Source organism: Nothobranchius furzeri, chromosome 16 (assembly GCF_043380555.1).
Source record: "Nothobranchius furzeri strain GRZ-AD chromosome 16, NfurGRZ-RIMD1, whole genome shotgun sequence".
Lineage (NCBI taxonomy): Eukaryota > Metazoa > Chordata > Actinopteri > Cyprinodontiformes > Nothobranchiidae > Nothobranchius > Nothobranchius furzeri.
Genome location: NC_091756.1, coordinates 18,613,339 through 18,682,913, shown reverse-complemented (window position 1 = coordinate 18,682,913; position 69,575 = coordinate 18,613,339).

Sequence of the window (69,575 nt, the reverse complement as noted above, 5' to 3'; positions counted from 1 at the left end):
GAGCGCCTCCAGGAGAGAGGCCCCAGCAAGACGCGCCCCGAGGAGCATCTTGACACATGTCAACACTGGGTCTGACAGAGGGCCTCCAGGAGAGAGGCCCAAGCAAGACGCGCCCCGAGGAGCGTCTTGCCACATGTCACCTCTGGTTCTGACTGAGGGCCTCCAGGAGAGAGGCCCAAGCATGACGCGCCCCGAGGAGCGTCTTGTCACATGTCAACACTGGGTCTGTCTGAGCGCCTCCAGGAAAGAAGCCCAAGCAAGATGCGCCCCGAGGAGCGTCTTGCCACATGTCAACAATGGTTCTGGCGGAGGGCCTCCAGGAGAGAAGCCCAAGCAAGACGCGCCCCGAGGAGCATCTTGACACATGTCAACAATGGGTCTGACAGAGGGCCTCCAGGAGAGAGGCCCAAGCAAGACGCGCCCGGAGGAGTGTCTTGCCACATGTCACCACTTGGTCTGACTGAGCGCCTCCAGGAGAGGGGCCCAAGCAAGACGCGCCCCGAGGAGCATCAGGCCACATGTCACTACTCAGTCTGACTGAGCGCATCCAGGAGAGAGGCCCAAGCAAGACGCGCCCCGAGGAGCGTCTTGCCACGTGTCAACACTGGGTGTGATTGAGGGCCTTCTGGAGAGAGGCCCAAGCAAGACGCGCCCCGAGGACCGTCTTGCCACATGTCACTACTCGGTCTAACTGAGCGTCTCCAGGAGAGAGGCCCAAGCAAGACGCGCCCCGCGGAGCGTCTTGCCACATGTCACTACTCGGTCTGACTGAGCTCCTCCAGGAGAGAGGCCCAAGCAAGACGTGCCCCGAGGAGCGTCTTGCCACATGTCAACAATGGGTCTGACTGAGGGCCTCCAGGAGAGAAGCCAAAGCAAGACACGCCCCGAGGAGCGTCTTGACACATGTCAACACTGGGTCTGACTGAGGGCCTCCATGAGAGAAGCCCAAGCAAGACGCGCCCCGAGGAGAGTCTTGCCCCATGTCAACACTCGGTCTGACAGAGGTTCTTCCAAGAGAGAGGCCCAAGCAATACGCGCCCCGAGGAGCGTCTTGCCACATGTCACCACTGGGTCTGATTGAGCGCCTCCAGGAGAGAGGCCCAACCAAGACGCGCCCCGAGGAGCGTCTTGCCAAATGCCACTACTGGGTCTGGCTGAGCGCCTCCAGGAGAGAGGCCCAAGCAAGACGCTCCCTGAGGAGCGTCTTTCCATGTGTCACCACTGGGTCTGACTGAGCGCCTCCAGGAGAGAGGCCCAAGCAAGACACGCCCCGAGGAGCGTCTTGCCACATGCCTCCAGGAGAGAGGCCCAAGCAAGACGCGCCCCGAGGAGCGTCTTGCCACATGTCAACACTGGGTCTGACTGAGCGCCTCCAGGAGAGAGGCCCCAGCAAGACGCGCCCCGAGGAGCGTCTTGCCTTATGTCAGCACTCGGGCTGACCGAGCGCCTCCAGGAGAGAGGCCCAAGCAGGACGCGCCCCAAGGAGCGTCTTGCCACATGTCAACACTGGGTCTGACAGAGGGCCTCCATGAGAGAGGCCCAAGCAAGACGCGCCCCGAGGAGTGTCTTGCCACATGTCAACACTGGGTCTGACTGAGCGCCTCCAGGAGAGAGGCCCAAGCAAGACGCGCCCCGAGGAGCGTCTTGCCACGTTTCAACACTGGGTCTGACTTAGCCCCTCCAGGAGAGAGGCCCAAGCAAGATGCGCCCCGAGGAGCGTCTTGCCACGTGTCACCACTGGGTCTGACTGAGCTCCTCCAGGAGAGAGGCCCAATCAAGACGCGCCCCGAGGAGCGTCTTGCCACGTGTCACCACTGGGTCTGATTGAGCACTTCCAGGAGAGAGGCCCAAGCAAGATGCGCCCGGAGGAGCGTCTTGCCACATGTCAACACTGGGTCTGACTTAGCCCCTCCAGGAGAGAGGCCCAAGCAAGATGCGCCCCGAGGAGCGTCTTGCCACGTGTCACCACTGGGTCTGACTGAGCTCCTCCAGGAGAGAGGCCCAAGCAAGACGCGCCCCGAGGAGCGTCTTGCCACATGTCACCACTGGGTCTGATTGAGCACTTCCAGGAGAGAGGCCCAAGCAAGATGCGCCCGGAGGAGCGTCTTGCCACATGTCAACACTGGGTCTGACAGAGGGCCTCCAGGAGAGAGGCCCAAGCAAGACGCGCCCCGAGGAGCATCTTGCCACATGTCACCTCTGGTTCTGACTGAGGGCCTCCAGGAGAGAGGCCCAAGCAAGACGCGCCCCGAGGAGCGTCTTGTCACATGTCAACACTGGGTCTGTCTGAGCGCCTCCAGGAGAGAAGCCCAAGCAAGATGCGCCCCGAGGAGTGTCTTGCCACATGTCAACAATGGGTCTGACTGAGGGCCTCCAGGAGAGAAGCCCAAGCAAGACGCGCCCCGAGGAGCGTCTTGACACATGTCAACACTGGGTCTGACAGAGGGCCTCCAGGAGAGAGGCCCAAGCAAGACGCGTCCAGAGGAGTGTCTTGCCACACGTCACCACTGGGTCTGACTGAGCGCCTCCAGGAGAGGGGCCCAAGCAAGACGCGCCCCGAGGAGCATCAGGCGACATGTCACTACTCAGTCTGACTGAGCGCCTCCAGGAGAGAGGCCCAAGCAAGACGCGCCCCGAGGAGCGTCTTGCCACATGTCAGCACTGGGTCTGACTGAGCACCTCCAGGAGAGAGGCCCCAGCAAGACGCGCCCCGAGGAGCGTCTTGCCTTATGTCAGCACTCGGTCCTACTGAGCGCCTCCAGGAGAGAGGCCCCAGCAAGACGCGCCCCGAGGAGCGTCTTGCCACATGTCAACAATGGGTCTTACTGAGGGCCTCCAGGAGAGAAGCCCAAGCAAGACGCGCACCGAGGAGCTTCTTGCCACATGTCAGCACTCGGTCTGACTGAGCGCCTCCATGAGAGAGGCCCAAGCAAGACGCGCCCTGAGGAGTGTCTTGCCACATGTCAACTCTGGATCTGACTGAGGGCCTCCAGGAGAGAGGCCCAAGCAAGACGCACCCCGAGGAGCGTCTTGCCACGTGTCAACAATGGGTCTGACTGAGTGCCTCCAGGGGAGAGGCCCAAGCAAGATGCGCCCCGAGGAGCGTCTTGCCACGTGTCACCACTGGGTCTGACTGAGCGCCTCCAGGAGAGAGTCCCAAGCAAGACGCGCCCCGAGGAGCGTCTTGCAACGTGTCACCACTGGGTCTGATTGAGCGCCTCCAGGAGAGAGGCACCAGCAAGACGCGCCCCGAGGAGCGTCTTGCCTTATGTCAGCACTCGGTCTGACTGAGCGCCTCCAGGAGAGAGGCCCAAGCAAGACACGCCCCGAGGAGCGTCTTGCCACATGTCACTACTCGGTCTAACTGAGCGCCTCCAGGAGAGAGGTCCAAGCAAGACGCGCCCCGAGGAGCGTCTTGCCACATGTCACTACTCGGTCTGACTGAGCACCTCCAGGAGAGAGGTCCAAGCAAGACGCGCCCCGAGGAGCGTCTTGCCACATGTCAACACTGGGTCTGACTGAGTGCCTCCATGAGAGAAGCCCCAGCAAGACGCGCCCCGAAGAGTGTCTTGCCACATGTCACTACTCGGTCTGACTGAGCGCCTCCAGGAGAGAGGCCCAAGCAAGACGTGCCCCGAGGAGCGTCTTGCCACATGTCAACAATGGGTCTGACTGAGGGCGTCCAGGAGAGAAGCCCAAGCAAGACGCGCCCCGAGGTGCGTCTTGACACATGTCAACACTGGGTCTGACAGAGGGCCTCCATGAGAGAGGCCAAAGCAAGACGCGCCCCGAGGAGTGTCTTGCCACATGCCAACACTGGGTCTGACTGAGCGCCTCCAGGAGAGAGGCCCAAGCAAGACGCGCCCCGAGGAGCGTATTGCCACGTGTCAACACTGGGTCTGACTGAGTGCCTCCAGGAGAGAGGCCCCAGCAAGACGCGCCCCGAGGAGTGTCTTGCCACATGTCACTACTCGGTCTGACTGAGCGCCTCCAGGAGAGAGGCCCAAGCAAGACACGCCCCGAGGAGCGTCTTGACACATGTCCACACTGGGTCTGACTGAGGGCCTCCATGAGAGAAGCCCAAGCAAGACGCGCCCCGAGGAGATTCTTGCCACATGTCAACACTGGGTCTGACTGAGCGCCTCCAGGAGAGAGGCCCAAGCAAGACGCGCCCCGAGGAGCGTCTTGCCACATGTCACCTCTGGTTCTGACTGAGGGCCTCCAGGAGAGAGGCCCAAGCAAGACGCGCCCCGAGGAACGTCTTGTCACATGTCAACACTGGGTCTGTCTGAGCGCCTCCAGGAGAGAAGCCCAAGCAAGACGCGCCCCGAGGAACGTCTTGCCACATGTCAACAATGGGTCTGACTGAGAGCCTCCAGGAGAGAAGCCCAAGCAAGACGCGCCCAGAGGAGCGTCTTGACACATATCAACACTGGGTCTGACAGAGGGCCTCCAGGAGAGAGGCCCAAGCAAGACGCGTCCCGAGGAGTGTCTTGCCACACGTCACCACTGGGTCTGACTGGGCGCCTCCAGGAGAGGGGCCCAAGCAAGACGCGCCCCGAGGAGCGTCAGGCGACATGTCAGCACTGGGTCTGACTGAGCGCCTCCAGGAGAGAGGCCCCAGCAAGACGCGCCCCGAGGAGCGTCTTGCCTTATGTCAGCACTCGGTCTGACTGAGCGCCTCCAGGAGAGAGGCCCAAGCAAGACGCGCCCCGAGGAGCGTCTTGCCACGTGTCACCACTGGGTCTGGTTGAGCGCCTCCAGGAGAGAGGCCCCAGCAAGACGCGCCCAGAGGAGCGTCTTGCCACATGTCAACACTGGGTCTGACAGAGGGCCTCCAGGAGAGAGGCCCAAGCAAGACGCGCCCCGAGGAGCGTCTTGCCACATGTCACCTCTGGTTCTGACTGAGGGCCTCCAGGAGAGAGGCCCAAGCAAGACGCGCCCCGAGGAGCGTCTTGCCACATGTCAACAATGGGTCTGACTGAGGGCCTCCAGGAGAGAGGCCCAAGCAAGACGCGCCCCGAGGAGCGTCTTGCCACATGTCAACAATGGGTCTGACTGAGGGCCTCCAGGAGAGAGGCCCAAGCAAGATGCGCCCGGAGGAGCGTCTTGCCACATGTCAACACTGGGTCTGACAGAGGGCCTCCAGGAGAGAGGCCCAAGCAAGACGCGCCCCGAGGAGCGTCTTGCCACATGTCACCTCTGGTTCTGACTGAGGGCCTCCAGGAGAGAGGCCCAAGCAAGACGCACCCCGAGGAGCGTCTTGTCACATGTCAACACTGGGTCTGTCTGAGCGCCTCCAGGAGAGAAGCCCAAGCAAGACGCGCCCCGAGGAGCGTCTTGCCACATGTCAACACTGGGTTTGACAGAGGGCATCCAGGAGAGAGGCCCAAGCAAGACGCGCCCCGAGGAGCGTCTTGCCACATGTCAACAATGGGTCTTACTGAGGGCCTCCAGGAGAGAAGCCCAAGGAGGAAGCGCCCCGAGGAGCTTCTTGCCACATGTCAGCACTCGGTCTGACTGAGCGCCTGCAGGAGAGAGGCCAAAGCAAGACGCGCCCCAAGGAGCGTCTTGACACATGTCAACACTGGGTCTGACAGAGGGCCTCCATGAGAGAGGCCCAAGCAAGACGCGCCCCGAGGAGGGTCTTGCCACATGTCAACACTGGGTCTGACTGAGCGTCTCCAGGAGAGAGGCCCAAGGAAGACGCGCCCCGAGGAGCGTCTTGCCACGTGTCAACACTGGGTCTGACTGAGCGCCTCCAGGAGAGAGGCCCAAGCAAGATGCGCCCCGAGGAGCATCTTGCCACGTGTCACCACTGGGTCTGACTGAGCGCCTCCAGGAGAGAAGCCCAAGCAAGACGCGCCCCGAGGAGCGTCTTGCCCCGTGTCACCACTGGGTCTGATTGAGCGCCTCCAGGAGAGAGGCCCCAGCAAGACGCGCCCCGAGGAGCATCTTGACACATGTCAACACTGGGTCTGACAGAGGGCCTCCAGGAGAGAGGCCCAAGCAAGACGCGCCCCGAGGAGCGTCTTGCCACATGTCACCTCTGGTTCTGACTGAGGGCCTCCAGGAGAGAGGCCCAAGCATGACGCTCCCCGAGGAGCGTCTTGTCACATGTCAACACTGGGTCTGTCTGAGGGCCTCCAGGAGAGAAGCCCAAGCAAGACGCGCCCCGAGGAGCGTCTTGCCACATGTCACTACTCGGTCTGACTGAGGGCCTCAGGGAGAGAGGTCCAAGCAAGACGCGCCCCGAGGAGCGTCTTGCCACATGTCACTACTCGGTCTGACTGAGCACCTCCAGGAGAGAAGCCCAAGCAAGACGCGCCCCGAGGAGCGTCTTGCCACATGTCAACACTGGGTCTGACAGAGCGCCTCCAGGAGAGAGGCCCAAGCAAGACACGCCCCGAGGAGCATCTTGCCACATGTCAGCACTGGGTCTGACTGAGCGCCTCCAGGAGAGAGGCCCAAGCAAGACGCGCCCCGAGGAGCGTCTTGCCACGTGTCACCACTGGGTCTGATTGAGCGCCTCCAGGAGAGAGGCCCAAGCAAGATGCGCCCCGAGGAGCGTCTTGCCACATGTCACCTCTGGTTCTGACTGAGGGCCTCCAGGAGAGAGGCCCAAGGAAGATGCACCCCGAGGAGCGTCTTGTCACATGTCAACACTGGGTCTGTCTGAGCGCCTCCAGGAGAGAAGCCCAAGCAAGACGAGCCCCGAGGAGCGTCTTGCCACATGTCAACAATGGGTCTGACTGAGGGCCTCCCGGAGAGAAGCCCAAGCAAGACGCGCCCCGAGGAGCGTCAGGCCACATGTCACTACTCAGTCTGACTGAGCGCCTCCAGGAGAGAGGCCCAAGCAAGACGCGCCCCGAGGAGCGTCTTGCCACATGTCAGCACTGGGTCTGACTGAGCGCCTCCAGGAGAGAGGCCCCAGCAAGACGCGCCCCGAGGAGCGTCTTGCCTTATGTCAGCACTCGGTCTGACTGAGCGCCTCCAGGAGAGAGGCCCAAGCAAGACGCACCCCGAGGAGCGTCTTGCCACATGTCAGCACTGGGTCTGACTGAGCGCCTCCAGGAGAGAGGCCCCAGCAAGACGCGCCCCGAGGAGCGTCTTGCCACATGTCAACACTGGGTCTGACTGAGGTCCTCCAGGAGAGAAGCCCAAGCAAGACGCGCCCCGAGGAGCGTCTTGCCACGTGTCAACACTGGGTCTGATTGAGGGCCTTCTGGAGAGAGGCCCAAGCAAGACGCGCCCCGAGGAGCGTCTTGCCACATGTCAACAATGGGTCTTACTGAGGGCCTCCAGGAGAGAAGCCCAAGCAAGACGCGCCCCGAGGAGCGTCTTGCCACATGTCAGCACTCGGTCTTACTGAGCGCCTCCAGGAGAGAGGTCAAAGCAAGACGCGCCCCGAGGAGCGTCTTGACACATGTCAACACTGGGTCTGACAGAGGGCCTCCATGAGAGAGGCCCAAGCAAGACGCGCCCCGAGGAGGGACTTGCCACATGTCAACACTGGGTCTGACTGAGCACCTCCAGGAGAGAGGCCCAAGCAAGACGCGCCCCGAGGAGCGTCTTGCCACGTGTCACCACTGGGTCTGATTGAGCGCCTCCAGGAGAGAGGCCCCAGCAAGACGCGCCCCGAGGAGCGTCTTGCCTTATGTCAGCACTCGGTCTGACTGAGCGCCTCCAGGAGAGAGGCCCAAGCAAGACGCGCCCGGAGGATCGTCTTGCCACATGTCAACACTTGGTCTGACAGAGGGCCTCCAGGAGAGAGGCCCAAGCAAGACACGCCCCGAGGAGCGTCTTGCCACATGTCTTCTCTGGTTCTGACTGAGGGCCTCCAGGAGAGAGGCCCAAGCAAGACGCGCCCCGAGGAGCGTCTTGTCTCATGTCAACACTGGGTCTGTCTGAGCGCCTCCAGGAGAGAAGCCCAAGCAAGACGTGCCCCGAGGAGCGTCTTGCCACATGTCAACAATGGGTCTGACTGAGGGCCTCCAGGAGAGAAACCCAAGCAAGACGCGCCCCGAGGAGCGTCAGGCCACATGTCACTACTCAGTCTGACTGAGCGCCTCCAGGAGAGATGCCCCAGCAAGACGCGCCCCGAGGAGCGTCTTGCCTTATGTCAGCACTCGGTCTGACTGAGCGCCTCCAGGAGAGAGGCCCAAGCAAGACGCGCCCCGAGGAGCGTCTTGCCACATGTAAACAATGGGTCTGACTGAGGGCCTTCAGGAGAGAGGCCCAAGCAAGATGCGCCCGGAGGAGCGTCTTGCCACATGTCAACACTGGGTCTGACAGAGGGCCTCCAGGAGAGAGGCCCAAGCAAGGCGCGCCCCAAGGAGCGTCTTGCCACATGTCACCTCTGGTTCTGACTGAGGGCCTCCAGGAGAGAGGCCCAAGGAAGACGCACCCCGAGGAGCGTCTTGTCACATGTCAACACTGGGTCTGTCTGAGCGCCTCCAGGAGAGAAGCCCAAGCAAGACGCGCCCCGAGGAGCGTCTTGCCACATGTCAACAATGGGTCTGACTGAGGGCCTCCAGGAGAGAAGCCCAAGCAAGACGCGCCCCGAGGAGCGTCAGGCCACATGTCACTACTCAGTCTGACTGAGCGCCTCCAGGAGAGAGGCCCAAGCAAGACGCTCCCCGAGGAGCATCTTGCCACATGTCAGCACTGGGTCTGACTGAGCGCCTCCAGGAGAGAGGCCCCAGCAAGACGCGCCCCGAGGAGCGTCTTGTCACATGTCAACACTGGGTCTGTCTGAGCGCCTCCAGGAGAGAAGCCCAAGCAAGACGCGCCCCGAGGAGCGTCTTGCCACATGTCAACAATAGGTCTGACTGAGGGCCTCCCGGAGAGAAGCCCAAGCAAGACGCGCCCCGAGGAGCGTGTTGCCACGTGTCAACACTGGGTCTGATTGAGGGCCTTCTGGAGAGAGGCCCAAGCAAGTCACGCCCCGAGGAGCGTCTTGCCACATGTCAACAATGGGTCTTACTGAGGGCCTCCAGGAGAGAAGCCCAAGCAAGACGCGCCCCGAGGAGCGTCTTGCCACATGTCAACAATGGGTCTTACTGAGGGCCTCCAGGAGAGCAGCCCAAGCAAGACGCGCCCCGAGGAGCTTCTTGCCACATGTCAGCACTCGGTCTTACTGAGCGCCTCCAGGAGAGAGGTCAAAGCAAGACGCGCCCCGAGGAGCGTCTTGACACATGTCAACACTGGGTCTGACAGAGGGCCTCCATGAGAGAGGCCCAAGCAAGATGCGCCCAGAGGAGCATCTTGCCACTTGTCACCACTGGGTCTGACTGAGCGCCTCCAGGAGAGAAGCCCAAGCAAGACGCGCCCCGAGGAGCGTCTTGCCACTTGTCACCACTGGGTCTGATTGAGCGCCTCCAGGAGAAAGGCCCCAGCAAGACGCGCCCCGAGGAGCGTCTTGCCTTATGTCAGCACTCGGTCTGACTGAGCGCCTCCAGGAGAGAGGCCCAAGCAAGACGCGCCCCGAGGAGCGTCTTGCCACATGTCAACAATGGGTCTGACTGAGGGCCTCCAGGAGAGAGGCCCAAGCAAGATGCGCCCGGAGGATCGTCTTGCCACATGTCAACACTTGGTCTGACAGAGGGCCTCCAGGAGAGAGGCCTAAGCAAGACGCGCCCCGAGGAGCGTCTTGCCACATGTCACCTCTGGTTCTGACTGAGGGCCTCCAGGAGAGAGGCCCAAGCAAGACGCGCCCCGAGGAGCGTCTTGTCTCATGTCAACACTGGGTCTGTCTGAGCTTCTCCAGGAGAGAAGCCCAAGCAAGACGTGCCCCGAGGAGCGTCTTGCCACATGTCAACAATGGGTCTGACTGAGGGCCTCCAGGAGAGAAGCCCAAGCAAGACGCGTCCCGAGGAGCGTCAGGCCACATGTCACTACTCAGTCTGACTGAGCGCCTCCAGGAGAGAGGCCCCAGCAAGACGCGCCCCGAGGAGCTTCTTGCCTTATGTCAGCACTCGGTCTGACTGAGCGCCTCCAGGAGAGAGGCCCAAGCAAGACGCGCCCCGAGGAGCGTCTTGTCACATGTCAACACTGGGTCTGTCTGAGCGCCTCCAGGAGAGAAGCCCAAGCAAGACGCGCCCCGAGGAGCGTCTTGCCACATGCCAACCATGGGTCTGACTGAGGGCCTCCTGGAGAGAAGCCCAAGCAAGACGCGCCCCGAGGAGCGTCAGGCCACATGTCACTACTCAGTCTGACTGAGCACCTCCAGGAGAGAGGCCCAAGCAAGACGCGCCCCGAGGAGCGTCTTGCCACATGTCAGCACTGGGTCTGACTGAGCGCCTCCAGGAGAGGGGCCCCAGCAAGACGCGCCCCGAGGAGCGTCTTGCCTTATGTCAGCACTCGGTCTGACTGAGCGCCTCCAGGAGGGAGGCCCAAGCAAGACGTGCCCCGAGGAGCGTCTTGCCACATGTCAGCACTGGGTCTGACTGAGCGCCTCCAGGAGAGAGGCCCCAGCAAGACGCGCCCCGAGGAGCGTCTTGCCACATGTCAACAATGGGTCTGACTGAGGGCCTCCAGGAGAGAAGCCCAAGCAAGACGCGCCCCGAGGAGCGTCTTGCCACGTGTCAACACTGGGTCTGATTGAGGGCCTTCTGGAGAGAGGCCCAAGCAAGACGCGCCCCGAGGAGCGTCTTGCCACATGTCAACAATGGGTCTTACTGAGGGCCTCCAGGAGAGAAGCCCAAGCAAGACGCGCCCCGAGGAGCTTCTTGCCACATGTCAGCACTCGGTCTTACTGAGCGCCTCCAGGAGAGAGGCCCAAGCAAGACGCGCCCCGAGGAGCGTCTTGCCACGTGTCACCTCTGGTTCTGACTGAGGGCCTCCAGGAGAGAGGCCCAAGGAAGACGCACCCCGAGGAGCGTCTTGTCACATGTCAACACTGGGTCTGTCTGAGCGCCTCCAGGAGAGAAGCCCAAGCAAGACGCGCCCCGAGGAGCGTCTTGCCACATGTCAACAATGGGTCTGACTGAGGGCCTCCCGGAGAGAAGCCCAAGCAAGACGCGCCCCGAGGAGCGTCAGGCCACATGTCACTACTCAGTCTGACTGAGCGCCTCCAGGAGAGAGGCCCAAGCAAGACGCGCCCCAAGGAGCGTCTTGCCACATGTCAGCACTGGGTCTGACTGAGCGCCTCCAGGAGAGAGGCCACAGCAAGACGCGCCCCGAGGAGCGTCTTGCCTTATGTCAGCACTCGGTCTGACTGAGCGCCTCCAGGAGAGAGGCCCAAGCAAGACGCGCCCCGAGGAGCGTCTTGCCACATGCCAGCACTGGGTCTGACTGAGCGCCTCCAGGAGAGAGGCCCCTGCAAGACGCGCCCCGATGAGCGTCTTGCGACATGTCAACAATGGGTCTGACTGAGGGCCTCCAGGAGAGAAGCCCAAGCAAGACGCGCCCCGAGGAGCGTCTTGCCACGTGTCAACACTGGGTCTGATTGAGCGCCTCCAGGAGAGAGGCCCAAGCAAGATGCGCCCAGAGGAGCGTCTTGCCACTTGTCACCACTGGGTCTGACTGAGCGCCTCCAGGAGAGAGGCCCAAGCAAGACGCGCCCCAGGAGCGTCTTGCCACGTGTCACCACTGGGTCTTATTGAGCGCCTCCAGGAGAGAGGCTCCAGCAAGACGCGCCCCGAGGAGCGTCTTTCCTTATGTCAGCACTCGGTCTGACATAGCGCCTCCAGGAGAGAGGCCCAAGCAAGACGCGCCCCGAGGAGCGTCTTGCCACATGTCAACAATGGGTCTGACTGAGGGCCTCCAGGAGAGAGGCCCAAGCAAGATGCGCCCGGAGGATCGTCTTGCCACATGTCAACACTTGGTCTGACAGAGGGCCTCCAGGAGAGAGGCCCAAGCAAGACGCGCCCCGAGGAGCGTCTTGCCACATGTCACCTCTGGTTCTGACTGAGGGCCTCCAGGAGAGAGGCCCAAGCAAGACGCGCCCCGAGGAGTGTCTTGTCTCATGTCAACACTGGGTCTGTCTGAGCGCCTCCAGGAGAGAAGCCCAAGCAAGACGTGCCCCGAGGAGCGTCTTGCCACATGTCAGCAATGGGTCTGACTGAGGGCCTCCAGGAGAGAAGCCCAAGCAAGACGCGACCCGAGGAGCGTCAGGCCACATGTCACTACTCAGTCTGACTGAGCGCGTCCAGGAGAGAGGCCCAAGCAAGACGCGCCCCGAGGAGCGTCTTGCCACATGTCAACAATGGGTCTGACTGAGGGCCTTCAGGAGAGAGGCCCAAGCAAGATGCGCCCGGAGGAGCGTCTTGCCACATGTCAACACTGGGTCTGACAGAGGGCCTCCAGGAGAGAGGCCCAAGCAAGACGCGCCCCAAGGAGCGTCTTGCCACATGTCACCTCTGGTTCTGACTGAGGGCCTCCAGGAGAGAGGCCCAAGGAAGACGCACTCCGAGGAGCGTCTTGTCACATGTCAACACTGGGTCTGTCTGAGCGCCTCCAGGATAGAAGCCCAAGCAAGACGCGCCCCGAGGAGCGTCTTGCCACATGTCAACAATGGGTCTGACTGAGGGCCTCCAGGAGAGAAGCCCAAGCAAGACGCGCCCCGAGGAGCGTCAGGCCACATGTCACTACTCAGTCTGACTGAGCGCCTCCAGGAGAGAGGCCCAAGCAAGACACGCCCCGAGGAGCGTCTTGCCACCTGTCAGCACTGGGTCTGACTGAGCGCCTCCAGGAGAGAGGCCCCAGCAAGACGCGCCCCGAGGAGCGTCTTGCCTTATGTCAGCACTCGGTCTGACTGAGCGCCTCCAGGAGAGAGGCCCAAGCAAGACGCGCCCCGAGTAGCGTCTTGTCACATGTCAACACTGGGTCTGTCTGAGCGCCTCCAGGAGAGAAGCCCAAGCAAGACGCGCCCCGAGGAGCGTCTTGCCACATGTCAACAATGGGTCTGACTGAGGGCCTCCCGGAGAGAAGCCCAAGCAAGACGCGCCCCGAGGAGCGTCAGGCCACATGTCACTACTCAGTCTGACTGAGCGCCTCCAGGAGAGAGGCCCAAGCAAGACGCGCCCCGAGGAGCGTCTTGCCACATGTCAGCACTGGGTCTGACTGAGCGCCTCCAGGAGAGAGGCCCCAGCAAGACGCGCCCCGAGGAGCGTCTTGCCTTATGTCAGCACTCGGTCTGACTGAGCGCCACCAGGAAAGAGGCCCAAGCAAGACGCGCCCCGAGGAGCGTCTTGCCACATGTCAGCACTGGGTCTGACTGAGCGCCTCCAGGAGAGAGGCCCCAGCAAGACGCGCCCCGAGGAGCGTCTTGCCACATGTCAACAATGGGTCTGACTGAGGGCCTCCAGGAGAGAAGCCAAAGCAAGACGCGCCCCGAGGAGCGTCTTGCCACGTGTCAACACTGGGTCTGATTGAGGGCCTTCTGGAGAGAGGCCCAAGCAAGACGCGCCCCGAGGAGCTTCTTGCCACATGTCAGCACTCGGTCTTACTGAGCGCCTCCAGGAGAGAGGTCCAAGCCAGACGCGCCCCGAGGAGCGTCTTGACACATGTCAACACTGGGTCTGACAGAGGGCCTCCATGAGAGAGGCCCAAGCAAGACGCGCCCCGAGGAGGGACTTGCCACATGTCAACACTGGGTCTGACTGAGGGCCTCCAGGAGAGAAGCCCAAGCAAGACGCGCCCCGAGGAGCGTCAGGCCACATGTCACTACTCAGTCTGACTGAGCGCCTCCAGGAGAGAGGCCGTAGCAAGACGCGCCCCGAGGAGCGTCTTGCCTTATGTCAGCACTCGGTCTTACTGAGCGCCTCCAGGAGAGAGGCCCAAGCAAGACGCGCCCCGAGGAGCGTCTTGTCACATGTCAACAATGGGTCTGACTGAGGGCCTCCAGGAGAGAGGCCCAAGCAAGATGCGCCCGGAGGAGCGTCTTGCCACATGTCAACACTGGGTCTGACAGAGGGCCTCCAGGAGAGAGGCCCAAGCAAGACGCGCCCCGAGGAGTGTCTTGCCACATGTCACCTCTGGTTCTGACTGAGGGCCTCCAGGAGAGAGGCCCAAGAAAGACGCACCCCGAGGAGCGTCTTGTCACATGTCAACACTGGGTCTGTCTGAGCGCCTCCAGGAGAGAAGCCCAAGCAAGACGCGCCCCGAGGAGCGTCTTGCCACATGTCAACAATGGGTCTGACTGAGGGCCTCCAGGAGAGAAGCCCAAGCAAGACGCGCCCCGAGGAGCGTCAGGCCACATGTCACTACTCAGTCTGACTGAGCGCCTCCAGGAGAGAGGCCCAAGCAAGACGCGCCCCGAGGAGCGTCTTGCCACATGTCAGCACTGGGTCTGACTGAGCGCCTCCAGGAGAGAGGCCCCAGCAAGACGCGCCCCGAGGAGCGTCTTGCCACATGTCAGCACTGGGTCTGACTGAGCGCCTCCAGGAGAGAGGCCCCAGCAAGACGCGCCCCGAGGAGAGTCTTGCCACATGTCAACAATGGGTCTGACTGAGGGCCTCCAGGAGAGAGGCCCAAGCAAGATGCGCCCGGAGGATCGTCTTGCCACATGTCAACACTGGGTCTGACAGAGGGCCTCCAGGAGAGAGGCCCAAGCAAGACGCGCCCCGAGGAGCGTCTTGCCACATGTCACCTCTGGTTCTGACTGAGGGCCTCCAGGAGAGAGGCCCAAGCAAGACGCGCCCCGAGGAGCGTCTTGTCTCATGTCAACACTGGGTCTGTCTGAGCGCCTCCAGGAGAGAAGCCCAAGCAAGACGCGCCCCGAGGAGCGTCAAGCCACATGTCACTACTCAGTCTGACTGAGCGCCTCCAGGAGAGAGGCCCTAGCAAGACGCGCCCCGAGGAGCGTCTTGCCTTATGTCAGCACTCGGTCTTACTGAGCGCCTCCAGGAGAGAGGCCCAAGCAAGACGCGCCCCGAGGAGCGTCTTGTCACATGTCAACAATGGGTCTGACTGAGGGCCTCCAGGAGAGAGGCCCAAGCAAGATGCGCCCGGAGGAGCGTCTTGCCACATGTCAACACTGGGTCTGACAGAGGGCCTCCAGGAGAGAGGCCCAAGCAAGACGCGCCCCGAGGAGTGTCTTGCCACATGTCACCTCTGGTTCTGACTGAGGGCCTCCAGGAGAGAGGCCCAAGGAAGACGCACCCCGAGGTGCGTCTTGTCACATGTCAACGCTGGGTCTGTCTGAGCGCCTCCAGGAGAGAAGCCCAAGCAAGACGCGCCCCGAGGAGCGTCTTGCCACATGTCAACAATGGGTCTGACTGAGGGCCTCCAGGAGAGAAGCCCAAGCAAGACGCGCCCCGAGGAGCGTCAGGCCACATGTCACTACTCAGTCTGACTGAGCGCCTCCAGGAGAGAGGCCCAAGCAAGACGCGCCCCGAGGAGCGTCTTGCCACATGTCAGCACTGGGTCTGACTGAGTGCCTCCAGGAGAGAGGCCCCAGCAAGACGCGCCCCGAGGAGCGTCTTGCCACATGTCAGCACTGGGTCTGACTGAGCGCCTCCAGGAGAGAGGCCCCAGCAAGACGCGCCCCGAGGAGAGTCTTGCCACATGTCAACAATGGGTCTGACTGAGGGCCTCCAGGAGAGAGGCCCAAGCAAGATGCGCCCGGAGGATCGTCTTGCCACATGTCAACACTTGGTCTGACAGAGGGCCTCCAGGAGAGAGGCCCAAGCAAGACGCGCCCCGAGGAGCGTCTTGCCACATGTCACCTCTGGTTCTGACTGAGGGCCTCCAGGAGAGAGGCCCAAGCAAGACGCGCCCCGAGGAGCGTCTTGTCTCATGTCAACACTGGGTCTGTCTGAGCGCCTCCAGGAGAGAAGCCCAAGCAAGACGTGCCCCGAGGAGCGTCTTGCCACATGTCAACAATGGGTCTGACTGAGGGCCTCCAGGAGAGAAACCCAAGCAAGACGCGCCCCGAGGAGCGTCAGTTCACATGTCACTACTCAGTCTGACTGAGCGCCTCCAGGAGAGAGGCCCTAGCAAGACGCGCCCCGAGGAGCGTCTTGCCTTATGTCAGCACTCGGTCTTACTGAGCGCCTCCAGGAGAGAGGCCCCAGCAAGACGCGCCCCGAGGAGCGTCTTGCCACATGTCAGCACTGGGTCTGACTGAGCGCCTCCAGGAGAGAGGCCCCAGCAAGACGCGCCCCGAGGAGAGTCTTGCCACATGTCAACAATGGGTCTGACTGAGGGCCTCCAGGAGAGAAGCCCAAGCAAGACGCGCCCCGAGGAGCGTCTTGCCACGTGTCAACACTGGGTCTGATTGAGGGCCTTCTGCAGAGAGGCCCAAGCAAGACGCGCCCCGAGGAGCGTCTTGCCACAAGTCAACAATGGGTCTTACTGAGGGCCTCTAGGAGAGAAGCCCAAGCAAGACGCGCCCCGAGGAGCTTCTTGCCACATGTCAGCACTCGGTCTTACTGAGCGCCTCCAGGAGAGAGGTCAAAGCAAGACGCGCCCCGAGGAGCGTCTTGACACATGTCAACACTGGGTCTGACAGAGGGCCTCCATGAGAGAGGCCCAAGCAAGACGCGCCCCGAGGAGGGACTTGCCACATGTCAACACTGGGTCTGACTGAGCGCCTCCAGGAAAGAGGCCCAAGCAAGACGCGCCCCGAGGAGCGTCTTGCCACGTGTCAACACAGGGTCTGATTGAGCGCCTCCAGGAGAGAGGCCCAAGCAAGATGTGCCCAGAGGAGCGTCTTGCCACATGTCACCACTGGGTCTGACTGAGCGCCTCCAGGAGAGAGGCCCAAGCAAGACGCGCCCCGAGGAGCGTCTTGCCACGTGTCACCACTGGGTCTGATTGAGCGCCTCCAGGAGAGAGGCCCCAGCAAGACGTGCCCCGAGGAGCGTCTTGCCACATGTCAGCACTGGGTCTGACTGAGCGCCTCCAGGAGAGAGGCCCCAGCAAGACGCGCCCCGAGGAGCGTCTTGCCACATGTCAACAATGGGTCTGACTGAGGGCCTCCAGGAGAGAAGCCAAAGCAAGACGCGCCCCGAGGAGCGTCTTGCCACGTGTCAACACTGGGTCTGATTGAGGGCCTTCTGGAGAGAGGCCCAAGCAAGACGCGCCCCGAGGAGCGTCTTGCCACATGTCTTCAATGGGTCTTACTGAGGGCCTCCAGGAGAGAAGCCCAAGCAAGACGCGCCCCGAGGAGCTTCTTGCCACATGTCAGCACTCGGTCTTACTGAGCGCCTCCAGGAGAGAGGTCCAAGCCAGACGCGCCCCGAGGAGCGTCTTGACACATGTCAACACTGGGTCTGACAGAGGGCCTCCATGAGAGAGGCCCAAGCAAGACGCGCCCCGAGGAGGGACTTGCCACATGTCAACACTGGGTCTGACTGAGGGCCTCCAGGAGAGAAGCCCAAGCAAGACGCGCCCCGAGGAGCGTCAGGCCACATGTCACTACTCAGTCTGACTGAGCGCCTCCAGGAGAGAGGCCGTAGCAAGACGCGCCCCGAGGAGCGTCTTGCCTTATGTCAGCACTCGGTCTTACTGAGCGCCTCCAGGAGAGAGGCCCAAGCAAGACGCGCCCCGAGGAGCGTCTTGTCACATGTCAACAATGGGTCTGACTGAGGGCCTCCAGGAGAGAGGCCCAAGCAAGATGCGCCCGGAGGAGCGTCTTGCCACATGTCAACACTGGGTCTGACAGAGGGCCTCCAGGAGAGAGGCCCAAGCAAGACGCGCCCCGAGGAGTGTCTTGCCACATGTCACCTCTGGTTCTGACTGAGGGCCTCCAGGAGAGAGGCCCAAGGAAGACGCACCCCGAGGAGCGTCTTGTCACATGTCAACACTGGGTCTGTCTGAGCGCCTCCAGGAGAGAAGCCCAAGCAAGACGCGCCCCGAGGAGCGTCTTGCCACATGTCAACAATGGGTCTGACTGAGGGCCTCCAGGAGAGAAGCCCAAGCAAGACGCGCCCCGAGGAGCGTCAGGCCACATGTCACTACTCAGTCTGACTGAGCGCCTCCAGGAGAGAGGCCCAAGCAAGACGCGCCCCGAGGAGCGTCTTGCCACATGTCAGCACTGGGTCTGACTGAGCGCCTCCAGGAGAGAGGCCCCAGCAAGACGCGCCCCGAGGAGCGTCTTGCCACATGTCAGCACTGGGTCTGACTGAGCGCCTCCAGGAGAGAGGCCCCAGCAAGACGCGCCCCGAGGAGAGTCTTGCCACATGTCAACAATGGGTCTGACTGAGGGCCTCCAGGAGAAAGGCCCAAGCAAGATGCGCCCGGAGGATCGTCTTGCCACATGTCAACACTGGGTCTGACAGAGGGCCTCCAGGAGAGAGGCCCAAGCAAGACGCGCCCCGAGGAGCGTCTTGCCACATGTCACCTCTGGTTCTGACTGAGGGCCTCCAGGAGAGAGGCCCAAGCAAGACGCGCCCCGAGGAGCGTCTTGTCTCATGTCAACACTGGGTCTGTCTGAGCGCCTCCAGGAGAGAAGCCCAAGCAAGACGCGCCCCGAGGAGCGTCAGGCCACATGTCACTACTCAGTCTGACTGAGCGCCTCCAGGAGAGAGGCCCTAGCAAGACGCGCCCCGAGGAGCGTCTTGCCTTATGTCAGCACTCGGTCTTACTGAGCGCCTCCAGGAGAGAGGCCCAAGCAAGACGCGCCCCGAGGAGCGTCTTGTCACATGTCAACAATGGGTCTGACTGAGGGCCTCCAGGAGAGAGGCCCAAGCAAGATGCGCCCGGAGGAGCGTCTTGCCACATGTCAACACTGGGTCTGACAGAGGGCCTCCAGGAGAGAGGCCCAAGCAAGACGCGCCCCGAGGAGTGTCTTGCCACATGTCACCTCTGGTTCTGACTGAGGGCCTCCAGGAGAGAGGCCCAAGGAAGACGCACCCCGAGGTGCGTCTTGTCACATGTCAACACTGGGTCTGTCTGAGCGCCTCCAGGAGAGAAGCCCAAGCAAGACGCGCCCCGAGGAGCGTCTTGCCACATGTCAACAATGGGTCTGACTGAGGGCCTCCAGGAGAGAAGCCCAAGCAAGACGCGCCCCGAGGAGCGTCAGGCCACATGTCACTACTCAGTCTGACTGAGCGCCTCCAGGAGAGAGGCCCAAGCAAGACGCGCCCCGAGGAGCGTCTTGCCACATGTCAGCACTGGGTCTGACTGAGTGCCTCCAGGAGAGAGGCCCCAGCAAGACGCGCCCCGAGGAGCGTCTTGCCACATGTCAGCACTGGGTCTGACTGAGCGCCTCCAGGAGAGAGGCCCCAGCAAGACGCGCCCCGAGGAGAGTCTTGCCACATGTCAACAATGGGTCTGACTGAGGGCCTCCAGGAGAGAGGCCCAAGCAAGATGCGCCCGGAGGATCGTCTTGCCACATGTCAACACTTGGTCTGACAGAGGGCCTCCAGGAGAGAGGCCCAAGCAAGACGCGCCCCGAGGAGCGTCTTGCCACATGTCACCTCTGGTTCTGACTGAGGGCCTCCAGGAGAGAGGCCCAAGCAAGACGCGCCCCGAGGAGCGTCTTGTCTCATGTCAACACTGGGTCTGTCTGAGCGCCTCCAGGAGAGAAGCCCAAGCAAGACGTGCCCCGAGGAGCGTCTTGCCACATGTCAACAATGGGTCTGACTGAGGGCCTCCAGGAGAGAAGCCCAAGCAAGACGCGCCCCGAGGAGCGTCAGTTCACATGTCACTACTCAGTCTGACTGAGCGCCTCCAGGAGAGAGGCCCCAGCAAGACGCGCCCCGAGGAGCGTCTTGCCTTATGTCAGCACTCGGTCTTACTGAGCGCCTCCAGGAGAGAGGCCCCAGCAAGACGTGCCCCGAGGAGCGTCTTGCCACATGTCAGCACTGGGTCTGACTGAGCGCCTCCAGGAGAGAGGCCCCAGCAAGACGCGCCCCGAGGAGAGTCTTGCCACATGTCAACAATGGGTCTGACTGAGGGCCTCCAGGAGAGAAGCCCAAGCAAGACGCGCCCCGAGGAGCGTCTTGCCACGTGTCAACACTGGGTCTGATTGAGGGCCTTCTGCAGAGAGGCCCAAGCAAGACGCGCCCCGAGGAGCGTCTTGCCACAAGTCAACAATGGGTCTTACTGAGGGCCTCTAGGAGAGAAGCCCAAGCAAGACGCGCCCCGAGGAGCTTCTTGCCACATGTCAGCACTCGGTCTTACTGAGCGCCTCCAGGAGAGAGGTCAAAGCAAGACGCGCCCCGAGGAGCGTCTTGACACATGTCAACACTGGGTCTGACAGAGGGCCTCCATGAGAGAGGCCCAAGCAAGACGCGCCCCGAGGAGGGACTTGCCACATGTCAACACTGGGTCTGACTGAGCGCCTCCAGGAAAGAGGCCCAAGCAAGACGCGCCCCGAGGAGCGTCTTGCCACGTGTCAACACAGGGTCTGATTGAGCGCCTCCAGGAGAGAGGCCCAAGCAAGATGTGCCCAGAGGAGCGTCTTGCCACATGTCACCACTGGGTCTGACTGAGCGCCTCCAGGAGAGAGGCCCAAGCAAGACGCGCCCCGAGGAGCGTCTTGCCACGTGTCACCACTGGGTCTGATTGAGCGCCTCCAGGAGAGAGGCCCCAGCAAGACGTGCCCCGAGGAGCGTCTTGCCTTATGTCAGCACTCGGTCTGACTGAGCGCCTCCAGGAGAGAGGCCCAAGCAAGACGCGCCCCGAGGAGCGTCTTGCCACATGTCAACAATGGGTCTGACTGAGGGCCTCCAGGAGAGAGGCCCAAGCAAGATGCGCCCGGAGGATCGTCTTGCCACATGTCAACACTGGGTCTGACAGAGGGCCTCCAGGAGAGAGGCCCAAGCAAGACGCGCCCCGAGGAGCGTCTTGCCACATGTCACCTCTGGTTCTGACTGAGGGCCTCCAGGAGAGAGGCCCAAGCAAGACGCGCCCCGAGGAGCGTCTTGCCACATGTCACCTCTGGTTCTGACTGAGGGCCTCCAGGAGAGAAGCCCAAGCAAGACGTGCCCCGAGGAGCGTCTTGCCACATGTCAACAATGGGTCTGACTGAGGGCCTCCAGGAGAGAAGCCCAAGCAAGACGCACCCCGAGGAGCGTCAGGCCACATGTCACTACTCATTCTGACTGAGCGCCTCCAGGAGAGAGGCCCAAGCAAGACGCGCCCCGAGGAGCGTCTTGCCACATGTCAGCACTGGGTCTGACTGAGCGCCTCCAGGAGAGAGGCCCCAGCAAGACGCGCCCCGAGGAGCGTCTTGCCTTATGTCAGCACTCGGTCTGACTGAGCGCCTCCAGGAGAGAGGCCCAAGCAAGACGCGCCCCGAGGAGCTTCTTGCCACATGTCAGCACTGGGTCTGACTGAGCGCCTCCAGGAGAGAGGCCCCAGAAAGACGCGCCCCGAGGAGCGTCTTGCCACATGTCAACAATGGGTCTTACTGAGGGCCTCCAGGAGAGAAGCCCAAGCAAGATGCGCCCCGAGGAGCTTCTTGCCACATGTCAGCACTCGGTCTTACTGAGCACCTCCAGGAGACAGGCCCAAGCAAGACGCGCCCCGAGGAGCGTCTTGCCACATGTCAACAATGGGTCTGACTGAGGGCCTCCAGGAGAGAGGCCCAAGCAAGATGCGCCCGGAGGATCGTCTTGCCACATGTCAACACTTGGTCTGACAGAGGGCCTCCAGGAGAGAGGCCCAAGCAAGACGCGCTCGAGGAGCGTCTTGCCACATGTCACCTCTGGTTCTGACTGAGGGCCTCCAGGAGAGAGGCCCAAGCAAGACGCGCCCCGAGGAGCGTCTTCCACGTGTCAACACTGGGTCTGATTGAGGGCCTTCTGGAGACAGGCCCAAGCAAGACGCGCCCCGAGGAGCGTCTTGCCACATGTCACCACTGGGTCTGACTGAGCGCCTCCAGGAGACAGGCCCAACCAAGACGCGCCCTGAGGAGCGTCTTGCCACATGCCAACACTGGGTCTGACTGAGCGCCTCCAGGAGAGAGGCCCAAGCAAGACGCGCCCCGAGGAGCGTCTTGCCACGTGTCAACACTGGGTCTGACTGAGCGCCTCCAGGAGAGAGGTCCAAGCAAGACGCGCCCCGAGGAGCGTCTTGCCACATGTCAGCACTCGGTCTTACTGAGCGCCTCCAGGAGAGAGGTCCAAGCCAGACGCGCCCCGAGGAGCGTCTTGACACATGTCAACACTGGGTCTGACAGAGGGCCTCCATGAGAGAGGCCCAAGCAAGACGCGCCCCGAGGAGGGACTTGCCACATGTCAACACTGGGTCTGACTTAGCGCCTCCAGGAGAGAGGCCCAAGCAAGACGCGCCCCGAGGAGCGTCTTGCCACGTGTCAACACAGGGTCTGATTGAGCGCCTCCAGGAGAGAGGCCCAAGCAAGATGCGCCCAGAGGAGCGTCTTGCCACTTGTCACCACTGGGTCTGACTGAGCGCCTCCAGGAGAGAGGCCCAAGCAAGACGCGCCCCGAGGAGCGTCTTGCCACGTGTCACCACTGGGTCTGATTGAGCGCCTCCAGGAGAGAGGCCCCAGCAAGACGCGCCCCGAGGAGCGTCTTGCCTTATGTCAGCACTCGGTCTGACTGAGCGCCTCCAGGAGAGAGGCCCAAGCAAGACGCGCCCCGAGGAGCGTCTTGCCACATGTCAACAATGGGTCTGACTGAGGGCCTCCAGGAGAGAGGCCCAAGCAAGATGCGCCCGGAGGATCGTCTTGCCACATGTCAACACTTGGTCTGACAGAGGGCCTCCAGGAGAGAGGCCCAAGCAAGACGCGCCCCGAGGAGCGTCTTGCCACATGTCACCTCTGGTTCTGACTGAGGGCCTCCAGGAGAGAGGCCCAAGCAAGACGAGCCCCGAGGAGCGTCTTGTCTCATGTCAACACTGGGTCTGTCTGAGCGCCTCCAGGAGAGAAGCCCAAGCAAGACGTGCCCCGAGGAGCGTCTTGCCACATGTCAACAATGGGTCTGACTGAGGGCCTCCAGGAGAGAAGCCCAAGCAAGACGCGCCCCGAGGAGCGTCAGGCCACATGTCACTACTCAGTCTGACTGAGCGCCTCCAGGAGAGAGGCCCTAGCAAGACGCGCCCCGAGGAGCGTCTTGCCTTATGTCAGCACTCGGTCTTACTGAGCGCCTCCAGGAGAGAGGCCCAAGCAAGACGCTCCCCGAGGAGCGTCTTGTCACATGTCAACAATGGGTCTGACTGAGGGCCTCCAGGAGAGAGGCCCAAGCAAGACGCGCCCCGAGGAGCGTCTTGCCACGTGTCAACACTGGGTCTGATTGAGGGCCTTCTGGAGACAGGCCCAAGCAAGACGCGCCCCGAGGAGCGTCTTGCCACATGTCACCACTGGGTCTGACTGAGCGCCTCCAGGAGACAGGCCCAACCAAGACGCGCCCTGAGGAGCGTCTTGCCACATGCCAACACTGGGTCTGACTGAACGCCTCCAGGAGAGAGGCCCAAGCAAGACGTGCCCCGAGGAGCGTCTTGCCACGTGTCAACACTGGGTCTGACTGAGCGCCTCCAGGAGAGAGGTCCAAGCAAGACGCGCCCCGAGGAGCGTCTTGCCACATGTCACTACTCGGTCTGACTGAGCGCCTCCAGGAGAGAAGCCCAAGCAAGACGCGCCCCGAGGAGCGTCTTGCCACATGTCAACACTGGGTCTGACAGAGCGCCTCCAGGAGAGAGGCCCAAGCAAGACACGCCCCGAGGAGCGTCTTGCCTTATGTCAGCATTCGGTCTGACTGAGCGCCTCCAGGAGAGAGGCCCAAGCAAGACGCACCCCGAGGAGCGTCTTGCCACATGTCAACACTGGGTCTGACAGAGGGCCTCCAGGAGAGAGGCCCAAGCAAGACGCGGCCCGAGGAGCGTCTTGCCACATGTCACCTCTGGTTCTGACTAAGGGCCTCCAGGAGAGAAGCCCAAACAAGACGCGCCCCGAGGAGCGTCTTGACACATGTCAACACTGGGTCTGACAGAGGGCCTCCAGGAGAGAAGCCCCAGCAAGACGCGCCCCGAGGAGCGTCTTGCCACATGTCACTACTCCATCTGACTGAGCGCCTCCAGGAGAGAAGCCCAAGCAAGACGCGCCCCGAGGAGCGTCTTGCCACATGTCAACACTGGGTCTGACAGAGCGCCTCCAGGAGAGAGGCCCAAGCAAGACACGCCCCGAGGAGCGTCTTGCCACATGTCACCACTGGGTCTGACTGAGAGCCTCCAGGAGAGAGGCACAACCAAGACGCGCCCTGAGGAGCGTCTTGCCACATGTCAACACTGGGTCTGACTGAGCGCCTCCAGGAGAGAGGCCCAAGCAAGATGCGCCCCAAGGAGCGTCTTGCCTTATGTCAGCACTCGGTCTGACTGAGCGCCTCCAGGAGAGAGGCCCAAGCAAGACGCGCCCCGAGGAGCGTCTTGCCACATGTCAACAATGGGTCTGACTGAGGGCCTCCAGGAGAGAGGCCCAAGCAAGACGCGCCCCGAGGAGCGTCTTGCCACATGTCACCTCTGGTTCTGACTGAGGGCCTCCAGGAGAGAGGCCCAAGCAAGATGCGCCCCGAGGAGCGTCTTGTCACATGTCAACACTGGGTCTGTCTGAGCGCCTCCAGGAGAGAGGTCCCAGCAAGATGCGCCCCGAGGAGCGTCTTGCCTTATGTCAGCACTCGGTCTGACTGAGCGCCTCCAGGAGAGAGGCCCAAGCAAGATGCGCCCCGAGGAGCGTCTTGCCACATGTCAACAATGGGTCTGACTGAGGGCCTCCAGGAGCGAAGCCCCAGCAAGACGCGCCCCGAGGAGCGTCTTGCCACATGTCACTACTCGGTCTGACTGAGCGCCTCCAGGAGAGAAGCCCAAGCAAGACGCGCCCCGAGGAGCGTCTTGCCTTATGTCAGCACTCGGTCTGACTGAGCGCCTCCAGGAGAGAGGCCCAAGCAAGACGCGCCCCGAGGAGCGTCTTGCCAAGTGTCACCTCTGGTTCTGACTGAGGGCCTCCAGGAGAGAGGCCCAAGCAAGATGCGCCCCGAGGAGCGTCTTGTCACATGTCAACACTGGGTCTGTCTGAGCGCCTCCAGGAGAGAGGCCCCAGCAAGATGAGCCCCGAGGAGCGTCTTGTCACATGTCAACACTGGGTCTGTCTGAGCGCCTCCAGGAGAGAAGCCCAAGCAAGACGCGCCCCGAGGAGCGTCTTGCCACATGTCAACCATGGGTCTGACTGAGGGCCTCCTGGAGAGAAGCCCAAGCAAGACGCGCCCCGAGGAGCGTCAGGCCACATGTCACTACTCAGTCTGACTGAGCACCTCCAGGAGAGAGGCCCAAGCAAGACGCGCCCCGAGGAGCGTCTTGCCACATGTCAGCACTGGGTCTGACTGAGCGCCTCCAGGAGAGGGGCCCCAGCAAGACGCGCCCCGAGGAGCGTCTTGCCTTATGTCAGCACTCGGTCTGACTGAGCGCCTCCAGGAGGGAGGCCCAAGCAAGACGCGCCCCGAGGAGCGTCTTGCCACATGTCAGCACTGGGTCTGACTGAGCGCCTCCAGGAGAGAGGCCCCAGCAAGACGCGCCCCGAGGAGCGTCTTGCCACATGTCAACAATGGGTCTGACTGAGGGCCTCCAGGAGAGAAGCCCAAGCAAGACGCGCCCCGAGGAGCGTCTTGCCACGTGTCAACACTGGGTCTGATTGAGGGCCTTCTGGAGAGAGGCCCAAGCAAGACGCGCCCCGAGGAGCGTCTTGCCACATGTCAACAATGGGTCTTACTGAGGGCCTCCAGGAGAGAAGCCCAAGCAAGACGCGCCCCGAGGAGCTTCTTGCCACATGTCAGCACTCGGTCTTACTGAGCGCCTCCAGGAGAGAGGCCCAAGCAAGACGCGCCCCGAGGAGCGTCTTGCCACGTGTCACCTCTGGTTCTGACTGAGGGCCTCCAGGAGAGAGGCCCAAGGAAGACGCACCCCGAGGAGCGTCTTGTCACATGTCAACACTGGGTCTGTCTGAGCGCCTCCAGGAGAGAAGCCCAAGCAAGACGCGCCCCGAGGAGCGTCTTGCCACATGTCAACAATGGGTCTGACTGAGGGCCTCCCGGAGAGAAGCCCAAGCAAGACGCGCCCCGAGGAGCGTCAGGCCACATGTCACTACTCAGTCTGACTGAGCGCCTCCAGGAGAGAGGCCCAAGCAAGACGCGCCCCAAGGAGCGTCTTGCCACATGTCAGCACTGGGTCTGACTGAGCGCCTCCAGGAGAGAGGCCACAGCAAGACGCGCCCCGAGGAGCGTCTTGCCTTATGTCAGCACTCGGTCTGACTGAGCGCCTCCAGGAGAGAGGCCCAAGCAAGACGCGCCCCGAGGAGCGTCTTGCCACATGCCAGCACTGGGTCTGACTGAGCGCCTCCAGGAGAGAGGCCCCTGCAAGACGCGCCCCGATGAGCGTCTTGCGACATGTCAACAATGGGTCTGACTGAGGGCCTCCAGGAGAGAAGCCCAAGCAAGACGCGCCCCGAGGAGCGTCTTGCCACGTGTCAACACTGGGTCTGATTGAGCGCCTCCAGGAGAGAGGCCCAAGCAAGATGCGCCCAGAGGAGCGTCTTGCCACTTGTCACCACTGGGTCTGACTGAGCGCCTCCAGGAGAGAGGCCCAAGCAAGACGCGCCCCGAGGAGCGTCTTGCCACATGTCACCTCTGGTTCTGACTGAGGGCCTCCAGGAGAGAGGCCCAAGCAAGACGCGCCCCGAGGAGTGTCTTGTCTCATGTCAACACTGGGTCTGTCTGAGCGCCTCCAGGAGAGAAGCCCAAGCAAGACGTGCCCCGAGGAGCGTCTTGCCACATGTCAGCAATGGGTCTGACTGAGGGCCTCCAGGAGAGAAGCCCAAGCAAGACGCGACCCGAGGAGCGTCAGGCCACATGTCACTACTCAGTCTGACTGAGCGCGTCCAGGAGAGAGGCCCAAGCAAGACGCGCCCCGAGGAGCGTCTTGCCACATGTCAACAATGGGTCTGACTGAGGGCCTTCAGGAGAGAGGCCCAAGCAAGATGCGCCCGGAGGAGCGTCTTGCCACATGTCAACACTGGGTCTGACAGAGGGCCTCCAGGAGAGAGGCCCAAGGAAGACGCACTCCGAGGAGCGTCTTGTCACATGTCAACACTGGGTCTGTCTGAGCGCCTCCAGGATAGAAGCCCAAGCAAGACGCGCCCCGAGGAGCGTCTTGCCACATGTCAACAATGGGTCTGACTGAGGGCCTCCAGGAGAGAAGCCCAAGCAAGACGCGCCCCGAGGAGCGTCAGGCCACATGTCACTACTCAGTCTGACTGAGCGCCTCCAGGAGAGAGGCCCAAGCAAGACACGCCCCGAGGAGCGTCTTGCCACATGTCAGCACTGGGTCTGACTGAGCGCCTCCAGGAGAGAGGCCCCAGCAAGACGCGCCCCGAGGAGCGTCTTGCCTTATGTCAGCACTCGGTCTGACTGAGCGCCTCCAGGAGAGAGGCCCAAGCAAGACGCGCCCCGAGTAGCGTCTTGTCACATGTCAACACTGGGTCTGTCTGAGCGCCTCCAGGAGAGAAGCCCAAGCAAGACGCGCCCCGAGGAGCGTCTTGCCACATGTCAACAATGGGTCTGACTGAGGGCCTCCCGGAGAGAAGCCCAAGCAAGACGCGCCCCGAGGAGCGTCAGGCCACATGTCACTACTCAGTCTGACTGAGCGCCTCCAGGAGAGAGGCCCAAGCAAGACGCGCCCCGAGGAGCGTCTTGCCACATGTCAGCACTGGGTCTGACTGAGCGCCTCCAGGAGAGAGGCCCCAGCAAGACGCGCCCCGAGGAGCGTCTTGCCACATGTCTTCAATGGGTCTTACTGAGGGCCTCCAGGAGAGAAGCCCAAGCAAGACGCGCCCCGAGGAGCTTCTTGCCACATGTCAGCACTCGGTCTTACTGAGCGCCTCCAGGAGAGAGGTCCAAGCCAGACGCGCCCCGAGGAGCGTCTTGACACATGTCAACACTGGGTCTGACAGAGGGCCTCCATGAGAGAGGCCCAAGCAAGACGCGCCCCGAGGAGGGACTTGCCACATGTCAACACTGGGTCTGACTGAGGGCCTCCAGGAGAGAAGCCCAAGCAAGACGCGCCCCGAGGAGCGTCAGGCCACATGTCACTACTCAGTCTGACTGAGCGCCTCCAGGAGAGAGGCCGTAGCAAGACGCGCCCCGAGGAGCGTCTTGCCTTATGTCAGCACTCGGTCTTACTGAGCGCCTCCAGGAGAGAGGCCCAAGCAAGACGCGCCCCGAGGAGCGTCTTGTCACATGTCAACAATGGGTCTGACTGAGGGCCTCCAGGAGAGAGGCCCAAGCAAGATGCGCCCGGAGGAGCGTCTTGCCACATGTCAACACTGGGTCTGACAGAGAGCCTCCAGGAGAGAGGCCCAAGCAAGACGCGCCCCGAGGAGTGTCTTGCCACATGTCACCTCTGGTTCTGACTGAGGGCCTCCAGGAGAGAGGCCCAAGGAAGACGCACCCCGAGGAGCGTCTTGTCACATGTCAACACTGGGTCTGTCTGAGCGCCTCCAGGAGAGAAGCCCAAGCAAGACGCGCCCCGAGGAGCGTCTTGCCACATGTCAACAATGGGTCTGACTGAGGGCCTCCAGGAGAGAAGCCCAAGCAAGACGCGCCCCGAGGAGCGTCAGGCCACATGTCACTACTCAGTCTGACTGAGCGCCTCCAGGAGAGAGGCCCAAGCAAGACGCGCCCCGAGGAGCGTCTTGCCACATGTCAGCACTGGGTCTGACTGAGCGCCTCCAGGAGAGAGGCCCCAGCAAGACGCGCCCCGAGGAGCGTCTTGCCACATGTCAGCACTGGGTCTGACTGAGCGCCTCCAGGAGAGAGGCCCCAGCAAGACGCGCCCCGAGGAGAGTCTTGCCACATGTCAACAATGGGTCTGACTGAGGGCCTCCAGGAGAGAGGCCCAAGCAAGATGCGCCCGGAGGATCGTCTTGCCACATGTCAACACTGGGTCTGACAGAGGGCCTCCAGGAGAGAGGCCCAAGCAAGACGCGCCCCGAGGAGCGTCTTGCCACATGTCACCTCTGGTTCTGACTGAGGGCCTCCAGGAGAGAGGCCCAAGCAAGACGCGCCCCGAGGAGCGTCTTGTCTCATGTCAACACTGGGTCTGTCTGAGCGCCTCCAGGAGAGAAGCCCAAGCAAGACGCGCCCCGAGGAGCGTCTTGTCTCATGTCAACACTGGGTCTGTCTGAGCGCCTCCAGGAGAGAAGCCCAAGCAAGACGCGCCCCGAGGAGCGTCAGGCCACATGTCACTACTCAGTCTGACTGAGCGCCTCCAGGAGAGAGGCCCAAGCAAGACGCGCCCCGAGGAGCGTCTTGTCACATGTCAACAATGGGTCTGACTGAGGGCCTCCAGGAGAGAGGCCCAAGCAAGATGCGCCCGGAGGAGCGTCTTGCCACATGTCAACACTGGGTCTGACAGAGGGCCTCCAGGAGAGAGGCCCAAGCAAGACGCGCCCCGAGGAGTGTCTTGCCACATGTCACCTCTGGTTCTGACTGAGGGCCTCCAGGAGAGAGGCCCAAGGAAGACGCACCCCGAGGTGCGTCTTGTCACATGTCAACACTGGGTCTGTCTGAGCGCCTCCAGGAGAGAAGCCCAAGCAAGACGCGCCCCGAGGAGCATCTTGCCACATGTCAACAATGGGTCTGACTGAGGGCCTCCAGGAGAGAAGCCCAAGCAAGACGCGCCCCGAGGAGCGTCAGGCCACATGTCACTACTCAGTCTGACTGAGCGCCTCCAGGAGAGAGGCCCAAGCAAGACGCGCCCCGAGGAGCGTCTTGCCACATGTCAGCACTGGGTCTGACTGAGCGCCTCCAGGAGAGAGGCCCCAGCAAGACGCGCCCCGAGGAGCGTCTTGCCACATGTCAGCACTGGGTCTGACTGAGCGCCTCCAGGAGAGAGGCCCCAGCAAGACGCGCCCCGAGGAGAGTCTTGCCACATGTCAACAATGGGTCTGACTGAGGGCCTCCAGGAGAGAGGCCCAAGCAAGATGCGCCCGGAGGATCGTCTTGCCACATGTCAACACTTGGTCTGACAGAGGGCCTCCAGGAGAGAGGCCCAAGCAAGACGCGCCCCGAGGAGCGTCTTGCCACATGTCACCTCTGGTTCTGACTGAGGGCCTCCAGGAGAGAGGCCCAAGCAAGACGCGCCCCGAGGAGCGTCTTGTCTCATGTCAACACTGGGTCTGTCTGAGCGCCTCCAGGAGAGAAGCCCAAGCAAGACGTGCCCCGAGGAGCGTCTTGCCACATGTCAACAATGGGTCTGACTGAGGGCCTCCAGGAGAGAAGCCCAAGCAAGACGCGCCCCGAGGAGCGTCAGTTCACATGTCACTACTCAGTCTGACTGAGCGCCTCCAGGAGAGAGGCCCTAGCAAGACGCGCCCCGAGGAGCGTCTTGCCTTATGTCAGCACTCGGTCTTACTGAGCGCCTCCAGGAGAGAGGCCCCAGCAAGACGCGCCCCGAGGAGCGTCTTGCCACATGTCAGCACTGGGTCTGACTGAGCGCCTCCAGGAGAGAGGCCCCAGCAAGACGCGCCCCGAGGAGAGTCTTGCCACATGTCAACAATGGGTCTGACTGAGGGCCTGCAGGAGAGAAGCCCAAGCAAGACGCGCCCCGAGGAGCGTCTTGCCACGTGTCAACACTGGGTCTGATTGAGGGCCTTCTGCAGAGAGGCCCAAGCAAGACGCGCCCCGAGGAGCGTCTTGCCACAAGTCAACAATGGGTCTTACTGAGGGCCTCTAGGAGAGAAGCCCAAGCAAGACGCGCCCCGAGGAGCTTCTTGCCACATGTCAGCACTCGGTCTTACTGAGCGCCTCCAGGAGAGAGGTCAAAGCAAGACGCGCCCCGAGGAGCGTCTTGCCACGTGTCACCACTGGGTCTGATTGAGCGCCTCCAGGAGAGAGGCCCCAGCAAGACGTGCCCCGAGGAGCGTCTTGCCTTATGTCAGCACTCGGTCTGACTGAGCGCCTCCAGGAGAGAGGCCCAAGCAAGACGCGCCCCGAGGAGCGTCTTGCCACATGTCAACAATGGGTCTGACTGAGGGCCTCCAGGAGAGAGGCCCAAGCAAGATGCGCCCGGAGGATCGTCTTGCCACATGTCAACACTGGGTCTGACAGAGGGCCTCCAGGAGAGAGGCCCAAGCAAGACGCGCCCCAAGGAGCGTCTTGCCACATGTCACCTCTGGTTCTGACTGAGGGCCTCCAGGAGAGAGGCCCAAGCAAGACGCGCCCCGAGGAGCGTCTTGTCACATGTCAACACTGGGTCTGTCTGAGCGCCTCCAGGAGAGAAGCCCAAGCAAGACGTGCCCCGAGGAGCGTCTTGCCACATGTCAACAATGGGTCTGACTGAGGGCCTCCAGGAGAGAAGCCCAAGCAAGACGCACCCCGAGGAGCGTCAGGCCACATGTCACTACTCATTCTGACTGAGCGCCTCCAGGAGAGAGGCCCAAGCAAGACGCGCCCCGAGGAGCGTCTTGCCACATGTCAGCACTGGGTCTGACTGAGCGCCTCCAGGAGAGAGGCCCCAGCAAGACGCGCCCCGAGGAGCGTCTTGCCTTATGTCAGCACTCGGTCTGACTGAGCGCCTCCAGGAGAGAGGCCCAAGCAAGACGCGCCCCGAGGAGCTTCCTGCCACATGTCAGCACTGGGTCTGACTGAGCGCCTCCAGGAGAGAGGCCCCAGAAAGACGCGCCCCGAGGAGCGTCTTGCCACATGTCAACAATGGGTCTTACTGAGGGCCTCCAGGAGAGAAGCCCAAGCAAGATGCGCCCCGAGGAGCTTCTTGCCACATGTCAGCACTCGGTCTTACTGAGCACCTCCAGGAGACAGGCCCAAGCAAGACGCGCCCCGAGGAGCGTCTTGCCACATGTCAACAATGGGTCTGACTGAGGGCCTCCAGGAGAGAGGCCCAAGCAAGATGCGCCCGGAGGATCGTCTTGCCACATGTCAACACTTGGTCTGACAGAGGGCCTCCAGGAGAGAGGCCCAAGCAAGACGCGCTCGAGGAGCGTCTTGCCACATGTCACCTCTGGTTCTGACTGAGGGCCTCCAGGAGAGAGGCCCAAGCAAGATGCGCCCCGAGGAGCGTCTTGCCACGTGTCAACACTGGGTCTGATTGAGGGCCTTCTGGAGACAGGCCCAAGCAAGACGCGCCCCGAGGAGCGTCTTGCCACATGTCACCACTGGGTCTGACTGAGCGCCTCCAGGAGACAGGCCCAACCAAGACGCGCCCTGAGGAGCGTCTTGCCACATGCCAACACTGGGTCTGACTGAGCGCCTCCAGGAGAGAGGCCCAAGCAAGACGCGCCCCGAGGAGCGTCTTGCCACGTGTCAACACTGGGTCTGACTGAGCGCCTCCAGGAGAGAGGTCCAAGCAAGACGCGCCGCGAGGAGCGTCTTGCCACATGTCAGCACTCGGTCTTACTGAGCGCCTCCAGGAGAGAGGTCCAAGCCAGACGCGCCCCGAGGAGCGTCTTGACACATGTCAACACTGGGTCTGACAGAGGGCCTCCATGAGAGAGGCCCAAGCAAGACGCGCCCCGAGGAGGGACTTGCCACATGTCAACACTGGGTCTGACTGAGCGCCTCCAGGAGAGAGGCCCAAGCAAGACGCGCCCCGAGGAGCGTCTTGCCACGTGTCAACACAGGGTCTGATTGAGCGCCTCCAGGAGAGAGGCCCAAGCAAGATGCGCCCAGAGGAGCGTCTTGCCACTTGTCACCACTGGGTCTGACTGAGCGCCTCCAGGAGAGAGGCCCAAGCAAGACGCGCCCCGAGGAGCGTCTTGCCACGTGTCACCACTGGGTCTGATTGAGCGCCTCCAGGAGAGAGGCCCCAGCAAGACGCGCCCCGAGGAGCGTCTTGCCTTATGTCAGCACTCGGTCTGACTGAGCGCCTCCAGGAGAGAGGCCCAAGCAAGACGCGCCCCGAGGAGCGTCTTGCCACATGTCAACAATGGGTCTGACTGAGGGCCTCCAGGAGAGAGGCCCAAGCAAGATGCGCCCGGAGGATCGTCTTGCCACATGTCAACACTTGGTCTGACAGAGGGCCTCCAGGAGAGAGGCCCAAGCAAGACGCGCCCCGAGGAGCGTCTTGCCACATGTCACCTCTGGTTCTGACTGAGGGCCTCCAGGAGAGAGGCCCAAGCAAGACGAGCCCCGAGGAGCGTCTTGTCTCATGTCAACACTGGGTCTGTCTGAGCGCCTCCAGGAGAGAAGCCCAAGCAAGACGTGCCCCGAGGAGCGTCTTGCCACATGTCAACAATGGGTCTGACTGAGGGCCTCCAGGAGAGAAGCCCAAGCAAGACGCGCCCCGAGGAGCGTCAGGCCACATGTCACTACTCAGTCTGACTGAGCGCCTCCAGGAGAGAGGCCCTAGCAAGACGCGCCCCGAGGAGCGTCTTGCCTTATGTCAGCACTCGGTCTTACTGAGCGCCTCCAGGAGAGAGGCCCAAGCAAGACGCGCCCCGAGGAGCGTCTTGTCACATGTCAACAATGGGTCTGACTGAGGGCCTCCAGGAGAGAGGCCCAAGCAAGACGCGCCCCGAGGAGCGTCTTGCCACGTGTCAACACTGGGTCTGATTGAGGGCCTTCTGGAGACAGGCCCAAGCAAGACGCGCCCCGAGGAGCGTCTTGCCACATGTCACCACTGGGTCTGACTGAGCGCCTCCAGGAGACAGGCCCAACCAAGACGCGCCCTGAGGAGCGTCTTGCCACATGCCAACACTGGGTCTGACTGAACGCCTCCAGGAGAGAGGCCCAAGCAAGACGTGCCCCGAGGAGCGTCTTGCCACATGTCAACACTGGGTCTGACTGAGCGCCTCCAGGAGAGAGGTCCAAGCAAGACGCGCCCCGAGGAGCGTCTTGCCACATGTCACTACTCGGTCTGACTGAGCGCCTCAGGGAGAGAGGTCCAAGCAAGTCGCGCCCCGAGGAGCGTCTTGCCACATGTCACTACTCGGTCTGACTGAGCGCCTCCAGGAGAGAAGCCTAAGCAAGACGCGCCCCGAGGAGCGTCTTGCCACATGTCAACACTGGGTCTGACAGAGCGCCTCCAGGAGAGAGGCCCAAGCAAGACACGCCCCGAGGAGCGTCTTGCCACATGTCACCACTGGGTCTGACTGAGCGCCTCCAGGAGAGAGGCCCAACCAAGATGCGCCCTGAGGAGCGTCTTGCCACATGTAAACACTGGGTCTGACTGAGCGCCTCCAGGAGAGAGGCCCAAGCAAGACGCGCCCCGAGGAGCGTCTTGCCTTATGTCAGCACTCGGTCTGACTGAGCGCCTCCAGGAGAGAGGCCCAAGCAAGACGCACCCCGAGGAGCGTCTTGCCACATGTCAACACTGGGTCTGACAGAGGGCCTCCAGGAGAGAGGCCCAAGCAAGACGCGGCCCGAGGAGCGTCATGCCACATGTCACCTCTGGTTCTGACTAAGGGCCTCCAGGAGAGAAGCCCAAACAAGACGCGCCCCGAGGAGCGTCTTGACACATGTCAACACTGGGTCTGACAGAGGGCCTCCAGGAGAGAAGCCCCAGCAAGACGCGCCCCGAGGAGCGTCTTGCCACATGTCACTACTCCATCTGACTGAGCGCCTCCAGGAGAGAAGCCCAAGCAAGACGCGCCCCGAGGAGCGTCTTGCCACATGTCAACACTGGGTCTGACAGAGCGCCTCCAGGAGAGAGGCCCAAGCAAGACACGCCCCGAGGAGCGTCTTGCCACATGTCACCACTGGGTCTGACTGAGAGCCTCCAGGAGAGAGGCACAACCAAGACGCGCCCTGAGGAGCGTCTTGCCACATGTCAACACTGGGTCTGACTGAGCGCCTCCAGGAGATAGGCCCAAGCAAGATGCGCCCCAAGGAGCGTCTTGCCTTATGTCAGCACTCGGTCTGACTGAGCGCCTCCAGGAGAGAGGCCCAAGCAAGACGCGCCCCGAGGAGCGTCTTGCCACATGTCAACAATGGGTCTGACTGAGGGCCTCCAGGAGAGAGGCCCAAGCAAAATGCGCCCGGAGGAGCGTCTTGCCACATGTCAACACTGGGTTTGACAGAGGGCCTCCAGGAGAGAGGCCCAAGCAAGACGCGCCCCGAGGAGCGTCTTGCCACATGTCACCTCTGGTTCTGACTGAGGGCCTCCAGGAGAGAGGCCCAAGCAAGATGCGCCCCGAGGAGCGTCTTGTCACATGTCAACACTGGGTCTGTCTGAGCGCCTCCAGGAGAGAGGTCCCAGCAAGATGCGCCCCGAGGAGCGTCTTGCCTTATGTCAGCACTCGGTCTGACTGAGCGCCTCCAGGAGAGAGGCCCAAGCAAGACACGCCCCGAGGAGCGTCTTGCCACATGTCAGCACTCGGTCTGACTGAGCGCCTCCAGGAGAGAGGCTCAAGCAAGATGCGCCCCGAGGAGCGTCTTGCCAAATGTCAACAATGGGTCTGACTGAGGGCCTCCAGGAGCGAAGCCCCAGCAAGACGCGCCCGGAGGAGCGTCTTGCCACATGTCACTACTCGGTCTGACTGAGCGCCTCCAGGAGAGAAGCCCAAGCAAGACGCGCCCCGAGGAGCGTCTTGCCTTATGTCAGCACTCGGTCTGACTGAGCGCCTCCAGGAGAGAGGCCCAAGCAAGACGCGCCCCGAGGAGCGTCTTGCCAAATGTCACCTCTGGTTCTGACTGAGGGCCTCCAAGAGAGGCCCAAGCAAGATGCGCCCCGAGGAGCGTCTTGTCACATGTCAACACTGGGTCTGTCTGAGCGCCTCCAGGAGAGAGGCCCAAGCAAGATGCGCCCGGAGGAGGGTCTTGCCACATGTCAACACTGGGTCTGACAGAGGGCCTCCAGTAGAGAGGCCCAAGCAAGACGCGCCCCGAGGAGCGTCTTGCCACATGTCACCTCTGGTTCTGACTGAGGGCCTCCAGGAGAGAGGCCCAAGCAAGACGCGCCCCGAGGAGCGTCTTGCCACATGTCAACAATGGGTCTGACTGAGGGCCTCCAGGAGAGAAGCCCAAGCAAGACGCGCCCAGAGGAGCGTCAGGCCACATGTCACTACTCAGTCTGACTGAGCGCCTCCAGGAGAGAGGCCCCAGCAAGACGCGCCCCGAGGAGCGTCTTGCCTTATGTCAGCACTCGGTCTGACTGAGCGCCTCCAGGAGAGAGGCCCAAGCAAGACGCGCCCCGAGGAGCGTCTTGCCACATGTCAACAATGGGTCTGACTGAGGGCCTTCAGGAGAGAGGCCCAAGCAAGATGCGCCCGGAGGAGCGTCTTGCCACATGTCAACACTGGGTCTGACAGAGGGCCTCCAGGAGAGAGGCCCAAGCAAGACACGCCCCAAGGAGCGTCTTGCCACATGTCACCTCTGGTTCTGACTGAGGGCCTCCAGGAGAGAGGCCCAAGGAAGACGCACCCCGAGGAGCGTCTTGTCACATGTCAACACTGGGTCTGTCTGAGCGCCTCCAGGAGAGAAGCCCAAGCAAGACGCGCCCCGAGGAGCGTCTTGCCACATGTCAACAATGGGTCTGACTGAGGGCCTCCAGGAGAGAAGCCCAAGCAAGACGCGCCCCGAGGAGCGTCTTGCCACGTGTCAACACAGGGTCTGATTGAGCGCCTCCAGGAGAGAGGTCAAAGCAAGACGCGCCCCGAGGAGCGTCTTGACACATGTCAACACTGGTTCTGACAGAGGGCCTCCATGAGAGAGGCCCAAGCAAGACGCGCCCCGAGGAGGGACTTGCCACATGTCAACACTGGGTCTGACTGAGCGCCTCCAGGAGAGAGGCCCAAGCAAGACGTGCCCCGAGGAGCGTCTTGCCACGTGTCAACACAGGGTCTGATTGAGCGCCTCCAGGAGAGAGGCCCAAGCAAGATGCGCCCAGAGGAGAATCTTGCCACATGTCACCACTGGGTCTGACTGAGCGCCTCCAGGAGAGAGGCCCAAGCAAGACGCGCCCCGAGGAGCGTCTTGCCACGTGTCACCACTGGGTCTGATTGAGCGCCTCCAGGAGAGAGGCCCCAGCAAGACGCGCCCCGAGGAGCGTCTTGCCTTATGTCAGCACTCGGTCTGAATGAGCGCCTCCAGGAGAGAGGCCCAAGCAAGACGCGCCCCGAGGAGCGTCTTGCCACATGTCAACAATGGGTCTGACTGAGGGCCTCCAGGAGAGAGGCCCAAGCAAGATGCGCCCGGAGGATCGTCTTGCCACATGTCAACACTGGGTCTGACAGAGGGCCTCCAGGAGAGAGGCCCAAGCAAGACGCGCCCCGAGGAGCGTCTTGCCACATGTCACCTCTGGTTCTGACTGAGGGCCTCCAGGAGAGAGGCCCAAGCAAGACGCGCCCCGAGGAGCGTCTTGTCACATGTCAACACTGGGTCTGTCTGAGCGCCTCCAGGAGAGAAGCCCAAGCAAGACGTGCCCCGAGGAGCGTCTTGCCACATGTCAACAATGGGTCTGACTGAGGGCCTCCAGGAGAGAAGCCCAAGCAAAACGCGCCCCCAGGAGCGTCAGGCCACATGTCACTACTCAGTCTGACTGAGCGCCTCCAGGAGAGAGGCCCAAGCAAGACGCGCCCCGAGGAGCGTCTTGCCACATGTCAGCACTGGGTCTGACTGAGCGCCTCCAGGAGAGAGGCCCCAGCAAGACGCGCCCCGAGGAGCGTCTTGCCTTATGTCAGCACTCGGTCTGACTGAGCGCCTCCAGGAGAGAGGCCCAAGCAAGAAGCGCCCCGAGGAGTGTCTTGCCACATGTCAGCACTGGGTCTGACTGAGCGCCCCCAGGAGAGAGGCCCCAGAAAGTCGCGCCCCGAGGAGCGTCTTGCCACATGTCAACAATGGGTCTGACTGAGGGCCTCCAGGAGAGAAGCCCAAGCAAGACGCGCCCCGAGGAGCGTCTTGCCACATGTCAACAATGGGTCTTACTGAGGGCCTCCAGGAGAGAAGCCCAAGCAAGACGCGCCCCGAGGAGCTTCTTGCCACATGTCAGCACTCGGTCTTACTGAGCACCTCCAGGAGACAGGCCCAAGCAAGACGCGCCCCGAGGAGCGTCTTGCCACATGTCAACACTGGGTTTGACAGAGGGCCTCCATGAGAGAGGCCCAAGCAAGACGCGCCCCGAGGAGGGACTTGCCACATGTCAACACTGGGTCTGACTGAGCGCCTCCAGGAGAGAGGCCCAAGCAAGACGCGCCCCGAGGAGAGTCTTGCCACATGTCAACACTCGGTCTGACAGAGGGCATCCAGGAGAGAGGCCCAAGCAATATGCGCCCCGAGGAGCGTCTTGCCACATGTCACCACTGGGTCTGACTGAGCGCCTCCAGGAGACAGGCCCAACCAAGACGCGCCCTGAGGAGCGTCTTGCCACATGCCAACACTGGGTCTGACTGAGCGCCTCCAGGAGAGAGGCCCAAGCAAGACGCGCCCCGAGGAGCGTCTTGCCACGTGTCAACACTGGGTCTGACTGAGCGCCTCCAGGAGAGAGGTCCAAGCAAGACGCGCCCCGAGGAGCGTCTTGCCACATGTCACTACTCGGTCTGACTGAGCGCCTCAGGGAGAGAGGTCCAAGCAAGACGCGCCCCGAGGAGCGTCTTGCCACATGTCACTACTCGGTCTGACTGAGCGCCTCCAGGAGAGAAGCCCAAGCAAGACGCGCCCCGAGGAGCGTCTTGCCACATGTCAACACTGGGTCTGACAGAGCGCCTCCAGGAGAGAGGCCCAAGCAAGACACGCCCCGAGGAGCGTCTTGCCACATGTCACCACTGGGTCTGACTGAGTGCCTCCAGGAGAGAGGCCCAACCAAGATGCGCCCTGAGGAGCGTCTTGCCACATGTAAACACTGGGTCTGACTGAGCGCCTCCAGGAGAGAGGCCCAAGCAAGACGCGCCCCGAGGAGCGTCTTGCCTTATGTCAGCACTCGGTCTGACTGAGCACCTCCAGGAGAGAGGCCCAAGCAAGACGCACCCCGAGGAGCGTCTTGCCACATGTCAACACTGGGTCTGACAGAGGGCCTCCAGGAGAGAGGCCCAAGAAAGACGCGCCCCGAGGAGCGTCTTGCCACATGTCACCTCTGGTTCTGACTAAGGGCCTCCAGGAGAGAAGCCCAAGCAAGACGCGCCCCGAGGAGCGTCTTGACACATGTCAACACTGGGTCTGACAGAGGGCCTCCAGGAGAGAAGCCCCAGCAAGACGCGCCCCGAGGAGCGTCTTGCCACATGTCACTACTCCATCTGACTGAGCGCCTCCAGGAGAGAAGCCCAAGCAAGACGCGCCCCGAGGAGCGTCTTGCCACATGTCAACACTGGGTCTGACAGAGCGCCTCCAGGAGAGAGGCCCAAGCAAGACACGCCCCAAAGAGCGTCTTGCCACATGTCACCACTGGGTCTGACTGAGAGCCTCCAGGAGAGAGGCACAACCAAGACGCGCCCTGAGGAGCGTCTTGCCACATGTCAACACTGGGTCTGACTGAGCGCCTCCAGGAGAGAGGCCCAAGCAAGACGCGCCCCGAGGAGCGTCTTGCCACATGTCAACAATGGGTCTGACTGAGGGCCTCCAGGAGAGAGGCCCAAGCAAGACGCGCCCCGAGGAGCGTCTTGCCACATGTCAACAATGGGTCTGACTGAGGGCCTCCAGGAGAGAGGCCCAAGCAAGACGCGCCCCGAGGAGCGTCTTGCCACATGTCACCTCTGGTTCCTCCTGAGGGCCTCCAGGAGAGAGGCCCAAGCAAGATGCGCCCCGAGGAGCGTCTTGTCACATGTCAACACTGGGTCTGTCTGAGCGCCTCCAGGAGAGAGGTCCCAGCAAGATGCACCCCGAGGAGCGTCTTGCCTTATGTCAGCACTCGGTCTGACTGAGCGCCTCCAGGAGAGAGGCCCAAGCAAGACGCGCCCCGAGGAGCGTCTTGCCACATGTCAACAATGGGTCTGACTGAGGGCCTCCAGGAGCGAAGCCCCAGCAAGACGCGCCCCGAGGAGCGTCTTGCCACATGTCACTACTCGGTCTGACAGAGCGCCTCCAGGAGAGAAGCCCAAGCAAGACGCGCCCCGAGGAGCGTCTTGCCTTATGTCAGCACTCGGTCTGACTGAGCGCCTCCAGGAGAGAGGCCCAAGCAAGACGCGCCCCGAGGAGCGTCTTGCCAAATGTCACCTCTGGTTCTGACTGAGTGCCTCCAGGAGAGAGGCCCAAGCAAGATGCGCCGCGAGGAGCGTTTTGTCACATGTCAACACTGGGTCTGTCTGAGCGCCTCCAGGAGAGAGGCCCCAGCAAGATGAGCCCGGAGGAGCGTCTTGCCTTATGTCAGCACTGGGTCTGACAGAGGGCCTCCAGTTGAGAGGCCCAAGCAAGACGCGCCCCGAGGAGCGTCTTGCCACATGTCACCACTGGTTCTGACTGAGGGCTTCCAGGAGAGAGGCCCAAGCAAGACGCGCCCCGAGGAGCGTCTTGCCACATGTCAACAATGGGTCTGACTGAGGGCCTCCAGGAGAGAAGCCCAAGCAAGACGCGCCCCGAGGAGCGTCAGGCCACATGTCACTACTCAGTCTGACTGAGCGCCTCCAGGAGAGAGGCCCCAGCAAGACGCGCCCCGAGGAGCGTCTTGCCTTATGTCAGCACTCGGTCTGACTGAGCGCCTCCAGGAGAGAGGCCCAAGCAAGACGCGCCCCGAGGAGCGTCTTGCCACATGTCAACAATGGGTCTGACTGAGGGCCTTCAGGAGAGAGGCCCAAGCAAGATGCGCCCGGAGTAGCGTCTTGCCACATGTCAACACTGGGTCTGACAGAGGGCCTCCAGGAGAGAGGCCCAAGCAAGACGCGCCCCGAGGAGCGTCTTGCCTTATGTCAGCACTCGGTCTGACTGAGCGCCTCCAGGAGAGAGGCCCAAGCAAGACGCGCCCCGAGGAGCGTCTTGCCTTATGTCAGCACTCGGTCTGACTGAGCGCCTCCAGGAGAGAGGCCCAAGCAAGACGCGCCCCGAGGAGCGTCTTGCCACATGTCAACAATGGGTCTGACTGAGGGCCTCCAGGAGAGAGGCCCAAGCAAGATGCGCCCGGAGGATCGTCTTGCCACATGTCAACACTCGGTCTGACAGAGGGCCTCCAGGAGAGAGGCCCAAGCAAGACGCGCCCCGAGGAGCGACTTGCCACATGTCACCTCTGGTTCTGACTGAGGGCCTCCAGGAGAGAGGCCCAAGCAAGACGCGCCCCGAGGAGCGTCTTGTCTCATGTCAACACTGGGTCTGTCTGAGCGCCTCCAGGAGAGAAGCCCAAGCAAGACGTGCCCCGAGGAAAGTCTTGCCACATGTCAACAATGGGTCTGACAGAGGGCCTCCAGGAGAGAAGCCCAAGCAAGACGCGCCCCGAGGAGCGTCAGGCCACATGTCACTACTAAGTCTGACTGAGCGCCTCCAGGAGAGAGGCCCCAGCAAGACGCGCCCCGAGGAGCGTCTTGCCTTATGTCAGCACTCGGTCTGACTGAGCGCCTCCAGGAGAGAGGCCCAAGCAAGACGCGCCCCGAGGAGCGTCTTGCCACATGTCAACAATGGGTCTGACTGAGGGCCTTCAGGAGAGAGGCCCAAGCAAGATGCGCCCGGAGGAGCGTCTTGCCTTATGTCAGCACTCGGTCTGACTGAGCGCCTCCAGGAGAGAGGCCCAAGCAAGACGCGCCCCGAGGAGCGTCTTGCCACATGCCAGCACTGGGTCTGACTGAGCGCCTCCAGGAGAGAGGCCCCAGCAAGACGCGCCCCGATGAGCGTCTTGCCACATGTCAACAATGGGTCTGACTGAGGGCCTCCAGGAGAGAAGCCCAAGCAAGACGCGCCCCGAGGAGCGTCTTGCCACGTGTCAACACTGGGTCTGATTGAGGGCCTTCTGGAGAGAGGCCCAAGCAAGACACGCCCCGAGGAGTGTCTTGCCACATGTCAACAATGGGTCTTACTGAGGGCCTCCATGAGAGAAGCCCAAGCAAGACGCGCCCCGAGGAGGGACTTGCCACATGTCAACACTGGGTCTCACTGAGCGCCTCCAGGAGAGAGGCCCAAGCAAGACGCGCCCCGAGGAGCGTCTTGCCACATGTCAACACAGGGTCTGATTGAGCGCCTCCAGGAGAGAGGCCCAAGCAAGATGCGCCCAGAGGAGCGTCTTGCCACTTGTCACCACTGGGTCTGACTGAGCGCCTCCAGGAGAGAGGCCCAAGCAAGACGCGCCCCGAGGAGCGTCTTGCCACGTGTCACCACTGGGTCTGATTGAGCGCCTCCAGGAGAGAGGCCCCAGCAAGACGCGCCCCGAGGAGCGTCTTGCCTTATGTCAGCACTCGGTCTGACTGAGCGCCTCCAGGAGAGAGGCCCAAGCAAGACGCGCCCCGAGGAGCGTCTTGCCACATGTCAACAATGGGTCTGACTGAGGGCCTCCAGGAGAGAGGCCCAAGCAAGATGCGCCCGGAGGATCGTCTTGCCACATGTCAACACTTGGTCTGACAGAGGGCCTCCAGGAGAGAGGCCCAAGCAAGACGCGCCCCGAGGAGCGTCTTGCCACATGTCACCTCTGGTTCTGACTGAGGGCCTCCAGGAGAGAGGCCCAAGCAAGACGCGCCCCGAGGAGCGTCTTGTCTCATGTCAACACTGGGTCTGTCTGAGCGCCTCCAGGAGAGAAGCCCAAGCAAGACGTGCCCCGAGGAGCGTCTTGCCACATGTCAACAATGGGTCTGACTGAGGGCCTCCAGGAGAGAAGCCCAAGCAAGACGCGCCCCGAGGAGCGTCAGGCCACATATCACTACTCAGTCTGACTGAGCGCCTCCAGGAGAGAGGCCCCAGCAAGACGCGCCCCGAGGAGCGTCTTGCCTTATGTCAGCACTCGGTCTGACTGAGCGCCTCCAGGAGAGAGGCCCAAGCAAGACGCGCCCCGAGGAGCGTCTTGCCACATGTCAACAATGGGTCTGACTGAGGGCCTTCTGGAGAGAGGCCCAAGCAAGACGCGCCCCAAGGAGCGTCTTGCCACATGTCACCTCTGGCTCTGACTGAGGGACTCCAGGAGAGAGTCCCAAGGAAGACGCACCCCGAGGAGCGTCTTGTCACATGTCAACACTGGGTCTGTCTGAGCGCCTCCAGGATAGAAGCCCAAGCAAGACGCGCCCCAAGGAGCGTCTTGCCACATGTCAACAATGGGTCTGACTGAGGGCCTCCAGGAGAGAAGCCCAAGCAAGACGCGCCCCGAGGAGCGTCAGGCCACATGTCACTACTCAGTCTGACTGAGCGCCTCCAGGAGAGAGGCCCAAGCAAGACACGCCCCGAGGAGCGTCTTGCCACATGTCAGCACTGGGTCTGACTGAGCGCCTCCAGGAGAGAGGCCCCAGCAAGACGCGCCCCGAGGAGCGTCTTGCCTTATGTCAGCACTCGGTCTGACTGAGCGCCTCCAGGAGAGAGGCCCAAGCAAGACGCGCCCCGAGTAGCGTCTTGTCACATGTCAACACTGGGTCTGTCTGAGCGCGTCCAGGAGAGAAGCCCAAGCAAGACGCGCCCCGAGGAGCGTCTTGCCACATGTCAACAATGGGTCAGACTGAGGGCCTCCCGGAGAGAAGCCCAAGCAAGACGCGCCCCGAGGAGCGTCAGGCCACATGTCACTACTCAGTCTGACTGAGCGCCTCCAGGAGAGAGGCCCAAGCAAGACGCGCCCCGAGGAGCGTCTTGCCACAAGTCAGCACTGGGTCTGACTGAGCGCGTCCAGGAGAGAGGCCCCAGCAAGACGCGCCCCGAGGAGCGTCTTGCCTTATGTCAGCACTCGGTCTGACTGAGCGCCTCCAGGAGAGAGGCCCAAGCAAGACGCACCCCGAGGAGCGTCTTGCCACATGTCAACAATGGGTCTGACTGAGGGCCTCCAGGAGAGAAGCCCAAGCAAGACGCGCCCCGAGGAGCGTCTTGCCACGTGTCAACACTGGGTCTGATTGAGGGCCTTCTGGAGAGAGGCCCAAGCAAGACGCGTCCCGAGGAGCGTCTTGCCACATGTCAACAATGGGTCTTACTGAGGGCCTCCAGGAGAGAAGCCCAAGCAAGACGCGCTCCGAGGAGCTTCTTGCCACATGTCAGCACTCGGTCTTACTGAGCGCCTCCAGGAGAGAGGCCCAAGCAAGACGGGCCCCGAGGAGCGTCTTGCCACGTGTCAACACAGGGTCTGATTGAGCGCCTCCAGGAGAGAGGCCCAAGCAAGATGCGCCCAGAGGAGCGTCTTGCCACATGTCAACAATGGGTCTGACTGAGGGCCTCCAGGAGAGAGGCCCAAGCAAGATGCGCCCGGAGGATCGTAATGCCACATGTCAACACTTGGTCTGACAGAGGGCCTCCAGGAGAGAGGCCCAAGCAAGACGCGCCCCGAGGAGCGTCTTGCCACATGTCACCTCTGGATCTGACTGAGGGCCTCCAGGAGAGAGGCCCAAGCAAGACGCGCCCCGAGGAGCGTCTTGTCTCATGTCAACACTGGGTCTGTCTGAGCGCCTCCAGGAGAGAAGCCCAAGCAAGACGTGCCCCGAGGAGCGTCTTGCCACATGTCAACAATGGGTCTGACTGAGGGCCTCCAGGAGAGAAGCCCAAGCAAGACGCGCCCCGAGGAGCGTCAGGCCACATGTCACTACTCAGTCTGACTGAGCGCCTCCAGGAGAGAGGCCCTAGCAAGACGCACCCCGAGGAGCGTCTTGCCTTATGTCAGAACTCGGTCTTACTGAGCGCCTCCAGGAGAGAGGCCCAAGCAAGACGCGCCCCGAGGAGCGTCTTGTCACATGTCAACAATGGGTCTGACTGAGGGCCTCCAGGAGAGAGGCCCAAGCAAGATGCGCCCGGAGGAGCGTCTTGCCACATGTCAACACTGGGTCTGACAGAGGGCCTCCAGGAGAGAGGCCCAAGCAAGACGCGCCCCGAGGAGTGTCTTGCCACATGTCACCTCTGGTTCTGACTGAGGGCCTCCAGGAGAGAGGCCCAAGGAAGACGCACCCCAAGGAGCGTCTTGTCACATGTCAACACTGGGTCCGTCTGAGTGCCTCCAGGAGAGAAGCCCAAGCAAGACGCGCCCCGAGGAGCGTCTTGCCACTGTCAACAATGGGTCTGACTGAGGGCCTCCAGGAGAGAAGCCCAAGCAAGACGCGCCCCGAGGAGCGTCAGGCCACATGTCACTACTCAGTCTGACTGAGCGCCTCCAGGAGAGAGGCACAAGCAAGACGCGCCCCGAGGAGCGTCTTGCCACATGTCAGCACTGGGTCTGACTGAGCGCCTCCAGGAGAGAGGCCCCAGCAAGACGCGCCCCGAGGAGCGTCTTGCCACATGTCAGCACTGGGTCTGACTGAGCGCCTCCAGGAGAGAGGCCCCAGCAAGACGCGCCCCGAGGAGAGTCTTGCCACATGTCAACAATGGGTCTGACTGAGGGCCTCCAGGAGAGAGGCCCAAGCAAGATGCGCCCGGAGGATCGTCTTGCCACATGTCAACACTTGGTCTGACAGAGGGCCTCCAGGAGAGAGGCCCAAGCAAGACGCGCCCCGAGGAGCGTCTTGCCACATGTCACCTCTGGTTCTGACTGAGGGCCTCAGGAGAGAGGCCCAAGCAAGACGCGCCCCGAGGAGCGTCTTGTCTCATGTCAACACTGGGTCTGTCTGAGCGCCTCCAGGAGAGAAGCCCAAGCAAGACGTGCCCCGAGGAGCGTCTTGCCACATGTCAACAATGGGTCTGACTGAGGGCCTCCAGGAGAGAAGCCCAAGCAAGACGCGCCCCGAGGAGCGTCAGGCCACATGTCACTACTCAGTCTGACTGAGCGCCTCCAGGAGAGAGGCCCTAGCAAGACGCGCCCCGAGGAGCGTCTTGCCTTATGTCAGCACTCGGTCTTACTGAGCGCCTCCAGGAGAGAGGCCCCAGCAAGACGCGCCCCGAGGAGCGTCTTGCCACATGTCAGCACTGGGTCTGACTGAGCGCCTCCAGGAGAGAGGCCCAAGCAAGACGCGCCCCGAGGAGCGTCTTGCCACATGTCACCTCTGGTTCTGACTGAGGGCCTCCAGGAGAGAGGCCCAAGCAAGACGCGCCCCGAGGAGCGTCTTGTCTCATGTCAACACTGGGTCTGTCTGAGCGCCTCCAGGAGAGAAGCCCAAGCAAGACATGCCCCGAGGAGCGTCTTGCCACATGTCAACAATGGGTCTGACTGAGGGCCTCCAGGAGAGAAGCCCAAGCAAGACGCGCCCCGAGGAGCGTCAGGCCACATGTCACTACTCAGTCTGACTGAGCGCCTCCAGGAGAGAAACCCTAGCAAGACGCGCCCCGAGGAGCGTCTTGCCTTATGTCAGCACTCGGTCTTACTGAGCGCCTCGAGGAGAGAGGCCCCAGCAAGACGCGCCCCGAGGAGAGTCTTGCCACATGTCAACAATGGGTCTGACTGAGCGCCTCCAGGAGAGAGGCCCCAGCACGACGCGCCCCGAGGAGAGTCTTGCCACATGTCAACAATGGGTCTGACTGAGGGCCTCCAGGAGAGAAGCCCAAGCAAGACGCGCCCCGAGGAGCGTCTTGCCACGTGTCAACACTGGGTCTGATTGAGGGCCTTCTGCAGAGAGGCCCAAGCAAGACGCGCCCCGAGGAGCGTCTTGCCACAAGTCAACAATGGGTCTTACTGAGGGCCTCCAGGAGAGAAGCCCAAGCAAGACGCGCCCCGAGGAGCTTCTTGCCACATGTCAGCACTCGGTCTTACTGAGCGCCTCCAGGAGAGAGGTCAAAGCAAGACGCGCCCCGAGGAGCGTCTTGACACATGTCAACACTGGGTCTGACAGAGGGCCTCCATGAGAGAGGCCCAAGCAAGACGCGCCCCGAGGAGGGACTTGCCACATGTCAACACTGGGTCTGAAGGAGCGCCTCCAGGAGAGAGGCCCAAGCAAGACGCGCCCCGAGGAGCGTCTTGCCACGTGTCAACACAGGGTCTGATTGAGCGCCTCTAGGAGAGAGGCCCAAGCAAGATGCGCCCAGAGGAGCGTCTTGCCACATGTCACCACTGGGTCTGACTGAGCGCCTCCAGGAGAGAGGCCCAAACAAGACGCGCCCCGAGGAGCGTCTTGCCACGTGTCACCACTGGGTCTGATTGAGCGCCTCCAGGAGAGAGGCCCCAGCAAGACGCGCCCCGAGGAGCGTCTTGCCTTATGTCAGCACTCGGTCTGACTGAGCGCCTCCAGGAGAGAGGCCCAAGCAAGACGCGCCCCGAGGAGCGTCTTGCCACATGTCAACAATGGGTCTGACTAAGGGCCTCCAGGAGAGAGGCCCAAGCAAGATGCGCCCGGAGGATCGTCTTGCCACATGTCAACACTGGGTCTGACAGAGGGCCTCCAGGAGAGAGGCCCAAGCAAGACGCGCCCCGAGGAGCGTCTTGCCACATGTCACCTCTGGTTCTGACTGAGGGCCTCCAGGAGAGAGGCCCAAGCAAGACGCGCCCCGAGGAGCGTCTTGTCACATGTCAACACTGGGTCTGTCTGAGCGCCTCCAGGAGAGAAGCCCAAGCAAGACGTGCCACGAGGAGCGTCTTGCCACATGTCAACAATGGGTCTGACTGAGGGCCTCCAGGAGAGAAGCCCAAGCAAGACGCGCCCCGAGGAGCGTCAGGCCACATGTCACTACTCAGTCTGACTGAGCGCCTCCAGGAGAGAGGCCCAAGCAAGACGCGCCCCGAGGAGCGTCTTGCCACATGTCAGCACTGGGTCTGACTGAGCGCCTCCAGGAGAGAGGCCCCAGCAAGACGCGCCCCGAGGAGCGTCTTGCCTTATGTCAGCACTCGGTCTGACTGAGCGCCTCCAGGAGAGAGGCCCAAGCAAGAAGCGCCCCGAGGAGCGTCTTGCCACATGTCAGCACTGGGTCTGACTGAGCGCCCCCAGGAGAGAGGCCCCAGAAAGACGCGCCCCGAGGAGCGTCTTGCCACATGTCAACAATGGGTCTGACTGAGGGTCTCCAGGAGAGAAGCCCAAGCAAGACGCGCCCCGAGGAGCGTCTTGCCACATGTCAACAATGGGTCTTACTGAGGGCCTCCAGGAGAGAAGCCCAAGCAAGACGCGCCCCGAGGAGCTACTTGCCACATGTCAGCACTCGGTCTTACTGAGCACCTCCAGGAGACAGGCCCAAGCAAGACGCGCCCCGAGGAGCGTCTTGCCACATGTCAACACTGGGTCTGACAGAGGGCCTCCATGAGAGAGGCCCAAGCAAGACGCGCCCCGAGGAGGGACTTGCCACATGTCAACACTGGGTCTGACTGAGCGCCTCCAGGAGAGAGGCCCAAGCAATATGCGCCCCGAGGAGCGTCTTGCCACATGTCACCACTGGGTCTGACTGAGCGCCTCCAGGAGACAGGCCCAACCAAGACGCGCCCTGAGGAGCGTCTTGCCACATGCCAACACTGGGTCTGACTGAGCGCCTCCAGGAGAGAGGCCCAAGCAAGACGCGCCCCGAGGAGCGTCTTGCCACGTGTCAACACTGGGTCTGACTGAGCGCCTCCAGGAGAGAGGTCCAAGCAAGACGCGCCCCGAGGAGCGTCTTGCCACATGTCACTACTCGGTCTGACTGAGCGCCTCAGGGAGAGAGGTCCAAGCAAGACGCGCCCCGAGGAGCTTCTTGCCACATGTCACTACTCGGTCTGACTGAGCGCCTCCAGGAGAGAAGCCCAAGCAAGACGCGCCCCGAGGAGCGTCTTGCCACATGTCAACACTGGGTCTGACAGAGCGCCTCCAGGAGATAGGCCCAAGCAAGACACGCCCCGAGGAGCGTCTTGCCACATGTCACCACTGGGTCTGACTGAGCGCCTCCAGGAGAGAGGCCCAACCAAGATGCGCCCTGAGGAGCGTCTTGCCACATGTAAACACTGGGTCTGACTGAGCGCCTCCAGGAGAGAGGCCCAAGCAAGACGCGCCCCGAGGAGCGTCTTGCCTTATGTCAGCACTCGGTCTGACTGAGCGCCTCCAGGAGAGAGGCCCAAGCAAGACGCACCCCGAGGAGCGTCTTGCCACATGTCAACACTGGGTCTGACAGAGGGCCTCCAGGAGAGAGGCCCAAGAAAGACGCGCCCCGAGGAGCGTCTTGCCACATGTCACCTCTGGTTCTGACTAAGGGCCTCCAGGAGAGAAGCCCAAGCAAGACGCGCCCCGTGGAGCGTCTTGACACATGTCAACACTGGGTCTGACAGAGGGCCTCCAGGAGAGAAGCCCCAGCAAGACGTGCCCCGAGGAGCGTCTTGCCACATGTCAACAATGGGTCTGACTGAGGGCCTCCAGGAGAGAAGCCCAAGCAAGACGCGCCCCGAGGAGCGTCTTGCCACGTGTCAACACTGGGTCTGATTGAGGGCCTTCTGGAGAGAGGCCCAAGCAAGACGCGTCCCGAGGAGCGTCTTGCCACATGTCAACAATGGGTCTTACTGAGGGCCTCCAGGAGAGAAGCCCAAGCAAGACGCGCTCCGAGGAGCTTCTTGCCACATGTCAGCACTCGGTCTTACTGAGCGCCTCCAGCAGAGAGGTCCAAGCCAGAAGCGCCCCGAGGAGCGTCTTGACACATGTCAACACTGGGTCTGACAGAGGGCCTCCATGAGAGAGGCCCAAGCAAGACGCGCCCCGAGGAGGGATTTGCCACATGTCAACACTGGGTCTGATTGAGCGCCTCCAGGAGAGAGGCCCAAGCAAGACGCGCCCCGAGGAGCGTCTTGCCACGTGTCAACACAGGGTCTGATTGAGCGCCTCCAGGAGAGAGGCCCAAGCAAGATGCGCCCAGGGGAGCGTCTTGCCACTTGTCACCACTGGGTCTGACTGAGCGCCTCCAGGAGAGAGGCCCAAGCAAGACGCGCCCCGAGGAGCGTCTTGCCACGTGTCACCACTGGGTCTGATTGAGCGCCTCCAGGAGAGAGGCCCCAGCAAGACGCGCCCCGAGGAGCGTCTTGCCTTATGTCAGCACTCGGTCTGACTGAGCGCCTCCAGGAGAGAGGCCCAAGCAAGACGCGCCCCGAGGAGCGTCTTGCCACATGTCAACAATGGGTCTGACTGAGGGCCTCCAGGAGAGAGGCCCAAGCAAGATGCGCCCGGAGGATCGTAATGCCATATGTCAACACTTGGTCTGACAGAGGGCCTCCAGGAGAGAGGCCCAAGCAAGACGCGCCCCGAGGAGCGTCTTGCCACATGTCACCTCTGGTTCTGACTGAGGGCCTCCAGGAGAGAGGCCCAAGCAAGACGCGCCCCGAGGAGCGTCTTGTCTCATGTCAACACTGGGTCTGTCTGAGCGCCTCCAGGAGAGAAGCCCAAGCAAGACGTGCCCCGAGGAGCGTCTTGCCACATGTCAAAAATGGGTCTGACTGAGGGCCTCCAGGAGAGAAGCCCAAGCAAGACGCGCCCCAAGGAGCGTCAGGCCACATGTCACTACTCAGTCTGACTGAGCGCCTCCAGGAGAGAGGCCCTAGCAAGACGCACCCCGAGGAGCGTCAGGCCACATGTCACTACTCAGTCTGACTGAGCGCCTCCAGGAGAGAGGCCCTAGCAAGACGCGCCCCGAGGAGCGTCTTGCCTTATGTCAGCACTCTGTCTTACTGAGCGCCTCCAGGAGAGAGGCCCCAGCAAGACGCGCCCCGAGGAGCGTCTTGCCACATGTCAGCACTGGGTCTGACTGAGCGCCTCCAGGAGAGAGGCCCCAGCAAGACGCGCCCCGAGGAGAGTCTTGCCACATGTCAACAATGGGTCTGACTGAGGGCCTCCAGGAGAGAAGCCCAAGCAAGACGCGCCCCGAGGAGCGTCTTGCCACTTGTCAACACTGGGTCTGATTGAGGGCCTTCTGCAGAGAGGCCCAAGCAAGACGCGCCCCGAGGAGCGTCTTGCCACAAGTCAACAATGGGTCTTACTGAGGGCCTCCAGGAGAGAAGCCCAAGCAAGACGCGCCCCGAGGAGCTTCTTGCCACATGTCAGCACTCGGTCTTACTGAGCGCCTCCAGGAGAGAGGTCAAAGCAAGACGCGCCCCGAGGAGCGTCTTGACACATGTCAACACTGGGTCTGACAGAGGGCCTCCATGAGAGAGGCCCAAGCAAGACGCGCCCAGAGGAGGGACTTGCCACATGTCAACACTGGGTCTGACTGAGCGCCTCCAGGAGAGAGGCCCAAGCAAGACGCGCCCCGAGGAGCGTCTTGCCACGTGTCAACACAGGGTCTGATTGAGCGCCTCTAGGAGAGAGGCCCAAGCAAGATGCGCCCAGAGGAGCGTCTTGCCACATGTCACCACTGGGTCTGACTGAGCGCCTCCAGGAGAGAGGCCCAAGCAAGACGCGCCCCGAGGAGCGTCTTGCCACGTGTCACCACTGGGTCTGATTGAGCGCCTCCAGGAGAGAGGCCCCAGCAAGACGCGCCCCGAGGAGCGTCTTGCCTTATGTCAGCACTCGGTCTGACTGAGCGCCTCCAGGAGAGAGGCCCAAGCAAGACGCGCCCCGAGGAGCGTCTTGCCACATGTCAACAATGGGTCTGACTGAGGGCCTCCAGGAGAGAGGCCCAAGCAAGATGCGCCCGGAGGATCGTAATGCCACATGTAAACACTTGGTCTGACAGAGGGCCTCCAGGAGAGAGGCCCAAGCAAGATGCGCCCCGAGGAGCGTCTTGCCACATGTCACCTCTGGTTCTGACTGAGGGCCTCCAGGAGAGAGGCCCAAGCAAGACGCGCCCCGAGGAGCGTCTTGTCTCATGTCAACACTGGGTCTGTCTGAGCGCCTCCAGGAGAGAAGCCCAAGCAAGACGTGCCCCGAGGAGCGTCTTGCCACATGTCAACAATGGGTCTGACTGAGGGCCTCCAGGAGAGAAGCCCAAGCAAGACGCGCCCCGAGGAGCGTCAGGCCACATGTCACTACTCAGTCTGACTGAGCGCCTCCAGGTGAGAGGCCCTAGCAAGACGCACCCCGAGGAGCGTCTTGCCTTATGTCAGCACTCGGTCTTACTGAGCGCCTCCAGGAGAGAGGCCCAAGCAAGACGCGCCCCGAGGAGTGTCTTGCCACATGTCACCTCTGGTTCTGACTGAGGGCCTCCAGGAGAGAGGCCCAAGGAAGACGCACCCCAAGGAGCGTCTTGTCACATATCAACACTGGGTCTGTCTGAGCGCCTCCAGGAGAGAAGCCCAAGCAAGACGCGCCCCGAGGAGCGTCTTGCCACATGTCAACAATGGGTCTGACTGAGGGCCTCCAGGAGAGAAGCCCAAGCAAGACGCGCCCCGAGGAGCGTCAGGCCACATGTCACTACTCAGTCTGACTGAGCGCCTCCAGGAGAGACGCCCAAGCAAGACGCGCCCCGAGGAGCGTCTTGCCACATGTCAGCACTGGGTCTGACTGAGCGCCTCCAGGAGAGAGGCCCCAGCAAGATGCGCCCCGAGGAGCGTCTTGCCACATGTCAGCACTGGGTCTGACTGAGCGCCTCCAGGAGAGAGGCCCCAGCAAGACGCGCCCCGAGGAGAGTCTTGCCACAAGTCAACAATGGGTCTGACTGAGGGCCTCCAGGAGAGAGGCTTAAGCAAGATGCGCCCGGAGGATCGTCTTGACACATGTCAACACTGGGTCTGACAGAGGGCCTCCATGAGAGAGGCCCAAGCAAGACGCGCCCCGAGGAGGGACTTGCAACATGTCAACACTGGGTCTGACTGAGCGCCTCCAGGAGAGAGGCCCAAGCAAGACGCGCCCCGAGGAGCGTCTTGCCACGTGTCAACACAGGGTCTGATTGAGCGCCTCTAGGAGAGAGGCCCAAGCAAGATGCGCCCAGAGGAGCGTCTTGCCACATGTCACCACTGGGTCTGACTGAGCGCCTCCAGGAGAGAGGCCCAAGCAAGACGCGCCCCGAGGAGCGTCTTGCCACGTGTCACCACTGGGTCTGATTGAGCGCCTCCAGGAGAGAGGCCCCAGCAAGACGCGCCCCGAGGAGCGTCTTGCCTTATGTCAGCACTCGGTCTGACTGAGCGCCTCCAGGAGAGAGGCCCAAGCAAGACGTGCCCCAAGGAGCGTCTTGCCACATGTAAACAATGGGTCTGACTAAGGGCCTCCAGGAGAGAGGCCCAAGCAAGATGCGCCCGGAGGATCGTCTTGCCACATGTCAACACTGGGTCTGACAGAGGGCCTCCAGGAGAGAGGCCCAAGCAAGACGCGCCCCGAGGAGCGTCCTGCCACATGTCACCTCTGGTTCTGACTGAGGGCCTCCAGGAGAGAGGCCCAAGCAAGACGCGCCCCGAGGAGCGTCTTGTCACATGTCAACACTGGGTCTGTCTGAGCGCCTCCAGGAGAGAAGCCCAAGCAAGACATGCCACGAGGAGCGTCTTGCCACATGTCAACAATGGGTCTGACTGAGGGCCTCCAGGAGAGAAGCCCAAGCAAGACGCGCCCCGAGGAGCGTCAGGCCACATGTCGCTACTCAGTCTGACTGAGCGCCTCCAGGAGAGAGGCCCAAGCAAGACGCGCCCCGAGGAGCGTCTTGCCACATGTCAGCACTGGGTCTGACTGAGCGCCTCCAGGAGAGAGGCCCCAGCAAGACGCGCCCCGAGGAGCGTCTTGCCTTATGTCAGCACTCGGTCTGACTGAGCGCCTCCAGGAGAGAGGACCAAGCAAGAAGCGCCCCGAGGAGCGTCTTGCCACATGTCAGCACTGGGTCTGACTGAGCGCCCCCAGGAGAGAGGCCCCAGAAAGACGCGCCCCGAGGAGCGTCTTGCCACATGTCAACAATGGGTCTGACTGAGGGCCTCCAGGAGAGAAGCCCAAGCAAGACGCGCCCCGAGGAGCGTCTTGCCACATGTCAACAATGGGTCTTACTGAGGGCCTCCAGGAGAGAAGCCCAAGCAAGACGCGCCCCGAGGAGCTTCTTGCCACATGTCAGCACTCGGTCTTACTGAGCACCTCCAGGAGACAGGCCCAAGCAAGACGCGGCCCGAGGAGTGTCTTGCCACATGTCAACACTGGGTCTGACAGAGGGCCTCCATGAGAGAGGCCCAAGCAAGACGCCCCCCGAGGAGGGACTTGCCACATGTCAACACTGGGTCTGACTGAGCGCCTCCAGGAGAGAGGCCCAAGCAATGTGCGCCCTGAGGAGCGTCTTGCCACATGCCAACACTGGGTCTGACTGAGCGCCTCCAGGAGAGAGGCCCAAGCAAGACGCGCCCCGAGGAGCGTCTTGCCACGTGTCAACACTGGGTCTGACTGAGCGCCTCCAGGAGAGAGGTCCAAGCAAGACGCGCCCCGAGGAGCGTCTTGCCACATGTCACTACTCGGTCTGACTGAGCGCCTCAGGGAGAGAGGTCCAAGCAAGACGCGCCCCGAGGAGCGTCTTGCCACATGTCACTACTCGGTCTGACTGAGCGCCTCCAGGAGAGAAGCCCAAGCAAGACGCGCCCTGAGGAGCGTCTTGCCACATGTCAACACTGGGTCTGACAGAGCGCCTCCAGGAGATAGGCCCAAGCAAGACACGCCCCGAGGAGCGTCTTGCCACATGTCACCACTGGGTCTGACTGAGCGCCTCCAGGAGAGAGGCCCAACCAAGATGCGCCCTGAGGAGCGTCTTGCCACATGTAAACACTGGGTCTGACTGAGCGCCTCCAGGAGAGAGGCTCAAGCAAGACGCGCCCCGAGGAGCGTCTTGCCTTATGTCAGCACTCGGTCTGACTGAGCGCCTCCAGGAGAGAGGCCCAAGCAAGACGCACCCCGAGGAGCGTCTTGCCACATGTCAACACTGGGTCTGACAGAGGGCCTCCAGGAGAGAGGCCCAAGAAAGACGCGGCCCGAGGAGCGTCTTGCCACATGTCACCTCTGGTTCTGACTAAGGGCCTCCAGGAGAGAAGCCCAAGCAAGACGCGCCCCGTGGAGCGTCTTGACACATGTCAACACTGGGTCTGACAGAGGGCCTCCAGGAGAGAAGCCCCAGCAAGACGTGCCCCGAGGAGCGTCTTGCCACATGTCAACAATGGGTCTGACTGAGGGCCTCCAGGAGAGAAGCCCAAGCAAGACGCGCCCCGAGGAGCGTCTTGCCACGTGTCAACACTGGGTCTGATTGAGGGCCTTCTGCAGAGAGGCCCAAGCAAGACGCGCCCCGAGGAGCGTCTTGCCACAAGTCAACAATGGGTCTTACTGAGGGCCTCCAGGAGAGAAGCCCAAGCAAGACGCGCCCCGAGGAGCTTCTTGCCACATGTCAGCACTCGGTCTTACTGAGCGCCTCCAGGAGAGAGGTCAAAGCAAGACGCGCCCCGAGGAGCGTCTTGACACATGTCAACACTGGGTCTGACAGAGGGCCTCCATGAGAGAGGCCCAAGCAAGACGCGCCCCGAGGAGGGACTTGCCACATGTCAACACTGGGTCTGACTGAGCGCCTCCAGGAGAGAGGCCCAAGCAAGACGCGCCCCGAGGAGCGTCTTGCCACGTGTCAACACAGGGTCTGAATGAGCGCCTCCAGGAGAGAGGCCCAAGCAAGATGCGCCCAGAGGAGCGTCTTGCCACATGTCACCACTGGGTCTGACTGAGCGCCTCCAGGAGAGAGGGCCAAGCAAGACGCGCCCCGAGGAGCGTCTTGCCACGTGTCACCACTGGGTCTGATTGAGCGCCTCCAGGAGAGAGGCCCCAGCAAGACGCGCCCCGAGGAGCGTCTTGCCTTATGTCAGCACTCGGTCTGACTGAGCGCCTCCAGGAGAGAGGCCCAAGCAAGACGCGCCCCGAGGAGCGTCTTGCCACATGTCAACAATGGGTCTGACTGAGGGCCTCCAGGAGAGAGGCCCAAGCAAGATGCGCCCGGAGGATCGTCTTGCCACATCTCAACACTGTGTCTGACAGAGGGCCTCCAGGAGAGAGGCCCAAGCAAGACGCGCCCCGAGGAGCGTCTTGCCACATGTCACCTCTGGTTCTGACTGAGGGCCTCCAGGAGAGAGGCCCAAGCAAGACGCGCCCCGAGGAGCGTCTTGTCTCATGTCAACACTGGGTCTGTCTGAGCGCCTCCAGGAGAGAAGCCGAAGCAAGACGTGCCCCGAGGAGCGTCTTGCCACATGTCAACAATCGGTCTGACTGAGGGCCTCCAGGAGAGAAGCCCAAGCAAGACGCGCCCCGAGGAGCGTCAGGCCACATGTCACTACTCAGTCTGACTGAGCGCCTCCAGGAGAGAGGCCCCAGCAAGACGCGCCCCGAGGAGCGTCTTGCCTTATGTCAGCACTCGGTCTGACTGAGCGCCTCCAGGAGAGAGGCCCAAGCAAGACGCGCCCCGAGGAGCGTCTTGCCACATGTCAACAATGGGTCTGACTGAGGGCCTTCAGGAGAGAGGCCCAAGCAAGATGCGCCCGGAGGAGCGTCTTGCCACATGTCAACACTGGGTCTGACAGAGGGCCTCCAGGAGAGAAGCCCAAGCAAGACGCGCCCCGAGGAGCGTCTTGCCACATGTCAACAATGGGTCTGACTGAGGGCCTCCCGGAGAGAAGCCCAAGAAAGACGCGACCCGAGGAGCGTCAGGCCACATGTCACTACTCAGTCTGACTGAGCGCCTCCAGGAGAGAGGCCCAAGCAAGACGCGCCCCGAGGAGCGTCTTGCCACATGTCAGCACTGGGTCTGACTGAGCGCCTCCAGGAGAGAGGCCCCAGCAAGATGTGCCCCGAGGAGCGTCTTGCCTTATGTCAGCACTCGGTCTGACTGAGCGCCTCCAGGAGAGAGGCCCAAGCAAGACGCGCCCCGAGGAGCGTCTTGCCACATGTCAGCACTGGGTCTGACTGAGCGCCTCCAGGAGAGAGGCCCCAGCAAGACGCGCCCCGAGGTGCGTCTTGCCACATGTCAACAATGGGTCTGACTGAGGGCCTCCAGGAGAGAAGCCCAAGCAAGACGCGCCCCGAGGAGCGTCTTGCCACGTGTCAACACTGGGTCTGATTGAGGGCCTTCTGGAGAGAGGCCCAAGCAAGACGCGCCCCGAGGAGCGTCTTGCCACATGTCAACAATGGGTCTTACTGAGGGCCTCCAGGAGAGAAGCCCAAGCAAGACGCGCCCCGAGGAGCTTCTTGCCACATGTCAGCAACCGGTCTTACTGAGCGCCTCCAGGAGAGAGGTCCAAGCCAGACAGGCCCCGAGGAGCGTCTTGACACATGTCAACACTGGGTCTGACAGAGGGCCTCCATGAGAGAGGCCCAAGCAAGACGCGCCCCGAGTAGGGACTTGCCACATGTCAACACTGGGTCTGACTGAGCGCCTCCAGGAGAGAGGCCCAAGCAAAACGCGCCCCGAGGAGCGTCTTGCCACGTGTCAACACAGGGTCTGATTGAGCGCCTCCAGGAGAGAGGCCCAAGCAAGATGCGCCCAGAGGAGCGTCTTGCCACTTGTCACCACTGGGTCTGACTGAGCGCCTCCAGGAGAGAGGCCCAAGCAAGACGCGCCCCGAGGAGCGTCTTGCCACGTGTCACCACTGGGTCTGATTGAGCACCTCCAGGAGAGAGGCCCCAGCAAGACGCGCCCCGAGGAGCGTCTTGCCTTATGTCAGCACTCGGTCTGACTGAGCGCCTCCAGGAGAGAGGCCCAAGCAAGACGCGCCCCGAGGAGCGTCTTGCCATATGTCAACAATGGGTCTGACTGAGGGCCTCCAGGAGAGAGGCCCAAGCAAGATGCGCCCGGAGGATCGTCTTGCCACATGTCAACACTTGGTCTGACAGAGGGCCTCCAGGAGAGAGGCCCAAGCAAGACGCGCCCCGAGGAGCGTCTTGCCACATGTCACATCTGGTTCTGACTGAGGGCCTCCAGGAGAGAGGCCCAAGCAAGACGCGCCCCGAGGAGCGTCTTGTCTCATGTCAACACTGGGTCTGTCTGAGCGCCTCCAGGAGAGAAGCCCAAGCAAGACGTTCCCCGAGGAGCGTCTTGCCACATGTCAACAATGGGTCTGACTGAGGGCCTCCAGGAGAGAAGCCCAAGCAAGACGCGCCCCGAGGAGCGTCAGGCCACATGTCACTACTCAGTCTGACTGAGCGCCTCCAGGAGAGAGGCCCTAGCAAGACGCGCCCCGAGGAGCGTCTTGCCTTATGTCAGCACTCGGTCTTACTGAGCGCCTCCAGGAGAGAGGCCCAAGCAAGACGCGCCCCGAGGAGCGTCTTGTCACATGTCAACAATGGGTCTGACTGAGGGCCTCCAGGAGAGAGGCCCAAGCAAGATGCGCCCGGAGGAGTGTCTTGCCACATGTCAACACTGGGTCTGACAGAGGGCCTCCAGGAGAGAGGCCCAAGCAAGACGCGCCCCGAGGAGTGTCTTGCCACATGTCACCTCTGGTTCTGACTGAGGGCCTCCAGGAGAGAGGCCCAAGGAAGACGCACCCCGAGGAGCGTCTTGTCACATGTCAACACTGGGTCTGTCTGAGCGCCTCCAGGACAGAAGCCCAAGCAAGACGCGCCCCGAGGAGCGTCTTGCCACATGTCAACAATGGGTCTGACTGAGGGCCTCCAGGAGAGAAGCCCAAGCAAGACGCGCCCCGAGGAGCATCAGGCCACATGTCACTACTCAGTCTGACTGAGCGCCTCCAGGAGAGAGGCCCAAGCAAGACGCGCCCCGAGGAGCGTCTTGCCACATGTCAGCACTGGGTCTGACTGAGCGCCTCCAGGAGAGAGGCCCCAGCAAGACGCGCCCCGAGGAGCTTCTTGCCACATGTCAGCAACCGGTCTTACTGAGCGCCTCCAGGAGAGAGGTCCAAGCCAGACACGCCCCGAGGAGCGTCTTGACACATGTCAACACTGGGTCTGACAGAGGGCCTCCATGAGAGAGGCCCAAGCAAGACGCGCCCCGAGTAGGGACTTGCCACATGTCAACACTGGGTCTGACTGAGCGCCTCCAGGAGAGAGGCCCAAGCAAGACGCGCCCCGAGGAGCGTCTTGCCACGTGTCAACACAGGGTCTGATTGAGCGCCTCCAGGAGAGAGGCCCAAGCAAGATGCGCCCAGAGGAGCGTCTTGCCACTTGTCACCACTGGGTCTGACTGAGCGCCTCCAGGAGAGAGGCCCAAGCAAGACGCGCCCCGAGGAGCGTCTTGCCACGTGTCACCACTGGGTCTGATTGAGCACCTCCAGGAGAGAGGCCCCAGCAAGACGCGCCCCGAGGAGCGTCTTGCCTTATGTCAGCACTCGGTCTGACTGAGCGCCTCCAGGAGAGAGGCCCAAGCAAGACGCGCCCCGAGGAGCGTCTTGCCATATGTCAACAATGGGTCTGACTGAGGGCCTCCAGGAGAGAGGCCCAAGCAAGATGCGCCCGGAGGATCGTCTTGCCACATGTCAACACTTGGTCTGACAGAGGGCCTCCAGGAGAGAGGCCCAAGCAAGACGCGCCCCGAGGAGCGTCTTGCCACATGTCACATCTGGTTCTGACTGAGGGCCTCCAGGAGAGAGGCCCAAGCAAGACGCGCCCCGAGGAGCGTCTTGTCTCATGTCAACACTGGGTCTGTCTGAGCGCCTCCAGGAGAGAAGCCCAAGCAAGACGTTCCCCGAGGAGCGTCTTGCCACATGTCAACAATGGGTCTGACTGAGGGCCTCCAGGAGAGAAGCCCAAGCAAGACGCGCCCCGAGGAGCGTCAGGCCACATGTCACTACTCAGTCTGACTGAGCGCCTCCAGGAGAGAGGCCCTAGCAAGACGCGCCCCGAGGAGCGTCTTGCCTTATGTCAGCACTCGGTCTTACTGAGCGCCTCCAGGAGAGAGGCCCAAGCAAGACGCGCCCCGAGGAGCGTCTTGTCACATGTCAACAATGGGTCTGACTGAGGGCCTCCAGGAGAGAGGCCCAAGCAAGATGCGCCCGGAGGAGTGTCTTGCCACATGTCAACACTGGGTCTGACAGAGGGCCTCCAGGAGAGAGGCCCAAGCAAGACGCGCCCCGAGGAGTGTCTTGCCACATGTCACCTCTGGTTCTGACTGAGGGCCTCCAGGAGAGAGGCCCAAGGAAGACGCACCCCGAGGAGCGTCTTGTCACATGTCAACACTGGGTCTGTCTGAGCGCCTCCAGGACAGAAGCCCAAGCAAGACGCGCCCCGAGGAGCGTCTTGCCACATGTCAACAATGGGTCTGACTGAGGGCCTCCAGGAGAGAAGCCCAAGCAAGACGCGCCCCGAGGAGCATCAGGCCACATGTCACTACTCAGTCTGACTGAGCGCCTCCAGGAGAGAGGCCCAAGCAAGACGCGCCCCGAGGAGCGTCTTGCCACATGTCAGCACTGGGTCTGACTGAGCGCCTCCAGGAGAGAGGCCCCAGCAAGACGCGCCCCGATGAGCGTCTTGCCACATGTCAGCACTGGGTCTGACTGAGCGCCTCCAGGAGAGAGGCCCCAGCAAGACGCGCCCCGAGGAGAGTCTTGCCACATGTCAACAATGGGTCTGACTGAGGGCCTCCAGGAGAGAAGCCCAAGCAAGACGCACCCCGAGGAGCGTCTTGCCACGTGTCAACACTGGGTCTGATTGAGGGCCTTCTGCAGAGAGGCCCAAGCAAGACGCGCCCCGAGGAGCGTCTTGCCACAAGTCAACAATGGGTCTTACTGAGGGCCTCCAGGAGAGAAGCCCAAGCAAGACGCGCCCCGAGGAGCTTCTTGCCACATGTCAGCACTCGGTCTTACTGAGCGCCTCCAGGAGAGAGGTCAAAGCAAGACGCGCCCCGAGGAGCGTCTTGACACATGTCAACACTGGGTCTGACAGAGGGCCTCCATGAGAGAGGCCCAAGCAAGACGCGCCCCGAGGAGGGACTTGCCACATGTCAACACTGGGTCTGACTGAGCGCCTCCAGGAGAGAGGCCCAAGCAAGACGCGCCCCGAGGAGCGTCTTGCCACGTGTCAACACAGGGTCTGATTGAGCGCCTCCAGGAGAGAGGCCCAAGCAAGATGCGCCCAGAGGAGCGTCTTGCCACATGTCACCACTGGGTCTGACTGAGCGCCTCCAGGAGAGAGGCCCAAGCAAGACGCGCCCCGAGGAGCGTCTTGCCACGTGTCACCACTGGGTCTGATTGAGCGCCTCCAGGAGAGAGGCCCCAGCAAGACGCGCCCCGAGGAGCGTCTTGCCTTATGTCAGCACTCGGTCTGACTGAGCGCCTCCAGGAGAGAGGCCCAAGCAAGACGCGCCCCGAGGAGCGTCTTGCCACATGTCAACAATGGGTCTGACTGAGGGCCTCCAGGAGAGAGGCCCAAGCAAGATGCGCCCGGAGGATCGTCTTGCCACATGTCAACACTGGGTCTGACAGAGGGCCTCCAGGAGAGAGGCCCAAGCAAGACGCGCCCCGAGGAGCGTCTTGCCACATGTCACCTCTGGTTCTGACTGAGGGCCTCCAGGAGAGAGGCCCAAGCAAGACGCGCCCCGAGGAGCGTCTTGTCACATGTCAACACTGGGTCTGTCTGAGCGCCTCCAGGAGAGAAGCCCAAGCAAGACGTGCCCTGAGGAGCGTCTTGCCACATGTCAACAATGGGTCTGACTGAGGGCCTCCAGGAGAGAAGCCCAAGCAAGACGCGCCCCGAGGAGCGTCAGGCCACATGTCACTACTCAGTCTGACTGAGCGCCTCCAGGAGAGAGGCCCAAGCAAGACGCGCCCCGAGGAGCGTCTTGCCACATGTCAGCACTGGGTCTGACTGAGCGCCTCCAGGAGAGAGGCCCCAGCAAGACGCGCCCCGAGGAGCGTCTTGCCTTATGTCAGCACTCGGTCTGACTGATCGCCTCCAGGAGAGAGGCCCAAGCAAGACGCGCCCCGAGGAGCGTCTTGCCACATGTCAGCACTGGGTCTGACTGAGCGCCTCCAGGAGAGAGGCCCCAGAAAGACGCGCCCCGAGGAGCGTCTTGCCACATGTCAACAATGGGTCTGACTGAGGCTCTCCAGGAGAGAAGCCCAAGCAAGACGCGCCCCGAGGAGCTTCTTGCCACATGTCAGCACTCGGTCTTACTGAGCACCTCCAGGAGACAGGCCCAAGCAAGACGCGCCCCGAGGAGCGTCTTGCCACAGGTCAACACTGGGTCTGACAGAGGGCCTCCATGAGAGAGGCCCAAGCAAGACGCGCCCCGAGGAGGGACTTGCCACATGTCAACACTGGGTCTGACTGAGCGCCTCCAGGAGAGAGGCCCAAGCAAGACGCGCCCCGAGGAGAGTGTTGCCACATGTCAACACTCGGTCTGACAGAGGGCATCCAGGAGAGAGGCCCAAGCAATATGCACCCCGAGGAGCGTCTTGCCACATGTCTCCACTGGGTCTGACTGAGCGCCTCCAGGAGACAGGCCCAACCAAGACGCGCCCTGAGGAGCGTCTTGCCACATGCCAAACACTGGGTCTGACTGAGCGCCTCCAGGAGAGAGGCCCAAGCAAGACACGCCCCGAGGAGCGTCTTGCCACGTGTCAACACTGGGTCTGACTGAGCGCCTCCAGGAGAGAGGTCCAAGCAAGACGCGCCCCAAGGAGCGTCTTGCCACATGTCACTACTCGGTCTGACTGAGCGCCTCAGGGAGAGAGGTCCAAGCAAGACGCGCCCCGAGGAGCGTCTTGCCACATGTCACTACTCGGTCTGACTGAGCGCCTCCAGGAGAGAAGCCCAAGCAAGACGCGCCCCGAGGAGCGTCTTGCCACATGTCAACACTGGGTCTGACAGAGCACCTCCAGGAGAGAGGCCCAAGCAAGACACGCCCCGAGGAGCGTCTTGCCACATGTCACCACTGGGTCTGACTGAGCGCCTCCAGGAGCGAGGCCCAACCAAGATGCGCCCTGAGGAGCGTCTTGCCACATGTAAACACTGGGTCTGACTGAGCGCCTCCAGGAGAGAGGCCCAAGCAAGAAGCGCCCCGAGGAGCGTCTTGCCTTATGTCAACACTGGGTCTGTCTGAGCGCCTCCAGGAGAGAGGCCCAAGCAAGATGCGCCCGGAGGAAGGTCTTGCCACATGTCAACACTGGGTCTGACAGAGGGCCTCCAGTAGAGAGGCCCAAGCAAGACGCGCCCCGAGGAGCGTCTTGCCACATGTCACCTCTGGTTCTGACTGAGGGCCTCCAGGAGAGAGGCCCAAGCAAGACGCGCCCCGAGGAGCGTCTTGTCACATGTCAACACTGGGTCTGTCTGAGCGCCTCCAGGAGAGAAGCCCAAGCAAGACGCGCCCTGAGGAGCGTCTTGCCACATGTCAACAATGGGTCTGACTGAGGGCCTCCAGGAGAGAAGCCCAAGCAAGACGCGCCCCGAGGAGCGTCTTGACACATGTCAACACTGGGTCTGACAGAGGGCCTCCAGGAGAGAGGCCCAAGCAAGACGCGCCCGGAGGAGTGTCTTGCCACATGTCATCACTGGGTCTGACTGAGCGCCTCCAGGAGAGGGGCCCAAGCAAGACGCGCCCGAGGAGCGTCTTGCCACATGTCATCAATGGGTCTGACTGAGGGCCTCCAGGAGAGAAGCCCAAGCAAGACGCGCCCCGAGGAGTGTCTTGACACATGTCAACACTGGGTCTGACAGAGGGCCTCCAGGAGAGAAGCCCCAGCAAGACGCGCCCCGAGGAGCGTCTTGCCACATGTCACTACTCGGTCTGACTGAGCGCCTCCAGGAGAGAAGCCCAAGCAAGACGCGCCCCGAGGAGCGTCTTGCCACATGTCACCTCTGGTTCTGACTGAGGGCCTCCAGGAGAGAGGCCCAAGCAAGATGCGCCCGGAGGAGCGTCTTGACACATGTCAACACTGGGTCTGACAGAAGGCCTCCAGGAGAGAAGCCCAAGCAAGACGCGCCCCGAGGAGCGTCAGGCCACATGTCACTACTCCGTCTGACTGAGCGCCTCCAGGAGAGAGGCCCAAGCAAGACGCGCCCCGAGGAGCGTCTTGCCACATGTCAGCACTGGGTCTGACTGAGCGCCTCCAGGAGAGAGGCCCCAGCAAGACGCGCCCCGAGGAGCGTCTTGCCTTATGTCAGCACTCGGTCTGACTGAGCGCCTCCAGGAGAGAGGCCCAAGCAAGACGCGCCCCGAGGAGAGTCTTGCCACATGTCAACAATGGGTCTGACTGAGGGCCTCCAGGAGAGAAGCCCAAGCAAGACGCGCCCCGAGGAGCGTCTTGCCACGTGTCAACACTGGGTCTGATTGAGGGCCTTCTGCAGAGAGGCCCAAGCAAGACGCGCCCCGAGGAGCGTCTTGCCACATGTCAACAATGGGTCTTACTGAGGGCCTCCAGGAGAGAAGCCCAAGCAAGACGCGCCCCGAGGAGCTTCTTGCCACATGTCAGCACTCGGTCTTACTGAGCGCCTCCAGGAGAGAGGTCAAAGCAAGACGCGCCCCGAGGAGCGTCTTGACACATGTCAACACTGGGTCTGACAGAGGGCCTCCATGAGAGAGGCCCAAGCAAGACGCGCCCCGAGGAGCGTCTTGCCACATGTCATCAATGGGTCTGACTGAGGGCCTCCAGGAGCGAAGCCCCAGCAAGACGCGCCCCGAGGAGCGTCTTGACACATGTCAACACTGGGTCTGACAGAGGGCCTCCAGGAGAGAAGCCCAAGCAAGACGCGCCCCGAGGAGCGTCAGGCCACATGTCACTACTCAGTCTGACTGAGCGCCTCCAGGAGAGAGGCCCAAGCAAGACGCGCCCCGAGGAGCGTCTTGCCACATGTCAGCACTGGGTCTGACTGAGCGCCTCCAGGAGAGAGGCCCCAGCAAGACGCGCCCCGAGGAGCGTCTTGCCTTATGTCAGCACTCGGTCTGACTGAGCGCCTCCAGGAGAGAGGCCCAAGCAAGACGCGCCCCGAGGAGAGTCTTGCCACATGTCAACAATGGGTCTGACTGAGGGCCTCCAGGAGAGAAGCCCAAGCAAGACGCGCCCCGAGGAGCGTCTTGCCACGTGTCAACACTGGGTCTGATTGAGGGCCTTCTGCAGAGAGGCCCAAGCAAGACGCGCCCCGAGGAGCGTCTTGCCACATGTCAACAATGGGTCTTACTGAGGGCCTCCAGGAGAGAAGCCCAAGCAAGACGCGCCCCGAGGAGCTTCTTGCCACATGTCAGCACTCGGTCTTACTGAGCGCCTCCAGGAGAGAGGTCAAAGCAAGACGCGCCCCGAGGAGCGTCTTGACACATGTCAACACTGGGTCTGACAGAGGGCCTCCATGAGAGAGGCCCAAGCAAGACGCGCCCCGAGGAGCGTCTTGCCACATGTCAACAATGGGTCTGACTGAGGGCCTCCAGGAGCGAAGCCCCAGCAAGACGCGCCCCGAGGAGCGTCTTGCCACATGTCACTACTCGGTCTGACTGAGCGCCTCCAGGAGAGAAGCCCAAGCAAGACGCGCCCCGAGGAGCGTCTTGCCTTATGTCAGCACTCGGTCTGACTGAGCGCCTCCAGGAGTGAGGCCCAAGCAAGACGCGCCCCGAGGAGCGTCTTGCCAAATTTCACCTCTGGTTCTGACTGAGGGCCTCCAGGAGAGAGGCCCAAGCAATATGCGCCCCGAGGAGCGTCTTGTCACATGTCAACACTGGGTCTGTCTGAGCGCCTCCAGGAGAGAGGCCCCAGCAAGATGAGCCCCGAGGAGCGTCTTGCCTTATGTCCGCACTGGGTCTGACTGAGCACCTCCAGGAGAGAGGCCCAAGCAAGACGCGCCCCGAGGAGCGTCTTGCCAAATGTCACCTCTGGTTCTGACTGAGGGCCTCCAGGAGAGAGGCCCAAGCAAGATGCGCCCCGAGGAGCGTCTTGTCACATGTCAACACTGGGTCTGTCTGAGCGCCTCCAGGAGAGAGGCCCAAGCAAGATGCGCCCGGAGGAGGGTCTTGCCACATGTCAACACTGGGTCTGACAGAGGGCCTCCAGTAGAGAGGCCCAAGCAAGACGCGCCCCGAGGAGCGTCTTGCCACATGTCACCTCTGGTTCTGATTGAGGGCCTCCAGGAGAGAGGCCCAAGCAAGACGCGCCCCGAGGAGCGTCTTGTCACATGTCAACACTGGGTCTGTCTGAGCGCCTCCAGGAGAGAAGCCCAAGCAAGACGCGCCCTGAGGAGCGTCTTGCCACATGTCAACAATGGGTCTGACTGAGGGCCTCCAGGAGAGAGGCCCAAGCAAGACGCGCCCGGAGGAGTGTCTTGCCACATGTCACCACTGGGTCTGACTGAGGGCCTCCAGGAGAGGGGCCCAAGCAAGACGCGCCCGAGGAGCGTCTTGCCACATGTCAACAATGGGTCTGACTGAGGGCCTCCAGGAGAGAAGCCCAAGCAAGACGCGCCCCGAGGAGCGTCTTGTCACATGTCAACACTGGGTCTGTCTGAGCGCCTCCAGGAGAGAAGCCCAAGCAAGACGCGCCCTGAGGAGCGTCTTGCCACATGTCAACAATGGGTCTGACTGAGGGCCTCCAGGAGAGAAGCCCAAGCAAGACGCGCCCCGAGGAGCGTCTTGACACATGTCAACACTGGGTCTGACAGAGGGCCTCCAGGAGAGAGGCCCAAGCAAGACGCGCCCGGAGGAGAGTCTTGCCACATGTCACCACTGGGTCTGACTGAGCGCCTCCAGGAGAGGGGCCCAAGCAAGACACGCCCCGAGGAGCGTCTTGCCACATGTCAACAATGGGTCTGACTGAGGGCCTCCAGGAGAGAAGCCCAAGCAAGACGCGCCCCGAGGAGCGTCTTGCCACATGTCAACAATGGGTCTGACTGAGGGCCTCCAGGAGAGAAGCCCAAGCAAGACGCGCCCCGAGGAGCGTCAGGCCACATGTCACTACTCAGTCTGACTGAGCGCCTCCAGGAGAGAGGCCCAAGCAAGACGCGCCCCGAGGAGCGTCTTGCCACATGTCAGCACTGGGTCTGACTGAGCGCCTCCTGGAGAGAGGCCCCAGCAAGACGCGCCCCGAGGAGCGTCTTGCCTTATGTCAGCACTCGGTCTGACTGAGCGCCTCCAGGAGAGAGGCCCAAGCAAGACGCGCCCCGAGGAGCGTCTTGCCACATGTCAGCACTGGGTCTGATTGAGCGCCTCCAGGAGAGAGGCCCCAGCAAGACGCGCCCCGAGGAGCGTCTTGCCTTATGTCAGCACTCGGTCTGACTGAGCGCCTCCAGGAGAGAGGCCCAAGCAAGACGCGCCCCGAGGAGAGTCTTGCCACATGTCAACAATGGGTCTGACTGAGGGCCTCCAGTAGAGAAGCCAAAGCAAGACGCGCCCCGAGGAGCGTCTTGCCACGTGTCAACACTGGGTCTGATTGAGGGCCTTCTGCAGAGAGGCCCAAGCAAGACGCGCCCCGAGGAGCGTCTTGCCACATGTCAACAATGGGTCTTACTGAGGGCCTCCAGGAGAGAAGCCCAAGCAAGACGCGCCCCGAGGAGCTTCTTGCCACATGTCAGCACTCGGTCTTACTGAGCGCCTCCAGGAGAGAGGTCAAAGCAAGACGCGCCCCGAGGAGCGTCTTGACACATGTCAACAATGGGTCTGACTGAGGGCCTCCAGGAGCGAAGCCCCAGCAAGACGCGCCCCGAGGAGCGTCTTGCCACATGTCACTACTCGGTCTGACTGAGCGCCTCCAGGAGAGAAGCCCAAGCAAGACGCGCCCCGAGGAGCGTCTTGCCTTATGTCAGCACTCGGTCTGACTGAGCGCCTCCAGGAGTGAGGCCCAAGCAAGACGCGCCCCGAGGAGCGTCTTGCCAAATTTCACCTCTGGTTCTGACTGAGGGCCTCCAGGAGAGAGGCCCAAGCAATATGCGCCCCGAGGAGCGTCTTGTCACATGTCAACACTGGGTCTGTCTGAGCGCCTCCAGGAGAGAGGCCCCAGCAAGATGAGCCCCGAGGAGCGTCTTGCCTTATGTCCGCACTGGGTCTGACTGAGCGCCTCCAGGAGAGAGGCCCAAGCAAGACGCGCCCCGAGGAGCGTCTTGCCAAATGTCACCTCTGGTTCTGACTGAGGGCCTCCAGGAGAGAGGCCCAAGCAAGATGCGCCCCGAGGAGCGTCTTGTCACATGTCAACACTGGGTCTGTCTGAGCGCCTCCAGGAGAGAGGCCCAAGCAAGATGCGCCCGGAGGAGGGTCTTGCCACATGTCAACACTGGGTCTGTCTGAGCGCCTCCAGGAGAGAAGCCCAAGCAAGACGCGCCCTGAGGAGCGTCTTGCCACATGTCAACAATGGGTCTGACTGAGGGCCTCCAGGAGAGAGGCCCAAGCAAGACGCGCCCGGAGGAGTGTCTTGCCACATGTCACCACTGGGTCTGACTGAGGGCCTCCAGGAGAGGGGCCCAAGCAAGACGCGCCCGAGGAGCGTCTTGCCACATGTCAACAATGGGTCTGACTGAGGGCCTCCAGGAGAGAAGCCCAAGCAAGACGCGCCCCGAGGAGCGTCTTGTCACATGTCAACACTGGGTCTGTCTGAGCACCTCCAGGAGAGAAGCCCAAGCAAGACGCGCTGAGGAGCGTCTTGCCACATGTCAACAATGGGTCTGACTGAGGGCCTCCAGGAGAGAAGCCCAAGCAAGACGCGCCCCGAGGAGCGTCTTGACACATGTCAACACTGGGTCTGACAGAGGGCCTCCAGGAGAGAGGCCCAAGCAAGACGCGCCCGGAGGAGAGTCTTGCCACATGTCACCACTGGGTCTGACTGAGCGCCTCCAGGAGAGGGGCCCAAGCAAGACACGCCCCGAGGAGCGTCTTGCCACGCGTCAACAATGGGTCTGACTGAGGGCCTCCAGGAGAGAAGCCCAAGCAAGACGCGCCCCGAGGAGCGTCTTGCCACATGTCAACAATGGGTCTGACTGAGGGCCTCCAGGAGAGAAGCCCAAGCAAGACGCGCCCCGAGGAGCGTCAGGCCACATGTCACTACTCAGTCTGACTGAGCGCCTCCAGGAGAGAGGCCCAAGCAAGACGCGCCCCGAGGAGCGTCTTGCCACATGTCAGCACTGGGTCTGACTGAGCGCCTCCTGGAGAGAGGCCCCAGCAAGACGCGCCCCGAGGAGCGTCTTGCCTTATGTCAGCACTCGGTCTGACTGAGCGCCTCCAGGAGAGAGGCCCAAGCAAGACGCGCCCCGAGGAGCGTCTTGCCACATGTCAGCACTGGGTCTGATTGAGCGCCTCCAGGAGAGAGGCCCCAGCAAAACGCGCCCCGAGGAGCGTCTTGCCACGTGTCAACACTGGGTCTGATTGAGGGCCTTCTGCAGAGAGGCCCAAGCAAGACGCGCCCCGAGGAGCGTCTTGCCACATGTCAACAATGGGTCTTACTGAGGGCCTCCAGGAGAGAAGCCCAAGCAAGACGCGCCCCGAGGAGCTTCTTGCCACATGTCAGCACTCGTTCTTACTGAGCACCTCCAGGAGACAGGCCCAAGCAAGACGCGCCCCGAGGAGCGTCTTGCCACATGTCAACACTGGGTCTGACAGAGGGCCTCCATGAGCGAGGCCCAAGCAAGACGCGCCCCGAGGAGGGACTTGCCACATGTCAACACTGGGTCTGACTGAGCGCCTCCAGGAGAGAGGCCCAAGCAAGACGCGCCCCGAGGAGAGTCTTGCCACATGTCAACACTCGGTGTGACAGAGGGCATCCAGGAGAGAGGCCCAAGCAATATGCACCCCGAGGAACGTCTTGCCACATGTCACCACTGGGTGTGACTGAGCGCCTCCAGGAGACAGGCCCAACCAAGACGCGCCCTGAGGAGCGTCTTGCCACATGCCAACACTGGGTCTGACTGAGCGCCTCCAGGAGAGAGGCCCAAGCAAGATGCGCCCCGAGGAGCGTCTTGCCACGTGTCAACACTGGGTCTGACTGAGCGCCTCCAGGAGAGAGGTCCAAGCAAGACGCGCCCCAAGGAGCGTCTTGCCACATGTCACTACTCAGTCTGACTG